Source organism: Glycine soja, chromosome 10, assembly GCF_004193775.1.
Source record: "Glycine soja cultivar W05 chromosome 10, ASM419377v2, whole genome shotgun sequence".
Lineage (NCBI taxonomy): Eukaryota > Viridiplantae > Streptophyta > Magnoliopsida > Fabales > Fabaceae > Glycine > Glycine soja.
The window spans coordinates 51,109,325-51,181,413 of record NC_041011.1 but is presented as its reverse complement, the minus strand read 5'-3'; the positions used below and the strand labels follow the sequence as shown (position 1 = coordinate 51,181,413).

General features: G+C 31.4%; 6 protein-coding genes across 7 annotated transcripts; 4 read left to right on the top strand and 2 right to left on the bottom strand.

Annotated features, from left to right (window-relative positions):
• The first annotated feature begins 7,890 nt into the window (after positions 1-7,890).
• Positions 7,891-8,990, top strand: LOC114370620 (VQ motif-containing protein 8, chloroplastic-like). Its single transcript, XM_028328015.1, has one exon. It carries the CDS (start codon positions 7,995-7,997, stop codon positions 8,568-8,570), a length of 576 nt encoding a protein of 191 aa, XP_028183816.1. The 5' UTR covers positions 7,891-7,994; the 3' UTR covers positions 8,571-8,990.
• A 13,837-nt stretch (positions 8,991-22,827) lies between these two features.
• Positions 22,828-30,271, bottom strand: LOC114372384 (putative membrane-bound O-acyltransferase C24H6.01c). Of its 2 annotated transcripts, none has more exons than XM_028329901.1 (19): positions 29,739-30,271; positions 29,606-29,664; positions 29,331-29,509; positions 29,177-29,225; positions 28,889-28,992; positions 28,738-28,802; positions 28,264-28,334; positions 27,640-27,699; positions 27,357-27,470; positions 25,716-25,840; positions 25,568-25,619; positions 25,321-25,383; positions 25,126-25,235; positions 24,953-25,045; positions 24,770-24,851; positions 24,602-24,679; positions 23,400-23,475; positions 23,269-23,318; positions 22,828-23,170 (listed from the first exon to the last, which is right to left on the bottom strand). In XM_028329901.1, exons 1-19 carry the CDS (start codon positions 29,854-29,856, stop codon positions 23,129-23,131), a joined length of 1,590 nt encoding a protein of 529 aa, XP_028185702.1. In that variant the 5' UTR covers positions 29,857-30,271; the 3' UTR covers positions 22,828-23,128. The 2 variants fall into 2 exon arrangements, with proteins under 2 accessions (XP_028185702.1, XP_028185703.1); XM_028329902.1 differs by having other exon boundaries at positions 29,331-29,499.
• Positions 30,272-36,132: 5,861 nt separating this feature from the next.
• Positions 36,133-37,637, top strand: LOC114370912 (transcription factor MYB62-like). The gene is made up of 3 exons (XM_028328315.1): positions 36,133-36,415; positions 36,519-36,648; positions 36,775-37,637. The coding sequence occupies exons 1-3, from the start codon at positions 36,265-36,267 to the stop codon at positions 37,418-37,420; spliced, it is 927 nt and encodes a 308-aa protein (XP_028184116.1). The 5' UTR covers positions 36,133-36,264; the 3' UTR covers positions 37,421-37,637.
• Positions 37,638-50,674: 13,037 nt separating this feature from the next.
• On the bottom strand, positions 50,675-58,904 carry LOC114371276 (glutamine--tRNA ligase-like). The gene is made up of 23 exons (XM_028328755.1): positions 58,627-58,904; positions 58,424-58,474; positions 58,161-58,232; positions 57,993-58,092; positions 57,565-57,660; positions 57,274-57,335; positions 57,074-57,175; positions 56,896-56,988; positions 56,479-56,631; positions 56,344-56,399; positions 55,095-55,185; positions 54,915-55,001; positions 54,016-54,213; positions 53,828-53,926; positions 53,092-53,223; positions 52,858-52,994; positions 52,258-52,357; positions 52,085-52,180; positions 51,799-51,899; positions 51,615-51,720; positions 51,429-51,518; positions 51,202-51,331; positions 50,675-51,126 (listed from the first exon to the last, which is right to left on the bottom strand). Exons 1-23 carry the CDS (start codon positions 58,762-58,764, stop codon positions 51,032-51,034), a joined length of 2,385 nt encoding a protein of 794 aa, XP_028184556.1. The 5' UTR covers positions 58,765-58,904; the 3' UTR covers positions 50,675-51,031.
• A 6,873-nt stretch (positions 58,905-65,777) lies between these two features.
• LOC114371860 (vitellogenin-1-like) lies at positions 65,778-66,566 on the top strand. The gene has a single exon (XM_028329173.1). It carries the CDS (start codon positions 65,778-65,780, stop codon positions 66,564-66,566), a length of 789 nt encoding a protein of 262 aa, XP_028184974.1.
• A 2,254-nt stretch (positions 66,567-68,820) lies between these two features.
• On the top strand, positions 68,821-70,890 carry LOC114369735 (protein LIFEGUARD 4-like). Its single transcript, XM_028326981.1, has 4 exons — positions 68,821-69,233; positions 69,360-69,473; positions 70,225-70,382; positions 70,489-70,890. The coding sequence occupies exons 1-4, from the start codon at positions 68,984-68,986 to the stop codon at positions 70,690-70,692; spliced, it is 726 nt and encodes a 241-aa protein (XP_028182782.1). The 5' UTR covers positions 68,821-68,983; the 3' UTR covers positions 70,693-70,890.
• Positions 70,891-72,089: the final 1,199 nt, after the last annotated feature.

Sequence of the window (72,089 nt, the reverse complement as noted above, 5' to 3'; positions counted from 1 at the left end):
CTGAAAAAATAAATTATTCATTATGGAAAATGCTGAATATTCGAGGAATTAGTACATAACTTGCAAACGTTACTCTCTCTCTCTTTCTCCCTCCTCTTTTATTTTTCCATTCTCTCTCTTCTTCAATTTTTTTTCTGCATAGAAAACACTGCAGAAAAATAATCTATTTTACAGGCATAGTCTTTATTTGGGAAGTAATTAACTAACATACAAATTTTATCTTTATTAAAAGTGGTTGAGAAAAATAAAAATATATATAACAAAAAAAATTACTCTAATAAAACATAAGATTCATTTAATATTTATTTTATAGTAATAAAAAATTTTAATTGGGTGTACTAGTTATTTCTTAAATTGTATTTTTACGGCTCACATGCACAGAAATATTTATATTTTTCAAACAAATACTGACAAATGTGAAGTCTCTAGTAGAAAGTAATTTTGAAAAAAATTATATGTTTGTTATACTTTTTTTTGTTACAAAAGTATTTGTTAAAGCTGTCAAAAAAATTGTTAAAAATTACTTAAAAAACATTGTTATATAAAAAATGATTTAATAAGTATTTGCTGCGGTGCACATTAAATGATCTTCAGTAAGTATTTTTAAGAATTTAATGATAATATCGGTGTGAAAACTGAAAACCTTTATACCATCAATTAATAATAAATCAAAGTTCATGTCATTTTTGAAATAATTATTATAAAATTAAAAATTTATTATATTTATATATAATAGTTTGTAACTAAAAATCATTTCATATTATCGATGTATAATTTATTTTTAAAGCATTATTGTTTTTTCCTTTTCAGTTCAGTAAAGCATTAGCGTGACGAGCCAGCCCAATGATGTCCCAAGAGTAAGATGGACTGGAAACCTAGCCCAATGAGTAGTATCCAGCCGAAATTATTATGTATCGTTCGTAAAAAAAAATCAAGTTTTCGGCGAAGCATATTTCGTGAACCGAAAGTCTAAAATACTTCATTTATTATTTTGTCAAATATTATGTGCATCCCTTAACAAAAAGGCTAAGCAATAATACTAAAAAAAAAAAAGGCTAAGCAAAGAGATTTGCCACTTTTTTTTTTTGTGTCAATAGGGGCTAAAGCCCCAAAAGAAATTTATTCATCTGAAACCTCGAGGAAACGAGACAGAGGCCATATATATCAGCCATAACAAATGACAATAAGAAAGCTGGTAAATATACTTATGTCATTTCATTAATAATAAGAGCATAAATACAATGTGAAATACGATAGAAAACATGAGAACAAGCATCGCAAGAGAATGAACGGCATGATTTGTTGGCCAATTAACAAAACTCACGATGGAGTTGGTAAAAAAAGAAGAAGAAGATAATTATTTATAACGTTGAATAATATAGTACAGCTCTAAATTTTCTTTTGAAGAATTATTGAAAACACCTACCAAATATCTGACTGAAAAATTACAACCTGCCAGTTTCATCTTGCAAGCACAAGCCAACACTGAATCTGGTATCAAGTGAAAAAATTGCTGCTTCCACATTGCATTTGATCTATCCGGTTGGAGCTTTATGCCACTGCACAATGTTTTGATGAAGGCCATGTTTTGATAAATATACTACTTTAATACTATAATTTACACTAAGTTTAATTGTTACTACGGGCCGGTGTATCAACGTAACCAATTCCAATTTTTATATTATAAAAAAACATACTTTTACGGAGAGAGATATTAAACGGCTAAGTTAATTTATTAAATAACTTAATTAAGTGTTTATTGAATAGATATTTATCATGAAAACATATATGGATAAATTGTTTTTGAAATTGAACATGAAATAGGTTTAAATTATTTCAACATAAGTTATAAATTATTTTCATAAGTTCTCTTAAACACTTATAAGTGTTTATGTAGCAAATTCGAACAAATCATAAATTAATTCTTCTAAATAGACCCTAAATTTTTCATGAATAATTAAAAATAATAGAAGTCACAAGATTTTTAATGATCATTAAAGAATATCTATAACTTTTTACTAAATAACTATTTTAAAATTTGTGATTCAAATTATTTAACATTATGTTTATATATATATATATATATATATATATATATATATATTAGATATAATGAATTTTTATTGTATTTTTTAATTTGACCTAAATAATTTAGGTCATGGTTAATTATAACTTAATGATTAAAAATGTCATTTAATAGATTCTCCTTTATGTTTAACTAGGGGAAGAGAAAAGTAAGGAAATGAAGTAGTAACTAACTAAAAAGTAACGGAGCAGTAAAAAATAAAATAAACTGATGAAAGATAAAACTGGATAAATGATTCGTTTGAGTGAATACCTCTACATTATTAATGTGTCTTATTTGTGACATTGTTTTATAATGCGTGTAATTAAATACATGTTGTCAATCAAATTTCTAATCCGGTTTTTTAAAATATTATTGAATAAAATAAATAATTAAGACTTCTAAAACTAATAAATTTCAATCACACAATTTATGATAACTCGTATCTTTATTGAATTAATTAAACTACACTTTTTAATATTTAATTAATTAACATTGTGTGAGCCTTCGTTAAATAATATATGGAATCAAACATACCATGAGCCACGAAGTTTTTTTTTTTTTTTTACGGGATAAGTCACAAATGTATTCCTCCTTTGTTTACTAGTTTAAACTTTTAGATTTAAAGTACTAACGTGAGTTCATGGGCATATATATGTTGAGAAGTATTAAATATATTTAATTGTAATTTTAATAATTAAAAACAATTAATTATTAAAAAAAATAATAAATTTTGCATTTTAAAATACAATATAACTTTTTAATACAACAAACCTTATATTTAATCCTTTTAAATATGTCCACGGACACGGTTTTGAAAAAACCAATAAAGTAACTATAAATACTAATAGTATACCACTTCTGGTATGAAATAATTAATTAAGAAGAGTGGACCAACAAGGAGCTGTACAAATTTGTAAGCTGCAACAAAAATAATTACTAATACCACCAATTTGTAGAACCCGCCAGGCCCAGCAGTCAACGCGGACCAAACATATTGACATTCCATTTTCAAAGCAGCTTAATGATTAATTATTGAGGGACAGATGGATGGAATCAGTATTATTTTCTCACTTGTTTAAACTATAGAGATTCTATCTCTATTTATATAAACCAGATTTTATTTATTATATAAAATATTATATAAAATTATGATGGAAATATATTTTTAATAACTTTATAAATATTAGCGATTAAATTTGATCAAGTTAAATGGTTGAGAAAACAGAAAAAATTGGTGAGAAAGATTAAAAGTACTTTAATTTAATTTGAAAATCAAAACCAACATCTTGCACACTTCTCCTACCGGCTGTCGCATCCATTTCATCTCCCTTTCTTCATTCTTTTAAAGAAAATTACTCTTAATTAAAACTATATCTAAAATTTAAAAAACAATTAAATGATTATTTTTAAAATTTTAAAATAATTTAATATATCAAACAATGGCTATTTTGTCCATTATTGACGCTGACAATTCTTTTAGTTATAAGTCGAGGAAATATGATAACAAAAGAAAGTCGATGAGATTGACTTTGATGACAATGATCGAAATACATATCACATAATTCACTTGTTTAATTAGTACATCTAAAGTTGTAAACTTTTGCCCATGGTTGAGTCGTCGACGGACGAAAATTGCTTCACACAGTTTGTGATCTAGTAAGCATAAGCTTAACAAACACTTCTAAAAAAAAACCCTTAAGAAAATTTTCTCATAAATCTTAGTCTTTTAAATCTGCTAGCTATGAGACTAATATTAGTTTGATCCAGTATTTAGTCAATAGTCATACTTAAAATTTATCATTCTTCTTTAAAGATATATTTTGTGAGAATTAGAATTTTTTTTTACAAACTCAACGTTAATCACACATGTTAAATTGCCTAAGAAACAAGATATATAATATTAGATATAAAGCGAGATTCTTAATAATTTTGACTGTTCGAGTTCTATGATCGCACTAAAACATGCATGTTAAATTTTTTGTTGTCCTCAATGAAATGCATTATACATTTACACATATCATCATAGAGATAAACTCCTTAATTGTTATGTATGAGAAAGTAAATGCTTGTATTGATATTCTTATAAAAAAGGGAGTTTTCACCAATGTGTCATTGGTTGAGATGCTATAACTTTATCCCAATAATGTTTATCTTGTGTAACCGGTGAAGCAGTCGACACAGCTTTTGTACGCTTGTAATAGCTCAAATAAAAATTAATGTGTGCGTGTTAATTTTTTTTTTTTTTAAAGTATTTCGAACAGATACCACATCTATTTGAAAGCACCTCCGTTTGAAGGTATAAAATATATATTATCTGCCTTCTAAAGGCACGATAAAGGTTTTTGAATCCAATTTACTTTTTTGTTGTTTCATTTGGTAGTTACTTACGGCCACAGATGAGTTGTTATTAGACTATTTAATTCATTTTGCAATGACGTTATATTGTCGTCAGATTTTTTGCTTGACCATTTTTTTCTAATCAAACAAAAATTAAGAAATAAGAGAATTTGCAGTAATTTCCTCCAATAACAATAGCCAGAGTTATTTGCAGGAAAAAAAAGCACATGGAACGACATTTATAAGTTATTAGAATTAGAATGACATATAAAAACCACTAGGTGGACCTAGGAATAGGAGATTTTGGATAATATGCATGAGATCCCGGCTAAAAAAAAAAAGAAATGATATATAAAAAAAGGTTAGGCTTGTAATTTTCGTTTTTAATTTTTTTAATTTAGACATTTTATCTTTCATTTTTAAATAATTCACAATTTTAACCTTTTCATTTTTTAATTGAAACATTTCATTTCTTGCTTTTAAAAAATTTATAATTTTAGTCCCTTGATTAATTTCATACTTGTTGACGGTGTACTTTTTTTTTAAATAAATTAATTTTGTTAGAACTTAAATAATTTTTAAAAAAATTATTTGTTATGTGTATAATAAATAAACAGTTGTTCATCAACATTTATAAAAAATATATAAATCAATGTTTAAAATCGACCATAATGATTAAAATTATAGATTTTTTAAAAGTGAGAAATAAAATGTTATAATTAAAAATAAGAGACTAAAATTACAATTTTTTTTAAAATAGAAGATAAAATACTTCAATTAAAAAATAAAAAAACAAAAATTGCATATCTAAGAAAATAAGAGAATGGAAATTACATTTTAGCAAAAAGATTATAATAATTAAAATACGAATTTTTTGTCACAACAATATATTAATTATTGTTGGGGGAAATAAGCTGGTTTTAAATACTAAGGGGCTTATGTAATTATCTTTTGTAAATGGGATAGGTACACCCCTGTAGCTTCTTTGATGATATTTTCTTTGGCTGATAACTAAAAAGCTTGTTCTAATTAAATACAACTACACAAGTATGTCAAACATGGGTTTTGAAAATGTGATTTTGAAGGCAAAAGGGATAATTTTATTTATTTTTAATTAAAAGAGTTATATATATATATATATATATATATATATATATAAAGTTTATAAAAATATGTAAAAGATTATAATATTAAGTTTATATATGGCATCCGTTATTTTTTTTATTTTAAAAAATAAATTAAAGAATAGGATAAATAATTATTGTTGTATGTGAAAGTATAATTTAGTGATAAATGTATCCCTATAAGATGTAAATATAGAATTTAGTCCTCCAAAAAGTACAACAAATATATTTGATTCTGTCTGTCGTTAAAAAAAATTAGCTACGTGGTACAAAAAGAACGAATTTGTCACTAAAAAATTACCAAGTGATCATAATTAATTATCAACCTTGAGACATAATTATCATGTAATATTTTATTAACTTTTGATCTGTAATTTATCTTTTTAGTTATTTGTAGTGATAAAAATAACACTATTGCATTGTTGTGCAGTATGCATCTGCAGGTAACAAGAGATTCAATTAATTGGCCAAGAGGAAACAGAGGAAAACTCCATGAAGAAATTGACTTACTTCCAAGTTTCACATACCACAAGATAATCTTCGTCCTTGGAGAGTGCAACCCCATTGGCAAAGGCAACATTATCGAGGAAAATAACAGTCTCATTTGATGTGGGATTGTACTTGAAAACTTGTCCATGAGACCTTGCCTCTAGCACATCCAAATACCAATTTTGCATATCAAATTTGGTAGTAAGAACACTGAAATATATGTTCCCGTCCGAGGCTTCTTTTATCGCATCGTCTGCAAACCTGGTTCAATCGCATTAGAAAAATTCATGGCAATAGCAAAACTGAGTTTCATAGTTAGGGGATGCAATAAAATTGCCTATGAATATTCATTCAAGTGAAGCTTGGAATTGTTAGGAATATCTGACATTTATTATGTTTGTGTATTATGTTAGATTTCATATTATTTTTCTTGACAAGGATATAATTTGTGAAAGATTGCACAACTGATATCATCATGGTACTCAAGTCCTAAGGAACTATAAACACAATACTATATATGAAAGATAATTTCACATTTAAGATGCAAAAATTAAATAGCAACTATGTAAGTGAATAATTAAGCTTATCATGTGATAGGAACAAAAGAACTGAACAAAACACAAAATGTTGCATGAAGAATGAAGAAAACATCACAAATATTTTTTTTTTGGGAAGATGAAAACTCGATAAAATGTTATATAACAATATGTTTCCACGTTGACAATTAAATATGATCACATAGATAATCTTTTTAGTGATAAATTCATTTTTTGTGTCATGTAGACAATTTTTTTAACGGTGACGGATGAAAGTTGACGGTTGTATATATTTATCGCATTTTTAACACTTTTGAGAATTAAATTTTGTATTTATATCTTTCAGGAACACATTTGTTAGCAAATTACACTTTCAAAAACAAAAATGATTATTTACTCTAAAGAATATTTATTCAAAAATAAATTGTCGTTATTTCTCTTTTCTTCTAAACCTCAACTTCAAAACAAATCTTGATTTCTGCTGCAACATTAAACCTTACATTAATTCTTTTCAAAATGGGATAGTTTGAATTTGCTAAAATTCAAACTTATGTTATATTTCCATAGTAAAAGTATTGATAGAATAAGAGTAGAAATGTAACAGATATCTTAGAGTGAAATGATATATAAAAGAAAACAATAGAAAAACAAATTGTATATAAAATTTGAAAACACAATGATGATCTTGATATTGATGTGAAATGTATCTATTTTATTTATGACTAATTTTTATTGGAAAATGTGACTGTTTATTTTTAATAGAATTTTTTTAATTATATTTTTTTAATCTATAAAATTCAAATTTTAAGATTTTATTTAAGGAAATTAAATCCAAAACTACTGAAACTCAACCCAACGTGATTAATTAAATTGAAGGTGATGAAAAGTTCTGCGTCATTGCCTGCTGGCGGCTAAAAAGGCACCACGCACGGAGGAGTAAGTGTAGCAAATAGCAATATACAAACAAATGATGTACACCCAAAAATAAATATATAAACAAATGAACAACCAACCCACTGGGAATAATAATAATAATCCTCTTCAACATTTTTTTTTGGTCCAAATCAACAATTTTCTTGTGGTGTACGCTCTTCGGTCAGTTTAATTTTTTTTATCACCCCACTAGTCATATTATTATTAATTAGGTAAAATAAACTCTTAGCTACTTAATTACGGTTCAAACTGCAGCAGTCAAATCAAAATGCACAACTCATTGGCTATTAGATAAATGATTATATCTGGATTACCTATTGACAATTATGAACTGTAGCTATATTGTCAACGGTCATAGTTGTTGGCTAATAAAATTTCTCCTTCTCAATATATATATCCACACCCCTTTCTATTCTTTACCTATAAACCTACACTTTCCATTTTTCGCCAAACATTTCGTGCATACACATCTTTCACATTGGTGTATTGAGTTGAAGTCCAATTAAGATGAAGGCTGGTGCAAAGTTATATGGCTTTCATGAGCAACAACCAAAGAAGGTGATCAATGGTCCACGTCCTTCCCCTTTGATGATCAACAAAGATTCTCACATGATACGCAAAGAAACCAAACTCCAAAGGCCACAGAGGATTAATCCCATCATCATTTACACCGAATCGCCCAAGATTATCCACACCAAGGCCAAAGATTTCATGGCTCTTGTTCAAAGACTCACGGGTAGGTCATCAAGCACCAATGATAATTTGTCCACTGCTTCACTTCCTCAAGAGGGTTCAGAGAATTTTGGATCATCTTTGTCTGATGGGTCCAACTACAATAGCAATGAAACAAGTTCAGCTCTTAGGAGAGTTGGTGAGAATTTGGTTGAGAGTGGTGCAATTGTTCAACATGGTCCCTCTAATCTGGATTTTGCTGATATGCCACTTTTCACTCCAAATTCCTCAGATTTCTTTTGCTCTTCTGGATCATCAGTGTATAAATATTCTGATTCCCCATATGGGGTTTTGGGAAGTTTGATATCTCCTTCCGGGTTGGAATTCATGAAAGAGCTACCTGAATATTGATAATCAATTCATTTGGGGTGCACGCTTTGTTCATACTTGCTCGAGGATCAACTTGATTTCGTTAAATAGTAGTTCAGTTTCTGTGCTGAAATAGGTTGGTCTCTTTAGCCTTTTTTTTTTTCTGTAAATTTTGTTGTATTAGTGTTATAGGGTGCTGATCAACTATGACACTGACTACGATGAAATTAGTGTGAATTATAGGGAGATCATTTAATTCATTCTTTCTGGACATAAGAAGAAGTTCATCCATCAGTTTGATTTTGTTAGTGTAATTTCATTTTCCTGTTGTATTCTGTTTTCATGTTCCTTGTTTGTTAATCACATAAAATTAAGCTGCAATTCGATCTGTAATCATCTTGTTTCTTCTTTGCATTGGATATGCAAGCGTTTAATTATACTATTACTTCACAATTCCCATTTCATCAGTTGTTGGATTTATGCATACAGTTACTGGTATTTAGCCCGTCAACGCATTGAAAAGACAATGCTACAAGGTTCTCGGATCACCGTCTGGTTTGGTATTTTTGTCAACATGTTACTTGAGTTATCTGATTTCAAACCTATTAATTGAAAGATCTGTACCTTCAAAAACAAAAGTCAACTCTTTGGTTATATATCCTACCATTTTCTTCGTTACGACTTGGAAGTTTTTTAATGGTGTGTTACTAATATTTAACATTTGGATACAGTTGTAACTGATCATAGCTACACCACACCCACCCACCTTCATATTTATATCTATATATATTCTCGTTCTTCTCGTTACAAATCAGTTAATTAATAACAAAAAGAGTGGTTTCAAAACAAATGGTAATAACATAAATGATAATATAGTTAGACAGCTAGTAATTAATATGATAATATCTGTCACTTAAACGATTTATTCTGATAGCTTTTTTTTTTTGGAGGAAGAAAGTTTATTCTGATGGCTAAAAATAATGAGTAGGCTTGGAAAACAGCAATAATGTGTTAGAAAATTACGATAGCGCATTTAAGAAAATTTTAGTAAATATTCGTTTACCACGCATTTTAATAGTTGAAGGAGAAGAAAGGCAAAGATTAGATGCTAAATCTTAGAGGCTGGTCCAGATGAAACCTTTGAGGTTGAATAAATTAAGTTTGCAGATGCTCAAGTCGTTCTTTGACTAGAAGAATTACTAGTCTGAGAAAACCTTATTAATTGGTCTTGGTGTGTATAGTAGAACTTCAAGCAATTAATTCATTTTAACAATTTAACTAGTGCGTGGTTGGTGGATACAAGAGAATACAAAATGTTGAGTTCGGCTGTACATGCAGACACAGGAACAAGTGTTTTTTTAGGGGGTTGGGGTTAGCCTATAAGTTATTCTCGATCGTGAGATAGAAATTAATCTTTCAATATATTCAAATCTATCTAATAAACTGACATTGCTTAATTAACGTTTTTGTATATTTGGGTGTGAGATTTAAATTTTAGACCACATATTTTAAAAGACACAAATACTTGTCGTGGCATATCCACGTCATATTGCATTGATAGATACAGGTAGAAGGTCTTGCTTAAGATAATTTTTTTGCAAAGTACTTGAGAAATAAAGATGAAATGAATTGGATTCCTCTATAAACTAAATTGAACTTATGCATCTAGCTTGTGTGGAAAAGTCAGCCGAAAAAAAAAACTGTTATAAAAGTTAAACAAAAGTTATCATTGAGTTTCCCTTATGATATTAATAAGAGAACAACAAATTTTGATATATTTTTTTATGGACACTTTAATCTTAGTTATTAAAATTGATTAAAAATTATAAAATTAATATAAACACTCGTTAAATGAGAAGTGAGAATATAAGACTCATTAATTTTCAATAAATTTTAGTGAATTATGTGTTAAAAAAAGTGTTATTAATATTTTTCATGTTAATAATGAAGACTTTTCCCATTGACATTTTTTTAGTTACTTACTCCCTCCGTGTATGTAAATATAAAACGTCGTTTTTGAATTAATGTTTATCTGTCTAACGATCGAAAAGTAGCATGACCATTATATGACATTAGTAACTGTTTGTGTTTAACAGAAAGTACGTAACATGATAATATAAAGTGACACTGACGGCAAAACAATTAAATAGGTGCATTATTTTTTTTAAAAAATTAATATTTAGGGTAAATTTTAAATTAATACTCATTTGAGGTATAAGTCATAACAACACTAGCATATGTTATTATTTTTTTTAATATGACTTTAAAGTTATAAGAATTTTTTTATGACTTTAAAGTAAAGTAGATTATTTTTTATATTAAAGTCATAAATATGTATATTTTCTTAAAAAAGTCATAAATAATTTTTTATTTGATTATTTAAACAATGTATGTTTTATTTTTTAGTTTTATTTAATATTTTCTATATTAAATATAGAAAATAAATTAAATTAAATAATATAAAAAATATAAAAAATATTAAATAAAACTAAAAAAAATAAAATATACATTAATTCTTTAAATAATTAAAATAAAAAATTATTTATGATTTTTTTTTTTCAAAAAAATGTGTAGAAAAATAAAATTGAAGTCATAAATTAATTTACAATTTCAATATAAAAAAATAATTTACTTTACGAATTTAAAGTCATATTTAAAAAATTAAAGTTATAAAATCTTTTAGAGTTCAATATTTAAAAATAATAATAAAAGAGTAACAAATGGTATGATTTTTAATTCAAGAGTCATAACATTTGTTAAGACTTATTTTTAAATGGATATTAATTTAAAATTTATTCTTGGTAAATTTTTTTAGAAAGATGTGCCTATTTGCTAGGCCTTCATGTGTAGTATCATACCAACACATGACTCTGAAAATCGTAAAACTATAGATGCTATTTATTTGTAGTAAGATGTGTGTTGAGGTTTAGAAATAATTGTTTCCAATTTTAGATGAATTAATGAAAGCAAAAGAAAAATATTTTAGGAACTAAAATTCAAAGTTGCTCATTTTTTATGGACACAATATATATATATATATATATATATATATATATATATATATATATATATATATATATATGATGTGTCTTGATTATTAATATTTTATTTCAGACTCGCTTTAATTTAATTATGTCCTTTTATTTTTTTCCTTTTCCTTTTATCTATACTTATCTTGTTTTATGATAGTTACATTCAGCTTTAACATTATTTGATAAAGAATAATTTATATAAATAAGGTTAATTTAAAATTGTAATAAAACATTTTTAATTAATAATAACTTATGAAATGCAAACAAGTAATATAAAATATTGATAGACGTGACAAAAGATGAATAATAGGAGTGTAGATAACTCTATTATTAGGTTTTATTTGACATTTAAATTAATTTTTAATTTTTTTTAGTAGTTGAAAAATTTATTTAACGATTTGATAAATAAGTTTCTTTTAATATTTTCTCGGTAGCTTTTAATATTTTTAAAATGTTACTTCAAATAATATTTTTAAAACACTATATTCTAACTTCTAATTTTTTATATATTTTTTTTATTTTTATCTTTAATATATTTATCAAATTTCTTATTTATTTTTTAAAATAAATTATAATTTTATTATTATTTAATTAGTTTCCACTTTTAAATTAGTTTAACAACTAATTTTATTAAATATTTATAATTTAATAAATTAATTTTTCAATTTTTAATTATCAATTGATAATAATCTTAATCTTATTTTCATGAAAATGGAGTCTATTGACCTCAGTTTTTGTGGGATAAACATTGTCCGGAAACTACCGAGAAGTGAACATAATTTTATAATTCAAGTCAATAAGTCATATTGTACGCAACCTTTGAACTCAAACAACATTTTCAATTGGATATCAAATGTTAGAACATCGCCGTCAAACGTTGCTTTTTGTGGTTTGTGAGACGACAAAAGCTAATAAGCTATACATAAAAAAATAAAAAATAAAAACTTAACAGAAACTTTGTTGCTTGGGGCGGGCCAAACCCGCATCACGTATGAACACAATTCATAGCTATAGCTTAATTAATACTAGTATATCAGTTAAATTTTTATTTGTTTCTTGTCAAGGTCAATAAAATTTATGAATGATGAGAATTATGTTAATCTCTGCCAAACGCGGTGGTAGAGAATTTTGGACTTTTTTCAGATTAATGTTGAACCTAGCTAGATATGAAAAAGTAAATCAAAAGTATAGACCCATACTTTTAAAAAATACTTATTTTAAAATAAAATTATGTATTAAAGTTTTGTACTTCTTTAAAAATACAAAATTTATCAATCTAACCTTGAAACATTCGATCTTATCTTTTTGTTCAAGTATATTAAATTTCTAAAAAAAGTATATTAAATTTCACACAATTTAAACATTCTTTAACCATTTCTTTGAATATATTTCTTTAACCATATTTTTGTGGTGACACAAACAAAGGTCATATAAGCATACATGATTCATCAATATTTAAAATAACATTATCATAAAGTTATATGACTTGTGTGTCTTAATTATTTTTGGGTGCATTGTATATTTTAATCTTAATCGTTTATAATGACATCTAATGGTTAATATATATTTATTCTCTTCGTTCTCACGTAAAAAAAAACATTTTCATCATATATAAGAATAAATTTGGTTGCGGTAAAAAAAAGAATAAATTTGGTTCGTACAATTTTACATAAAATAGTTAAAATTTAATTTAATGTTACCACTTGAAAAAATTGGTTCATAAAATCATAATCGTTAATATATTTTATTTCCATATATTTACGACTGGTTTTTTTTTTCATTTGAATAAAATTTTGATATCCATATCATATATTTACAAACAACCTTCTTCTAATATATTTATATCACATAATATTTTTTATATTTCTGTAGAAGTATATTAATATATACCAACTTATGAATTAATATATATATATATATATATATATATATATATATATAATACTGAACATAAATATATTGGATATATATATACATATGACGTTAATATACATTACTCAATAATTAAATATTTTTAATAAATTAATAAATATGTTATTAATACATTCATTAATCAATCAATAAATATAAATATATATTAATATACTAAACATAAATGAATTGGATATGATACAAATATATTAGATCAGGGTGAATTAGAAATGTATATTATATTATGTTATATAAATATTTTTTTTAGTGAAACACCCTAATTTAGAATTTAATATATTTATATGTATTAATAATATGATTTTAATAAACATGAATGATTAAATTAATATATTTATTAGTAAATATAAGTTCTTAAAATAATATATTCATTAATAAATTAATGAATATACATTAATATACAAAACATAAATATATTGGATGTGATATAAATATATTAGATGAAGCTTAACTTTACATATTTGATATAAATATTTATAATTATTTTTTTTACTGAAATACATTAATTTTAAAACTTATATATATACACATATATTAATAATATGATATTAATAAACATGAATGGATTCATCAATACATTAATTAATTAATATGATATTAATAAATATAAATTAATATAATCATTAATCAATTAACAAATATAAATTAATATACTAAAATAATATATTGTTTATGATATAAATATATTTTTTAGTTAAATAAATAGGAAAATATTACATCGATAATAATATCTTATTTTAATCACTAGAGTATGAAGGAAAACAACAACAAGGCAATTTCGTTTAAAAAAAAAATTTAAGACATGGTGGTGGTATTCTATATGGGATATCAAACACAATGCTCTACACAAATACATATTTCTATTAGTTATAGTGTTATTGTTAAAATATAGTGATGATAGTCTAAATCTTACCAACACTTTGTCAATCTTTTAGCATGTTTGGATTGACATTTGTTGGTTTCAACGTGGATCAAGTTTAAGAAAAAATATTTATTTTTGTGTAACTGATAGTTTTGGACATGGAAATATAAGAAAAGGTGAATTGCAAAATCTGATCTAAACATGTTATTTCTCCTATTTTTGTGCAGCACTAAAATGACTTTTTAATTTTCCTTGTTATGTTTAACACTTCGTTAATTTTTAGCAAAACACTAATGTAAAGACTTGACATAAACCAACCTGCCAAAATTTTCCTAATTAATGATAAGAATTAAAGTAGAATTTGTATGGAAATCTTATATATTTAAATATCATTGTCATTGTTCTACCTGAAAAATTAAAAATGCTGTACAAACAAGTATATATTGTTTTGGGTATTTAACTTTTCATAACTAATGAATTTGGCCACCACAAATCGAGGTGTGAATCCGTTACATATTGTAACGGCGACCTGGCATTTCTCATGTCACCCACCGTAAACCCGTAACGGCCGTCATCTTTGACGTAAAGCTTGTGTACTTGGCTGGATTCAACAACTCCAACGGTCTTCCCAAGGCTCGGTCCCCACTCCGCCATCATCGCCGGTATCCGCCGCCGGAGTCGCGTGTCCCAAATCGTCACCGCTAAATTCCCCGACGCGTTTTCGCCGGCGGAAACCACCACCGCCGGATCAGGAAGCTCCCCGTCGTAAACGGAGACGATTCTGCTTCCATCAGATGAACGGTCATCAACGTGCTCAAAACCAAACCCTAGCCCAAACCCTATGGTGTCCCATAACTTAACGACGCTTTTGGTGTTGGCGATTTCTGAAAGAGACAAGAAATCAGCAATGCTACGACGTCGTTCGTCGTTGGTAGAACCTCTGACTCTAAAATACTCATCCCTTCTGTCTTCTTCATTTTCTTCTTCTTCATCATCGTCGTCTTCAAACTCCGACGTGGAGGAGATGCCGTCGTCGTCGTCGGTGTCACTATAATCATAAGTAGCGATGATAAGAGGAAAGGGAGGTGCGTTTTGGCGGAGGCGGAAGATGAAAGCGGTGAGGAGTAGGGTGAGAAAGAAAAGACCCCATTTGCAGAAGGAAGGAAGTGTAAGCAGCAGCAGCAACATATCTTTGGGTTTTGTTTGTCCAATAATTATGGGAATTTAAAGGAGAGGAGTGTAGGTGGATATCTTCTAAGTTAAAACTTTTCTTGTACTTATTATATACCAGTAGTTTCTTCTTCTTCAAAGATATGAATTCCACGTTCCTTTGTATTTTTCTACTGCTATTTATCCACATTTATCTAGTGCGTTATTAATATTGCTCCCAACAGCTAAGTCTAACTGACCAACAATGTTGTGTTGTATAAACGGGTAATACTTGTACCAAACCAGAAAACGTGTAATACGCGCCCAAGTGTGTCTTTCACGCATATTTCGTTGTCGGGTTTGCACATGAAATTGTATTGTCTTCCCACGAGTTTTCTCAATATAAAACTAATAGCGTATTGATTGTTTAGCTTGTATTTGCTAAAATTAGTTTATAAAAACTAATTGAATATTTCTTAGTTAGTAAAAGCTTACTACAAGGTAGGAGTTCAAAAAAATGAAAAATTATAAAATTGTAAAAAAGTTAGTTTTGCTTGTATTTTAATATGTTTTTATGAGATTAAAATAATGAGCTAGTTAATAAATATAAAATTTTAAAAAATTTAGGAATTCATTTCAAGTAAATTAATGGAAAAAATTAATAGCTTAATTATAAGCTATATAAACTAATTCAAGTAACTTTTCTTTATTAATACTAGTTGAAATAACTAATGAAAATAAATTATCAACTACCATTAAAATAACTTCACATATCAAATAAGTTTATTTTGATAAAATCGACTCATAAACTAATTAAATAAGTTTATTTTGGTTTATGGATGAAAATTATATTGTATGTAACTTTTTTTTAAATCTAATCAAATATTATTACATCAAAAAGGTTTTTGCATCCCACGCAAATTAAATTAAGGATTGTTACACCAAGAAGCAAAAAGAATGCCACTAAACAAAGAAAAAGTATAAGCAATCCAAGACCATGACATCCTCAGTACAGAGGAAATATCAGGAACTTTATTCTGGAAAACAGTGGTATTCTGTTTTTTTTTCTTCGAAAAAAATATTGTACATAACTTAAATGAGAAAAAAAATTCACATATATTTACTGCTACTAAATAAACACTACTACTAATAAATAAATATTAATTAGTATATATTTATTATATAAAATAATATACACAAACCCAGATTTTCTCCACAAAGTTTGAGGCTTTCTAAGTAATTTTAAATGCATTAAAATAATAATATTCAACAATAAAAGATGCAATTAAAATATCATTTAATTATATTTCATGCATTATTTAAGTTAAAATAATTTTATGTTTATCATATAAAGTAATATACACAAACTCATATTTCCCTCCAAAAGTTTGAGATTATCTTAATAATTTTAAACCCACTAAAACAATTATATCGTTCAATAATAAAAGATATAATTAAAATATCATTTAATTATAATTTATGAACCATTTAATTAAAAATAAAATAATTTATAATATCTTTATCTTTAATAAAGTGAAACACACAAGCCCAAATTTCCCTCCAAAAGTTTGAGGTTATCTTAAGTAATTTTAAACACATTAAAGTAAGAATGTTTAATAATAAAAAAATACAATTAAAATATCATTTAATTATATTTCATGCACTGTTTAATTACAAATAAAATAATTTAAAATATTTGTATCTTTATTGTATAAAGTAGGTTTAACCACTGAGAGTTTGATTTTTTGTCATCATTTTGAAAAAAAAAATATTTTTTTTATTCTCTATATAATAAATTAATATTTTATGACGATTTTCAAATACAAATTTAAGTGGTTAAAAAAATTAATTTAAAACAATTAAAAATCGTCATAAAGAATTAATTTATTATATTAGAAACTAAAAATATAGTTTTTAAAATTTAGAAACTAAAAAATATTTTTAAATTTGAGGGATTAAAATAACACATACCTCAAAGTCACGAATAATAATATGCAATTAAAACATCATTTAATTATATTTTATGTATTATTTAATTACAATTAAAATAGTTTTAAATATGTTTATAATTATTATATAAAATAAGGTTAACCGTGGTTTTAATCCCTTAGCTTTTTCATATTTTAATTTTTAATTCCTAATAAAAAAATAATTATTGTTAATCCTTAAACTTTTATTCAATTATTATTTTTAGTCATTGCTTTAAATATCACCGTCAAGTGATGGTGACATTATATTTATTAATATTTTATTATGTTTTGTGGGGATTATTTTTTGAGAGTTAAAAATTTTCAAAATATAATTGACTGACTTGTTTAAAATGTGTTAAATGATTTTTTATTACTAAAAAAATACAAGAAAACAAAACAAAGATAAAATATTTGATTCAACCACAAATAATAAAAAATAAAAACTTGCTGCCCCACCTCTAATTTTTCCTGAAATAAAAAATTGAAGATCCAGATTGACAAGCTTCTCGATGGCCAAGGTCACTAAGGAGACGATAGCGGAAACCCACAACACAACAGCCTCGGAACCACCAACGCCGGTGGTGGAGAATGACGCCGTCCGTTCTGGCCTCCGCAAAGAACGGCGATAGGCTCATCACCAAATCGCGAAGCGTCATGCGTCCGTAGATATGCAGAAAAGGAAAGATATAGAGGAGAATGTAGAGCGATTTGAAAGAAAAAAAATAATACTTTTTCGTATTGGAAATGAAGGGTCCAATTTCATCAAAGAAAAATTCCATGATTAAAAGGAGTAAGGAAACTGGCCCACGAACCTTTATTTGCACTGAATGTGATTTTGGATCCCTGAATGGGGGGTAATGGTAATGGTAGACACTCACATCATGATATCTTTTGGCAATTTTCGGTTATATGTGATCGAATGGAATAATTTTTGTTAATTTCTTGTGCTGGATTTGATTTTGGAAGAAGATGAGTTTGATTTTTATTTTAGATAAATATTTTCTTCTGATTTTTAACTGTTTCGAAATTAATGATCACAAATACAATAAAATATTAATAAAAATAATGTACATCGTCACCTAAAGGTGATATTTGACAGCAAATCTAAAATATTAATGAAACAAAAGTTTGAAGATTAAAAATCAGATTTTTATTTAAAAACTAAAAATAACAAATTCATATTTAATCTTAATAAAATAATATACACAAATTCATATTTTCTCATAAAAGTTCGAGGTTATCTTAATAATTTTAAATGCATTAAAACAATAATTTTCAATTATAAAAGATACAATTAAACTATCATTTAATAATACGTGCACTATTTAATTACAATTAAAATAGTTTAAAATACTATGGTCACAAAAAAATAGTTTAAAATATATTATGATAATAATGTAATTAGAGATATCATATTAGTTACAAATTTCAACAAAAAAATATTAATTATAAATAAAATAGTTTAAAATATTTTTTCATATCTATATTTTTTTTGCTTATGATATCTGTAATTGTTGTTATGCCGTTGGAAAATTTAATTTCTATTTAAATACTTCTCTTTCAATTCTCTCAATCAGAGAAGAGAAGTGTATTCTTTACTACTTAACAAATATATATGTTGTTGGAAGACATTTTTAGTTATTTTTCATATTTTTTACAATTTTTTATTTGTATATGATTGAATGTATTTCTTTTTTTTTTCCTTCTTATCTATTTATTTCTATGTTGGATCCAAAATGAGGCAAAAAGTAACAAGAAATTCTTCAAATGGATTTATTTGGATTATTTTTAGTATTTTTCTAATTTGCATGTTTGCCCTTCTATCCTTTTCTTTGAAATTTTAGCTTTGTATATAGTATGAATATGATTGAGTGAATTCCTCTCTTTTTCTATTTCTTATACCATTTTTTTAACCAACTTCTTATACCTTTTATATACATTTGTTGTAATTTTTTTCAATCTTGAATTTGGATCATGCAAAATATATTAGGTTGCAAAGTCCTTTTTTATCCATATGCACATGTAGCTTTGTCCCTTCTCTTTTTATAATTTCTTTTACTGTTTTTTTACTGCTGATCTTTTTTTTATATGCTACTACATTAGTTTACATAAGTTGGTATGCTTAATTTTCTTATGTGTATCTAATATATATATATATATATATATATATATATATATATATATATATAAAATGATTTGAGGTGGTTTTCTATACATTAATAAAAAGGAGATAAAGCTCACCTTTCTACCACTTCTAGCAGAAGTTACGTTTCATCATTTTTTTTAATGATTTCATCATCTATTAATGCATATTTTGGGTGGTAGTCTGCAGGTAGGTATTCTTTTTTGAATACTTTTTTTTTTTGTGGGTTCGTGTGATGAATAGCCGTTTTTTTTTTTTTTGCAAGTAAGTTGAATAATTCTACCAGATATTACTAATAAAGGCTATGGATTACAGGGATAATTTTCCTAGATATTAATGATAAAAAAAAATGATGTTAAATTGTTTTTTCCTACATCACAGATTATACGTATTTCTTAACCCTATGCGTAGAGATTAACTCTGCCCATGGTGCATGTGGCTGTTAAATTATTTATAATTACTGTTTTAAAATGCTTTCATTATAAAGAAAATAAGTGAACAAAATTAGAAATGAATATTAAATATTACATCTTATTATAATCTTTTTACACACACACACACTTACAATCACGTGTTCTTCTTTTTTTAAATAAAAATTTTAAATTATTATTTTCTTATCAAATGTTTTCTTATGCACATTTTGTTTATATTTTTTCATATTTGTTTTTATTTCATTTGTGTTGCTTTTCTAATTTGCTTTGTTATTGTCCCAATATTTTCATTTTTTTAACTTTTGTCTGTTCGATTTTTGGTTCATGTTTTTTTTTGTCATAATTATCTCTGTTTTTGCATTTTTATTGCTACTCTGTTTTCCTTTTTTGTTTTTATTTACCATTTTTGTCTGTTATTGTTCCAAAGATAACAATTTGGATAACAATAAGGATATCGATTTGGATAACAATTTTTTTTAGTGAAATTGGATAAAAAAATTTATAGTCAATTTATTTTATACGTAATGTTATAGTCAATTATTTAATAAAAAGTACTTTTTTTTTATAACATTTTCTCTATATGGAAGTAAAAGTTGATTATGTCAATAAAAGTTCAAATCACAAATTTATATATGTTTATATCAAATAGATTTACAAATCATGTTATAGCTGATTATTTATTAACATATATAACTGATTTTATTAATTAAAATTTAAATTACTATTTTATTTTCTAACATTACATCAAAGGCAAAAGTTAATTATCTCATCTTGAGGTAGGATGAAAGCAATAACAAAAAAGTGTAAAAGACTCAGACGAAAACATCATTTTTTTTAAATATTATAATAATCCAAGAAAAATTTATTTCACGATTATTAATTAGATGAATTTGTTTTGGTTCAAGTATAAGTATGAAATAAAATGTTATGATGAATAAGAATGAAAAACTTAAACATCATATCAAAAGAAAAAACCTATAAACCAAAATCTTAAGATTTTAATTTTAAATTAAATTATGGTGCAATATTTACTTGTATAATATTAGTATTAAAAAATAGTATATCATAATGAAATATATAAGGGTAGATTAAAAATGATTTTAATTTTTTTTTTGTTGATAGAAAATACCTTATATGTTTGTGTAATAATTTTAAAAGAAATCTTAAAAAAAAAGAATTAAACGTTTTAGGAGTTTCTGTATTGTCTTAAAAAAAAAGTTTCTATGTTCATAAAGTTACCTTTTGGCAAAAGGTTTTTTGTTGAACAATTGGTTGAACTTTTGGGGAATAGACGGCTAATATGTTCAAAAGATCCCGAATACAATAAAAAAAACATTAATTGGTATGATTAGATCCTGATTCAATTATAAACCGAATTGACATGTTAGCCTTACAATCCAATTGGATTCTTTCCTTAGACTGTGCCCGGAAACTAAGGTAACTCTGAACTCCAAATCAAAATCTTTTTGAGATTATTTCTATTCTTGCTTTTACCACACACGTGATTACGCCAAAACTATGGTCAATATAAATGGTCCGAATGAAAAAAATTTATTTACCTCTAATTACTTAGTTCTTATAGTTTTTAAAATAATTAATAAGTGAATTTTTTTAATTTTGAAAGTCTAATAAATAAATTTTTTAGTTCCTGAATTTTATATTTTAATTTTTAAAAGATCCTTACCGTTAAATTTTTTAATTCTGTTAATTAAAGAATTTAACGACATAAATCTTTTGGTAATTAAAATATAAACATTTATTAACTATATGAACTAAAAGAAATAAGTTTAAAAATTATAGAGATTAAATTAATAATTAAACCAATTATTTAAATTGTCTTAAAAGATAACTTTGGTCATTAGCCACTTTTTTGAATGAACAGAAATTATTTAAATATAATGTATAAAAAAATAATTATCTTATTTTATCAGTAAAAAAACAGAAGTAAAAATGACACCAAGTTTTACATTGGAATAAAATATCCGTGTTAGCTTTTCATTTCATTTGATTTGAACCGTAAAATCACACTCCAAAGTTGACGAAACGCAAACAATGTTCACTTTATTCACACCGCAAATGACAAAACAAAACCACCTCTCTTTCACACACTTATAAATAAGTGCATAGTTGAGGATTTGCATAGTTTGGTGAAGGGGAAAGATGGAGTATTACAAAATCCAGTTAGTGGCCATAGTGTCTTTGATGCTTGTGCTTCCAAACACACAAGGGTGGGGAGAAGATGGCCATGCCATAATTAGTAGGATTGCTCAGGTCACCAATTACTTTCATTCTCTCTATGAAGTGTTGTGTTGTGCTTCCAAATTCATGTATGCATTATCATATCATATCACATTACTTAGTTTCCTCTTTCTATGAACTTGAACATTCTCGCCTCAGCGATTCAGCGGTGGATGCTGTGAAAAACCTGCTTCCAGAATATGCACAGAATGACTTAGGGAATGTGTGCTCATGGGCTGATCGTGTCAGGTTTTATTTGCACTGGTCTGGTCCATTGCACTTTGCTGATACACCTGGCAACCTTTGAACTTATCACTATGTCAGTAAGTAATTCCTCCTTTTTCATCTTCTGCTCCTAATATTTATTTGTATGTGTAAAAGTAATCTAACTCTGCTACATGTTGGTACAACCATTATATATTTCGTTCGGATCTTAATAAAGGTATAAAACCTTAAAAGATCATCAAAATGGGAGATAGTGACCGCAACTTAATAGTAACACTAAAGATCATCAAAATGGTCAAATAAAAAAAAGGCCAAAAGAATGTAGGGATAAAAGGGTTTTATAAAAGATTGGTGTAGAAAAAACCAAAAATCGATGTTATAAGGTGTCAAGTTCAACAGATTTACTTTTTCATTTTTCCGTGTATTCTGTGACATTAGATGATGTAGAAAATTCGAAGCCATGGTTCCCAATTTTATGTACAATAGCGCATCACTCATCAGGAAATCTGTCAAAAAACGAAAGGCACCCACAGACACCTCCAAGTCAAGCACATTGTTCTGTACTGGATTTGAAACTCCTAGCACTAAACATGAGTATGATAAAATATTATTTGTCCCAGTTCAGGGGGACCTTTGCTTTGCTTCATCTATGTGGAACATAATCTGCAAATATCCAGGCTGAAGATTATAAACAAAAAATGGATGGGAGGAAAAGAAAAAAAATTGAAGGATGAAAAATATAAATGCTGAACATTTCAAACCTTTGTTCCAACGTAAAATGTCATAAGCATGCCACCAAGGACAGGCAAACCTGTGTCATGGAATTTTCAAATGAAATTTTCACTTTATTCAAACTGCAATTAAATTAAAAGGCTAAGGATACTTGACATACCTTCCTTGTTAAGGAAAGAAGAAAGCAACCAGTTAATGCCACTTGGTCCAACCACAAATCCAACCAGATTAGCCACCTGTCAAGAAATGTCATGGTATTTTTAAATTAGATATGGACCATATTCTTGTTTTACAAAAAAATACAACAGATTCTACCAAAACAGAAGTAATAAACAATCAGGAAAGAAAAAAAGCCAAAAAGAATGGTTCGCTCAAGTCAATGTGTAAACTAAACCATTTACCGCTCTTTGAATCTTTTTTTAACGACTTTGTTAGATACTAGGACAAGTATCAGCGATTAGAACTGATTTAATAACAGTTGGCTGTGTTAGGAAACGCATTGAACAGACATTTCCCACTTTCCAAAGTTGAAAAGTAAAAGGAAGTGTGGCGTTGGATTTCAGGTACATTGAACTTAACTTCAATATGAACTCACATGTATCATCAGATAGTTAGAACAGTGGACAGTGAATATATAGGAGAGGAGAAGGAAATAACAGAGAGGTGTTTTAAACTTAGAGTCGGGATTGGGAGAGAGAGCCAGAACTCTCAAATCTCCTGGTACAGTGAGATTCAGTTTCTAACTATCTACTGGGTATACCTACATACATATATTTATACTCCGTCTCTGTCCCTGATTATAAAATCCTTTCAACTAATTCATGTCCCTTAAGAAAAGTAATTAATTTAGTTTATCACGTTAGATCTGTCAATTATTTATTCTATCATTACAAAATTACTCTGTTCTTATCTCTGTATCCACTTAATTGTTTTTCACTAATGTTTGAAAAGAGAATAATTAACTAAAGATATGTAGGGAAAAAATAATTCATGCATCTAGTCTAGAAATTAAAGAAGGTTCTTATAAAAAGGTCTTATAATTAGGAACGTTGGGAGTGTATATATATATATATATATATATATTTGTTGTAAGTGTAGCAGTTGTGATCAGATATAGATTTTGTCAGACTCAGGTTCAATTTGGCTGATGTGAAAAAAGTAAACTTGAGTGCAATTGGTTCACTTATATTTATGTGTAAAATTGAACATCAAACTTGTTGTATAAAAGGCCTCGCACTGGATCAATTGGTTCAACAGGATTACTTGTTGCATCATAAACTGACCCCTTAAAACATCATTCTTTTACTTTATCAGGTAAAAATGTGATATTCGTATGTTCTGTGAGAGCATTCAAGGACAAACCATGAGACAAGTAATTGTCACTGCACCAGCAACAGCACTGAGTTCACGAAATATGCATTCTCCAAAAGAACTCTGAGCCTAATAATCAAATTTACCTCCATGTTAGACAGCAAGCATAACAACTTTGGATCAATGAAAATTTAGAAGAGAAAAATTGATATGCATTACCTGAAATGCTTTTGCTGCTGATTTTAAAACCAACTCAGGGATGAAGAATAAACACGTCAACCATGCCCATGAAAGAAGTTTCCTAAGGTCCATAAGAATAATCAAGCATAAAATATCTGATAAAAAACTCTGCAACTTTTACAGGTAGAATAGATTGAACTTCGACAATAAAGGGAAACATACCACTCTAAATCATGCCAGATTGCAACAAATGTGAAAACAACCCACACATTTAGTAGCTTTTTCTTAGATCCCCCAAGAGGAATGTATATATACCTGAATTTTGACACATCAAAATTTTAAGTCATTATCTGGGAAAACAAAGAGAAAAATCCAGGAAAAAGAACTTATTGCACCTCACAAGCCACTTGTTGAAGGAAGCATGCCAGTTTTTCCAAAAGCCTTCCAAGTTGTGACAATTATTAATACATTTTGGCATATTCTCTGGAGCCTCAATTCCGTTTATCTACAGCATATGATTCAAAGTAACGACTTTCTTCAAATATGTACTTGGACATTTATGCCATATGCTTAACGAGCAAGAAACATACCAGTGACCAGAAACGGAAAAAGCGCCAGATCAGTAAAAATTTTAGCCACATGAAGTTTAATACCTGAAACAAATAAATAGAAAAGAATGACAAGGCAGCATGCTGATATAATTGGGAAAATTTAGTTTTCATAATACAAGAACAACAACCACTAAGCCTTATCCCACGAGGTGTGGTTGGCTACATGATTAGTTGACGTCATAGGGTTCAGTAAAACCACTTAATTGATGAATATGTATTCTCTTACGCCATATCCAATGATGAACACGTCCATAGGAGATAAGTGCTTCCACAAATCACTAATTGATTAAGAAATTATTTCAGCTACCAAACAATAAAATTGGTTTAAAAATTAAATATAACAGGTGGTTCTTTCCTGAATACTAAGTTCTCACCTATTAGCAAAGGCATTATAGTAGAATAGATGTGTCATTAATTCCATAAGGAGAAGACTCAATACCCAGCGGAAACCATTGAGTGTCACATTTCTAACTGAATTAGTGTTTTGAGGAACATCTATCTGCAAAATATTAGAACCAGTATCATCAAGAAAAAAGAAACTCAAGCAACCATTAAAAAAACTTGAAAAAATCTGTGACATTAGAAACATTCAGGAATTTTCAAGAGGGAAACAAGAAATGATAGATTTCGTGTCTCAGAAATTTCCTATTTTTCATATTCCTTCAGTTGAAAAGATCCCTGGGACAACACAATGTCTACCATACCTTTGCCTACTATTATGGCTTTAGAAGAATATTTTTTCTGCAGAAGAATCATCCATAATGGACCTTTAGTGAAACAATGGCAAGATCAGTCTAAAGATGAAGCTACTTGGGAAGATGTTCTTCTCATTTAAGTAAGTAGTAGAAGTGGGGAACCTGAGCCTTTGACCTATTGAATAGTCATACAGGAGGCCAAAAGCTATTGATATAAGTTCCAAAGTCATGTTGAATGAGAAGATTGATAAATTGGCAAGAAAGACTATCAGCAAGAAGTTAATCTTTGAGGGAATGTTTAGTTAGATCATGGGTATCTGGAGGGGAGGATCATTCTGGAAGCATTGGTTCTAGCCTTGGTTGAATCAAAGTTAATCTTCTCAATTGCCGTTGCTCTTGGGAACATATAAGCAGAGATTATTATTTCCTACTGCTACTACTTGAAATTAATAATAAGATTACCCTTCTACTTAAATTTTTGTTGATTATGGTTTTCTCTCCCTATCTCCCCAGCCTCTAGGGACAGGGATACCCTCCAACTCATTGGCTCTCCTAACTAGGTCTTCAACAGTTGTTCTCAATATGTGCCTGAATCACCTAAGATGAGAAACTACTATTTTTTTCTATAATAAGTGCTACCCACACATTCTCTCTAATGTATATATTTTTAATCCTATCTTGGACCTGTTTGGATAAGCTCCTCCATAAGGACTTATAGGAGAAGAAAATATGAAAGAAAAATGAAATAAGTTTTTCCCATAAGCTAAAATATGTCTAAGTTTAAATCATTTAGCTTCTCCAAAAAGTTGATTTTAAGTTATACATAAGCTAATTTTAACTTATGGGAGACACTTATTCCATTATTCCTTTTTATTTTCTTCTCCTATAAGTGCTTATAGAAACTTCTCCAAACAGGGCCCTCATCTATTACATCTAATCTTCACTGTATTGAATTTATTCTCAGGCTGGCTTTTAACTATCCAAAACTCCATTCCATACAACATCAGAGGTATTGTAGTCGTATGGTAAAAGTTTTCCTTAAGCTTGAGTGGGACCTTTAGCTACAAATGATATTTGAGGAACTCCTCCATTTCATCCACCCCACTTGAATCCTATGGTAATATAACATCAAATTTCTAAACAATGATTACAAATGTGGTGGTTTCTTTTCAGTTTCGAACAAATAATATCTTGAATATACTTCTATTTTTTAAAATAACAAGATGAGGGTTTACTTCCTCAATAGAACTACTCAAAATGTAATGGAAGTCAATAATGAAGCTTAAACCATCAAAATCAAAATAACTTACAGTCACAAACCTGTGAGGCAAAGGCATTGAAGTTCAGTATTGGACCCGCAATATAAAGTGGTGCATATACCAAATAACAAAGGTATGTGATATATCCAAAGTTGTCATTATGTAGACTTCTCTCCTGGTAATGTAATTAAAATTATGAGGTGGAAAACATGTGTCCACATGCCCAATTGAAATCATAACTACTTAAAAACAAACATTAGGGAAAAAAACCCAGCATAAAACATAACTCGGCAACTATGATAAACTTCAACTTGTGCTTGAGTTTAACTAGCAGCTATGCTAACCTGTAAAACTTGATAGCAAGATTTTCCGGATTTACAAATATGACAATGCTGATAATGCTTCTGCAATAATCAAAGAATAAGACATTGAGAAAAATATTTATTAATCATATTGATACCCAAAATCAAAAAGCTACATAATTAGTCAACAGCTCGATGACAAAATGTGCACTAGATATTGATATTGCAAGCTAAAATATTTCAAGTAATGTAAAGCCCAGAAAATGCCAAAATTGACCATTATGAAACATGAAGACAGACACATAATAGGTTTTACCTAAATGAAATGAACTGAACAAGGCTTTCCCAGACTATAGTCAAATCTGTCGAAATATACAAAAACTACAGCCTAACTAAACTAGTATGGTCTTATGTACTAGTGAAGTGGAGGACAAAATTATTTAAATAGTAATCAAACATAATTTACATTCTACAAGACGCTAAAAAGATTTATGTCTTTGATGTAAAATCAAGAATAACTCTTCAGTAATAAAAATTTAAAAGTATTAGTCTACAGCATTATAATATAGTCATCCATGAAACCATATTAAATTAAGAGAGAAACTTTACAGTAGAATCTTATATTCAAAACAAAACAAGTACCATTATCAGAAACAAAAAACATACCTCCTGATCAAAATGAGAATTTTGATAACTCCAGTGAAAATCGAATCCAAAGCTTATCATGCGCAAAACAACTGTCACAAACATCTAAGCTTAAATATAAAGAAACATAGATTAAGTTATTGTTATTGCCACATTACATAACGGTATGCAAAATGAGAATACAAAGACATTCATATATAATTCATAAAATACAAAATAAAAATAGAATTTTAAATGTTTATATCACCGAATTTTAATATTCAGGCCCATAATTGTTCTGAATAATAAATCAGCATAACATGACAACAGTTACAAAGTGAGGAGTGATGAGTAGCATAATTTCATATTAATGCTGGTGATGGTTGAGGAACAGTTCACTAACATTAATCAGGGAAAAAAGAATAAGACAAAGCAATGTAAGAATCACATATAAATGGACTATTCTGACTTTCATTAGAGATACCATAGGAACTCAATTAAATAATGAAAAAATACCAAAGTTGAAACATATGTGCCACCTAAAGCTGCCCCGGTAATTGTCCAAAAATGCCCACTGTTGCCTGCAATGTAAATACATAATCTTAAGTGGAAATAGAATTACTCCTAGCATAAAATATAACAATACAACAAACCTTATGCATCTCACCCAAATATAGAGAATGAATATCCTTCATAAATCCGATTACAGAGAAGAAACAATATGTTGTAACTCCAAACTACAAGAGGAAAGTACTCCTTCTGTGCAAAGATCTGCTGAAACAGGATTAGTCTTACATGATAACTGCAGGAAAAGTTGTAAATAAGGTAATTAAATGCTACAATATAATGATTGACAAAAACATTATCTGTTTAGGAACAAATGGATTATATTTATTGAGACTTAAACATTAATGAAACAATGGTCAAGCATCAAAAGTTGTTCCATTACACGCACCTTAACAAGAAGAAAATTACCAGTAGCTATTGACAGGATAAATACAATGCTGCAAATGAAACAAACTCAAAGTTAGACTAGACTAATGAAGGTAAGGAATAACAGTAATGAAAGAAAGAAGAACGTCAAAATAAACAATGCATGCGTCCCGTACCATGCTCCATGAAGATATGATAAGTAGGCCAAAGAAAATAAAAGCCAGACAATGGACATTCCCTTCACTCTTAAATTGAAGGCCCTCATGAAATTGGCCAGCAGAGTGAAAATTGCAAAGACAAGAGTAAGAACAGGTATATTTCCTCGCAAATTCCTCCACTGAGCATCTGAAACATCCTTTTCACAAAACAGAACAGAATGTGCATTTGGATCAGCAGCAAGCACATCATGACCAATTCTACTGAAATACTTCAACAGACAAAATTATCATACATTGAGGTAATGAGCTATGAGCCATCCCGGGCGTAAACCGTGAAGCTGTTTGTAATAATCTGTGAAAAACAAGCTCGGCAATTAAGCAATTGGTAAGAGAAAAGACAATTACAGAGTGAAAAAAGATATATACCACGAGAGAGTTGAAGTGAACGGTTGATGATGATAACATAGAAAAGGATTGCATAAATTACAAGAAACCACAACTCTTTTCGCTTCCAGTGTCCAATCTTATTAACAGATGTAGCCATTTGCAATTTGTCCTCTAATTAGCACCTCAACACCACCAACAATTTTGTGTTTCCCTATTTTGGCAATTTTTATTTTATTTTCTTGCAGCAGCAGCAGCAGTGTCTTCAGCATAAGCCGTGTGAATTAGGCGGGAACTTCGAAATCGAGGTAGAGAACGGGATTTTTGGTGCCCAAGTCCTTGAGGCCACCGGCGATGAGAGCAGGTACCGATCTTTGCCGTGGTGCTTGGCCACGAGCCCACGACGGAGCTCCGTGAAGGGGTCTCCGAGTCCGAGTATTTGTGCAGTGCAAATCGATGGTCGATGAGGAAGGGATCAACAATATATGCTTCAAAATTCAAATCTCGTCGGGAATGAAGGACATTGTTACTGAGAAGAAAAGTAAAACCACGGATTTGGAAGTTGGAAGTGCGGTGAAGGAACCTTTTTTCTTTATTCCCCATGACAGACAAAAAGGCTGGGTAGCCCAATTTTCTCTAAAATCGGCCCAATCAAATTAGCCAACTTTTGAATATCAAATCTTTCAAGAAAATAATAAACCAACTTTTTATTTGGTCAAAGAAAATAAACCTTTTAAATGTCAAAAAGTAATGAAAACAGAATAAAAAATAAATAAAGTTTCATTTTTTTTTACAAAATAATAAATAATACTAATTTTAAATGTTAACTTATACCGTGCGAGTTGCCAATATAAAATCTAACTTATATTATGGCGTTAGCACTTATATAAGTGTTTGGGAAAAATTTATGAAAACAGGAATTACATTTTGAGTTAAAAAATTATTTTTGAATAAAGAAATAAAATTATACATTTTAATATAATACTATTATCTATTCTTCAAACAAATAAAATACAAAAATAATATAAGAATTTTTATGTGTGTATGTGTGTAAATATTCAGTGTTCCTAAAAAACACAATATTCTTTAGTTCAGCCTAATAATAATTGTTGCTTATCTTGAAATAAGTAAGTTCGTACTAGTATTTTTTTTTTATAGAAAAAAAAATGATATAAGGTCTTATAAAGAGAAGGAAAGAAGCTGGGAATAGAAAAAATTGAAAAAGAGAGAACACTTAAGGTCCCAACTTATTTAATCGAGCAGAATGCCAAAGAAACACGCGTGTGCTGTGCCCACTGCCCACCACGCATGCTCTCTTGTAAGGCATTTTAATTATTTTATGTCGTATATATGCATATATCATGCTGGCCTTAATTAATGGAAAATGAAACATATGACCAAAATTTTGTTAATCCATCGCATGTCACATTAATTATCCCTAGGGTTTTAGAACGAAATAGGTAAGAGATAAAAAAGCATCTATCTATCTATCTCCACCTTGAAAGAACTTTCAAACCTTTATAGCACCTCCTCCATCCTTTGTGTGAAGTGACATTTTCATGTCCAGTACCCATATCATCTCTCCTTCAATCATTGACTGTTCACATTATTGTGAACTCAACTAACGATACTCACGTTTTTCATTTTACCATCATAAATACAAAAGCTTATGCATTCTCTTTTGAATATCTAACAACTCTATAATATAATGATACTGGGTTTAAGACTTCAAGCTTGAGTTTTATTATATCTATTTTTATATCATAAATTTGGATATTTATGTTAAAATACAACAATTATTTTTTCCTTTTTTTTATTTTTTTTGTACAATTTCTTAGACTTTTCATTTTATATTTTTTGCACAAATACTGTTCTAGTTTTATTTAAATTTGAAGCTAACAATCGTTAGCACTTAAAAATTTATGCTTTCCTTTTTAACCTTAGTTTATACGGTTAAGGCAAATGTTACTTCTATTCTAAAGCCTGATAGGGAAGCATCCACAACATCAATCGTCACTGATCGTGATGAATTATATATATTCCAGGATTGTAGATATGCTCTTGTTGTTTTATTGGGTCTGAATTTAATTATGTTGTAGGTGATATACGGGATATCACCATTGTTTTTATGCAACACATGTTGGAGGCCTGTCAGTTTTTGCAGAAGTATGATGTCTCCACCAAAAAGAGGGAAGGGGGTAGGTTTATCTCTCTTTTTTTTTTCTGGAAAAATACGAATGGAGAGAATTATAAGAAAGAAACGAAGACAAGGATAAATTAGAATAATTGTTTAGAAGAGAGATAAAAATAACAATTGCCTACGGTTAATGGGGCCACTTGGTTTTGAGTTTGAATATCTATTGAATTTTGGGCTTAATTAGCTATATGGGTTAAATCTGCTGGACATGGGTTGGATGATAGGAGGCTTTACGCATCAGAAATTTGCCACACATAAGATGGAAATATAAGGAAAATGATCATGGGATAGTTGACTGGTGCCTTTTCTTTCATATGTAAAAGGTCTAGGACCATTAATACAAATCATATTTTTATTTTACGTTTCAGTCATTTATAAAATTTCCTTTTGCCTAGAAGTAGTCATAGCATATTCTCAATCAATCACACGACTCTATAAAACTATTGGGAGAGGAGTTGGAATGCATATTGAAGAACAATCCCTTCCTCAATAAATTGTCTAGAAAACAATCACCAAGTTAATTGTTAGACGTAGTTAAACGACTAATTCAATTTGATTTTAGAACTTACATATCGACATGCTTGTAGGACTTTAGTGGTTCAAGCTAAACTTTTTTTCACCTTCGTTAGATCACAATTGGCGCGTATTGCGAATGTGATAGATTAATGTACATATAAATTAAGCTCTATTTTTTACAAAACTAACTAAAAGTTGAAAAATTAATTCATCAAATTATAAGTGTTTAATAAAATATTTATTAAATTAGCTGAAAAATATAAAATTGCATAAAAGACAAAAATAATAAAATTTTATCTTTAATAAAAAAGATTAAAAAGAAATATAATAAATGTTTAAGGATAAAAAAAATAAAAATTAAAAACTAACGTTTAAAAATATAATTTCAAATAATGTTTGAGAAAATATTAAAAATTATTAAAAATAATTTATTATCAAACAATTAAACAAATTTTTCACTTAATAAAAAATTAGAAACTATATAAAATATGTTGTTACACTCATATATTTGTATTGGATGTAAAATACTAGAAAAAGACCTAACACCATTCTTATGTGTTTTAAATTGTACTTTTTTCCCCCATTGACCCATTAAAATTCCAATTTCTCTTCTTTATTTCCTAAAGTAAAAATGATTTTGAACTCAAATGCCATCTGTTATCTGTTATATATTACATTTAAGGAAACAAAATTCTTACAACATTATTTTTCAATTTAATAAATTTGAACTCAAAATTCTCAGCACTATTTTGTTTAAGGTTTTATTTTTATTTTTGCAAACGAGCATTTGAATGAAATTGTTGCATCAGTGCATGTGTTTATATATATATATATATATATAATGTTGTTATTAGGACCACGCCCGATTCTGTCTGTGGTTTGACCTCTGCGGGTTTGATGGGGTGAAAAAAGAGAGAAACAGCTGGCTGTGTCCCTACTCACCAACATTTAGTTGCTGACGTGCTTCTTCCCCGCCGGTCTGCATGCTCTTACATTGTATCTCTACACTGTTCTGTTCTTTTCACTTAGGTTTTGCTCAGTCAAAGACGTTACTCATATGGAAAATTATTTAGACAACAGACCACGGGGACCATTCATTTATTTCAAGTCCTTTTATCTTTTGGCACCTTCTGTTTTTTCTTTTTCTTTTTTTGTGATGAATATATAAAAATAATTGTTATTATACAATGTCAAATACAATATTAATTATTTAATGTTCAAATAATTTTTTTCTCTTGTTTAGATCTTTTCCACACTTATCATTTGGTCAGCAAACTATTAACGACAATATTAACAAGTTTTCTAAGAAAACTTGCTAAAAGGTGTTTAGGGTGTGTTTGTTTTTTCAACTTGAACCATGCTGAATTTTGTTTTCCTACTTTCCAAGATAAAAATGGAGAAGGAGGTAGGAGGTTGGATCGACGTTCAGTTTAATAAAGTTATGCATTCTAAGTATAAAAAAATTCTGTTGTAAATCAATAAATATAATTTTTAATTAATTATTATAAAAGTAAAAAAAAATATTATTTCAGACTTGGCCTAGTCCAAATATAACAAAACCCAATCCTCTCAGGTTAATGTGGAGAAGGTTGTTGTTTCTTGCATTTTTATTATTGTTTTCTACATTTCCCAAATCCCATTTTAAAATGTAGTTTTCGAAAATGAATGAAAAATGTAAAAAGTAATAATGAAAGTGCAAGTACGTTACTAGCAAGAAATGTCAATGGAATAGGAAAGATTCAATACAATCTCCAGCGATAACAACAATAATCTCTTTATCAACTAGCAACAGTTTAAAGTACTTAGTCACTTAAATATAATGACTTTATCTTTAAAAATAAGATAATTATCTTATCTTAACTCATATTATAAAAACGAAAGTTATAAAAACATACAGAGCTACACAATTTAAGTATGCCAAAAACCCTAATCACCTCATATTAGTCACATAGAATCTTAAGCATTAGAATCCTTTTAGATGGTTTCTCCCTTGTGCCAACTAGGAATCTACATATCAATTACCGTTGGAGCTAGGGATTGTTCAAAGATGAACTTTGAAGCTCGTGAGAAGCACATAAAGGCTCCCTCTCAAGTCATGCCGGAACAGTTATCATGTATAATGTTTTTAATTAAATGATAATGTAAAACTTTTATATTATCATTTAATCATTCTCATAGTTAGTGCATATATTATTTTTTTATTAAAAATAAATAAATAATATATGTATTGATAATATAAAAGATTGATATATTATTTAATCAAAAATCATAATATACAATGTGTTGTTTCCTTTTTTTTTTATATAGTAAAGTTACATCAATAATAACTCTTGACTGGTTTAGAGTCACAATACATCTCTATTAAACTCTTAAAAAATATTATTAATACACAACAATGATTTATAATATACTCGTATAACATAATTAAACAAATTTCTTTATTATTTCTTTGAAAAATGTTCCTTAAACAATCTTTAAATTGTATACACCTTGAGAGAGAAAGAAAGATATGAGAAATAAATAATTGATTTGATTAATGATGTAATGCAATAAAAATAAAAAATAAATAAAAAATGAATAGTTGATTAAATGTTTATAACTTTTAATTATCAAAATATAGTCACTTATTTCTTCAGCTTTAACTCCCGACGGCAATAGTCAGGAGACCCAAAGTTAATTACGTAATAGGCAAGTCATTATGCTAGCGGAAAAGAAGTGTAGTTACTTTTCTAAAGAGTCTTTTTCTGCAGGAAAAACAAGCATGGTAACAACTGTGATTATAAAAAAAAAAGTGATGAAGACCACTTACTTGAACAGAGATGTAAAGGACAACTTTTGACAGAGAACTCTCACAGAATAAGAAAAATGCAATCATTGTGTAGACTGTAGAGTAGTAGCGTAACTGTGTATAGATTTAGAGGTGAATCAGATGGCAAAAAAAAAAAATGACGTATTTTTGCTGCTTCTACTTCTGTATAAAGTGTTACCCTAGTCCGAAATAAAAGCATATACACCATTGGAAATGTAGGTTAAATTTCCCTTACTTGAAAATATTTTCTTTTTCTTTCTTTCTAGAACATTGGTTTCACGTTCAGATATATATTACGACAAGAAAGATACTGGATTCTCTAGAAGTTAAAAAAGAACATTATGGAGTTTTTCTTTAGTCATTAACATGGGGCACATGCAAACTTATGAAAGAATCTTTAACGTGTTTTATTTCTCTTAGTTTCTGCAAGCTAGAATCGATTATAAAAGCAAAAAAGTGCACTGGAACCTTGTTTAATAATCAAATTATTCCACAACTAATTTTTGCACAATCAACATCTACATATTAGTCAAGTCTCCAAAATCTTCTCCAGAGAGTAGAGGAAAATTCTTGATTTGCACTACTCCTAACTCAGTTAACTCCCATAGTTAATAGCATATATAACCTTAATATATTCCCGCTTTTGTTAACAGTTTAGATTCTTTGATGTTTGTTTAGTGGGAGGTAATAAGGGTTCAATGGACACGTCAGGGTGTGTTTTGTTAACACTTGGAAGTATCTTTGTCAGGGTGTTTTGCAAAACTAAGGAATAATATAAGTGGAACCCTATTATGAAAAAGGACACATAATAATATATAATCACAACTTTGGTTTTATTATTCCGCGAGCTATAACGTTATAGCCTCTTGTTCCCTAGCATAGTCTACCAAACCCATTAAACAAAATTCCGTGGGGAGTATATATATATATATAGGCCTATGGTGTTGTAGAAACACTCACTCGAACTCATCATTTCTAATTGTTCTGATCCATATATATCATACTTTCTTTGTAATAACTTAAAGAACCCCACAAAAACACCAACCATGTCCACAATTGCAAAGAGAGATTTGAGTTCTAATGAAGAAGAGAGTGAGCTGAGAAGAGGTCCTTGGACTCTTGAAGAAGACAGCTTACTCATACACTATATTGCTCGTCATGGTGAAGGCCGTTGGAATATGTTAGCCAAAAGTGCAGGTACAGATTCCATGCACTCTTAAAGTTAAGAGAGCAATAATTTCATTATCATTTCTCACTGTTTTATACTCTCTTTTTTTTTAACATTATTCCAACATTTCAGGATTGAAGAGGACTGGAAAAAGTTGCAGACTTAGATGGCTGAATTATTTGAAACCAGACATTAAGAGAGGGAACCTCACTCCACAGGAGCAACTCTTGATCCTTGAACTCCATTCCAAGTGGGGTAACAGGTAATTATTAATCAATGATCTGTCCATAAAATGAGTATTTAAATATTTATGCACTCAAAAAATGCCTTGTGAACCACAATGAGTTTGAGTTTGACATGCTTTTGTTGTTGTTCATTTGGGGAATAGGTGGTCAAAAATTGCTCAGCATCTGCCAGGAAGAACAGACAATGAGATCAAGAACTATTGGAGAACAAGGATACAGAAACAGGCACGCCAACTTAACATTGAATCTGGTAGCAAGAGATTCATTGATGCTGTCAAGTGTTTTTGGATGCCAAGATTGCTCCAAAAGATGGAACAGAGCAATTCTCCAAGCCCTCATCACTCTTCCATGACAAACATGATGAATTTAGGGAATTCCGGAGAAGCTTCTATGAGTTCAATGTCAAGCAGCTTCAATATTAATCCTTCTATGTCTTCTTCCTCATCTCCTCCACAAAGGGAATTTATTATGGATGATGCAAATCATTTTAATACTATGTCCAACCCCATCAATCCATCCCCAGATTCCTTCCAATTTTCACAGCTACTTGAAATTTCTGAACACCCCAAAAGTCCTTCAAATGTGTTTGAGAACAATGTTTGCAGTTATCCAATCCAGGACAATTGCTATGTTGATACCAATAACTATGGCATGGAAGGCATAAACATGGATCCCCTTTCAGCAATGGATACTTACGACTTCCCACAGTTTGATTTTCAGACAGCAGGAAATGGATGGATGCTAGACAGCATGGGGGATTCTACTTTATGGAACATGGAGGCTATGTGACAGTGTTGGCAAGAGAAGGCATGCATCTCAAGCTCTTTTCATCGTGGGATGTTATATTATCGAAAGAAAAAAAAGTTTGAAGATTCTTATGCTATACTGATTCTTAGTGTGAGTATACATTCTCATAGGTAGAAATTAGTACTAAGTGTAAGGTTATTTGATATGAACCTCTTGAAATATAGTATTTTAAATAGAAAATGCAGGAGATGGTATTAGAGTTCCCCTGTTTCAGATTTATTAGAAGTTGGAAAAGTTGTAATTTGACCAAGACAGTGTATCTTGGCTGTTATAAGTGGCATTTTGAACATAATTCGTTTTTATTTTATCCTCTTTTTGTTCCTGGATATCTATATCTATTTCATGTAAATGAGATTTTTTTTTCTGTTTGAGCCCTCAAAAGAAAGAAAAAAGTAAAGAATAGTGAAGTCACATCTTGTGATGGAGTGACACTTGCAAAATAAGTATGACATAAATAACGATCTCTAAAGATTGTGAAGAATGCTACTTGTCTTCATATCTCCAAGAGCAGCTAGCCACTTGTAATAAGTAGTGGGGTTCACTCATTAAACTGATGAGTACCCTATGTGTTATTAGTACAAGCTCATCATTTTGATTCTTGAAAAGTTACTAAGAATTGTAGATAATGGTGCATAACAAGCAAGTGCCTTCGGTAAGAACTCTAAACTACTTGACTAGTCTACCACTCTACCAGCTCCCTTGTCTTCTTGCTGCAATCATAAGCAGGGAAGAGGATAATATTTTACCAAATATTTCATTTGAACTCTCAACCTTGGGAATATTTTGCAGTGATCGCACATTTCTCAAATCTTGTCAATGAAGAAATTGACTAAGAAATATTCTTGGCTGTATGTCATTCACATGAACCAAATAAATGTCATCAGGAATTTGAACTTTTGGATAAAAAGTGATTTCTATAGATTCAAAAATACCTTCAATGAAAGAACCCGCTTTTCTTGGTTAAAAAGCTTAGCTCATCGCCAATTAGTTTGCACATAAGGCTTTCACAAAAACTACTTTACAGACGAATAAAAATTGTACGAAGCATGTGTGGCAAACAGTGTCAGTCTCCTGTGTAATATTTCTTCTTTTAATTACAGATTAGGAAAAAAATAGGGAGAGCTGTATGTTATAAGAATGTTTCATCGATAATACATGATAGGAATGTGCCTTTCAAAAACATGACTTTGGTGATACAAATTTTAAGTTACTGTTAGTGTAAGTGAGAGGTAAAATTTCATTAAATGAGGATAAAATTCTTTGAGCCTTAAATTTTTTTATTTAAGAAATAAGTATAGCATCAAATTCGCTTGAATTGATGGATCCATAGAGTAACTATTCTCGCATTATTCGTGAATTATTCTTTTTTAACAATCATTTCTCTTGAAAATATTTGGTACAATAATTTGATAGCATCACAGGTTGAAAATATTTTGGCATTTTGGATATATGGGAAGGTAGAGGGTTTGGTTTGTTTTATTTTGTTTTGGTTGATATATTTTGAACAAAATTATAAAATTATTATTTTGTTTTCAATTTTCTTTTTTATTTCAATAAATTGCAAATAAAATTGTTATTTTATAATTTTCTTTGTAAACTTTTAAGAAATAAAGAAGAAGATATAATTACAAATAAATATATATTAACTGAAAACTAAAACTAAAATAAACCCAAATACTTGCTTCTAAAAGAAAGCCAAGTACACTTAAAAAGGTTATTTACTTTTTTTATTATCATAACATTTGTGTGAAATATTTATTTACTTGTTAATAACTTGATAGGTTCACGATGAGGGATGACTGAGTTAACCAGAAGAGATGGGGAGAGAGAGTGAACGTGGACGTGAGAGGGGGAAGATACGCCCTTATTCGAGAAAGGGAAAACTCCTCATGTCTATTATATTTCTGCTATCCTTTATGAATGTGATACATTGATATTTATACATCACGAAATCGCTTATCGTAACTTCCTAACGGATTCAGTTATAACTATTTTAGCACGTGCCTTATTATTAACGTACACGAGCCATTTACGGTTATTACACTTCAAGCTACTTCACGTGTTTCCTTCAAATATTCGTATAATAGTCTTGCAGGTGTGGAGGAGGATTTCTCAGGCGTGGGTGTGCTGGCCTTGCGGTGGTTGTGGCCGGAGATGATGGTGATGAAGTCGACGGAGGAAGTCGAGTCTGGGAGGTACTGCTAACATTACCACCCTCCCAAAAATCCACCTTGTCCTCAAGGTGGTAGACATCGCGCAACTCGTCCCAGAGCTCCCAAGTGGTGTCTTCTGGCGGCTCACCCTCCCACTGAGTGAGGACCCATCGAGTAGGTGGAGTGGTGGTTGAATCGAGACGCGAGCTAAGGAAGCAAAGTGGTTTGCGCAGGGGTTGCTGATCCTGGGTCTGCAGAGGCCAATCACCGCCGTGTGCAGGGGGGTCGCCGTAGTGGGCGCGGAGAAGAGAACTATGAAAGACTGGGTGGATCCGTGATTCCGGAGGTAGTTGAAGGCGATATGCAACCCTTCCTGTTCGACGACCTGAAAGGGTCCAAAAAACCGCTTGGAAAGCTTAGGATGACGTGGGCCTGCGACGGAAATTTGGCGACCCGATTTCAACTTAACGTATACCCACTGTCCTTCCTCAAAGGTGATATCCTCGCGTTTTGCGTCCGCATGCTTTTTCATTAGTTCTTGAGCCTTCTGCAATCTTCGTTGGAGCTCTGAGTGCAATGCTTGCCGGTCAATCAGTCTTGCGTTGACCGCCTCATTCTTGGTTGCGCCATTGATGTAGTCTACGATGGTCGGAGGGGGCTTACCATACGTGATTTCAAACGGTATGAGACCCGAGCCCGAGTGTCGTGAGGTGTTGTAACTCCACTCCGCGAGGGCTAAGTATGGGAACCATGATGAAGGACGATCACGGACGAAGCAGCGGAGGTACTGCTCCAGGACGCGGTTGATGACTTCGGTCTGGCCGTCGGACTGCGGGTGATAGGCAGTACTCAGCCGCAAGCGCGTACCACTCAGACGGAACAGTTCTCTCCAGAAGTTGCTTACAAAAATAGGGTCACGGTCCGAGACAATGCTCTTCGGGAACCCATGTAATTTGTAGACTAGTTCCATGAATAAGGCAGCAACCTTGAACGCAGTGAACCCCGTTGGTAATGCACCCAAATGAATCCCCTTAGAGTATCGATCTACTACTACCAAAATGACAGTGAAACCATGGGATAAAGGAAAGTGCGTAATAAAATCCATAGACAGGTCTTCCCAGACGTTCGTCGGTATCGGCAATGGTTGGAGCAAGCCCGAAGGTCGTCTATGGAGGTTCTTATTTTGCTGACAAGTGGTGCACTCTTTGATGAAGCGTTTGACGTCTTCGCGCAAACTCTGCCAGAAGAAACTAGCGGTGATTCGATGTATGGTCTTTGTGATACCCAAGTGGCCGCCCAAAGGGGTTGCATGGTGTTCAAGTAATAAGCTAGGAATAGAAGGATTTCCGTTATTAAGCCAGATTCGCCCCTTGAATAAGATCAGCCCATCACAAAGGGTGTAGTCGGAATGTGATGTAGGGTCATTCTGAATTGCCTTTGCGAGTGTCTGAAACTCCAGGTTGGTGGTTAATGAATGCTTGATATCTTGAAGGAAGTCAAGCTGAGGAATGGAGAGGATGAGTAGCTCCCCGTCGGTGGCCGGCGTTCTCGAAAGCGCATCAGCCACTACGTTAGATGCACCAGGCTTGTATTGTATGGAATAATCATACCCGAGTAGCTTCGAAAGGTAATAATGTTGTTCCGGAGTTTGAATGACTTGAGTCATTAACTCGCGTATGCTTTTGTGATCAGTTAGGATCGTGAAAGGACGATCGAGTAGGTATTGCCGCCATCTCCGAACTGCTGCTACAATGGCGTGTAATTCACGTATGTACGTGGAAGCATGAAGTAAACGTGGGCCAAGATTCTTACTGAAATACGCCAAAGGGTGACCATGTTGCATGAGCACAGCTCCAATGGCTGTTCCGGACACGTCGGTCTCGATTACGAATGGGTCCGAGAAGTTTGGTAAAGCCAGTACGGGGGCGCTGGTCATGGCAGTCTTGAGTTGATCGAAGGCAATTTGAGACTCAGGTGTCCACTGAAAGGCATCCGTACACAAGAGCTTGGTCAAAGGAGACGCCATGGCAGCATAGTTCTTGATGAACTTGCGGTAGAATCCCGTAAGTCCGAGGAATGCGCGTAGCTCCTTAGCCGTCGTGGGAGTTGGCCATCGTACCATGGCCTGAATTTTCGATGGTTCCGGCTTCACGCCCTTCCCGGAAACAATGTGGCCTAAGTATTCGATGCTCTCTTGTGCGAACAGACACTTGGATCGTTTGAGGAAGAATTCGTTTTGCTGAAGGGTACGAAAGACTGTCTCGAGATGCTGGATATGTGATGACAATGAATCACTGTATATTAGTATGTCATCGAAGAACACGGTTGCAAATCGCCGGAGAAATGGTTGAAGGAGTCGATTCATGGCTGATTGGAATGTTGATGGAGCGTTACAAAGTCCAAAAGGCATCACCAGGTACTCAAAGTGACCATTGTGCGTTCGGAACGCGGTTTTCTCGACGTCATGTTCCTCTATCAAGATTTGATGGAATCCTTGCCGGAGATCCAACTTAGAGAACCAGGAAGCGCACCCCAACTCATCAAGTAACTCCTCTATCGTGGGAATGGGAAAATGGTCGCGGACCGTAACTGAGTTGAGAGCACGGTAATCGACACATAGCCTCCATGTACCATCCTTTTTCTTCACGAGTAACACCGGTGAGGAGTAAGGGCTGGTACTTGGTCTTATCAATCCGGCAGAGAGAAGGTCGGAAACCTGCTGTTCGATTTCATTCTTCTGAAAATATGGATATCGGTAAGGTCTAACACTTACCGGGGCCGTGGATGGTTGCAAGGTGATGTGGTGTACCACCTGTCGTGGAGGGGGAAGCTTCGTCGGAGGTTGAAAGAGATGAGCGTATCGTCGAAGTAAGAGTTCTATAGATTGAATATGGTGGGGGGAGTCAGGTGGGTCAGGTTGGTTTGGGGAAATGACATGCAGCTGATAGAACTATGAGGTCGAGCCCGTCTGAATAAGACGTTTTAATTGGGTTGTTGAAGCTGTTTCAGGCCCAATCGCGACGTCTGCACGTAAGGAGATATCACGATCTGCATATCGGAACCGCATAATAGACTTAGTGAAGTCGGTAGTGACTGGGCCCAATTGCCTCAGCCAGTCTATACCCAGCACGGCATCCGCTCCGCTTATCGGAAGAAGATGAAATGAAACGATGAAGGGATTGCCCTGTAGCACGAGTGGGGTCTCCGAACAAACCTGATCACTTGTCAGCATTTCTCCATTTCCTACCATGACTCGGAGTGGTTGGGTAGCTGCAGTTGGAAGATGAAGGAATTGTTCTATCCTAGGCTGGAGGAAGTTATGGGTACTTCCACTATCCACCAGGATCGTTAGCTTTGCGTTCTTGATGCTGCCGTAAATTCGGAAGGTTTCCGATGATGGAACTCCGGCTAGAGCGTGGAGACTGATGTGTGAGCAATCATCATCACCCCGAAGTGCTTCATTGCTGGTTATGGCTGGAACGCGATCATCTTCGACCTCCAGGTTCTCGGAATCAGGAAGAGTGGGTTGTTCATCAGCAATGAATAGCATTACTTTTCCCTTGCAACAATGAACCGCACCCCACTTCTCGTCACAATTATAACAAAGGCCCTTCTCTCTTCTGAAGGCCATTTCTGCAGGTGTGCGCTGGACGAACGAGGACTTGGGCTTGCCGGCAGAGCTAGGTGGAGGAATAGAGGAGGTTTTGTATGGGGGAAAATTACGTGGAGCTAGGTTGGCCCTATCACGTAATTTCTCCTCCTGCAACTTGGCTAACGCTGTAGCCTGCAAAAGAGAAATCGGTTGGAGAGCCATTACCTCGCGTTTCAGTTCTGGATTCAATCCCGAGACAAAGCAGCTTAGTAAGAACGGGGGTGGAAGGCCTGTGACACGGTTAGCTAGACGCTCGAATTCAGTAAGATATTCATTCACTGTTCCACATTAAGTGAGCTTGAATAAGGCTCCCTTTGGGTCTTCGTAAAAAGTTGGAGCGAATCGAGACTCTAGTGCTTCGAGGAACCCATTCCAAGACGTGATCAACCCGTTGCTGAACATCCATTGATACCAGCTTAGGGCGGCACCGTCAAGGTACAGTGATGCAACTGTGATGCGCTCATCTTCTGGAGTGTTCTGATATTGGAATAATTGTGTGATCTTGAAGATCCATCCCAAAGGATCACGACCATCGAACCTTGGTATATCGATTTTGACTGCGCTGCGCGAATGCTTGGGAAGATTTGTCGGTGTGGAAGGGGTGTGGTTGGCTGAGTCATGTAAACGAAGGTGCTCAAGTATGGTGTCGACCTTACCGGAAAGGTCGTTATAACGGTCGTTGATGGCGGTGTGGCTGCTGGTAAGGCGAACGATAGCCTCTTCAAGGCGATCGGTGGTCGTCTTCCTGGTTGCGTGGTCAGCCATGGCAATGGTGACGGCGGCAGGTCGGACCAGTTGATAGGTTCACGATGAGGGATGACTGAGTTAACCGGAAGAGATGGGGAGAGAGAGTGAACGTGGACGTGAGAGGGGGAAGATACGCCCTTATTCGAGAAAGGGAAAACTCCTCATGTCTATTATATTTCTGCTATCCTTTATGAACGTGATACATTGATATTTATACATCACGAAATCGCTTATCGTAACTTCCTAACGGATTCAGTTATAACTATTTTAGCACGTGCCTTATTATTAACGTACACGAGCCATTTACGGTTATTACACTTCAAGCTACTTCACGTGTTTCCTTCAAATATCCGTATAATAGTCTTGCAGGTGTGGAGGAGGATTTCTCAGGCGTGGGTGTGCTGGCCTTGCGGTGGTTGTGGCCGGAGATGATGGTGATGAAGTCGACGGAGGAAGTCGAGTCTGGGAGGTACTGCTAACATAACTACTACAGTAAAATCATTTAGCAAAGTCATTTTCTTCTTGAATGACCGTTTATGTAAACACAACCATTTTTTTTTTCGAGAAATATGTTTCATTGAATGTTACATCAATTCAGAATTTCAACCATAAACTTTTATCTAACTATTTATAATGCAATTATTGCATGTCTTTTTTTTGGTATTGATTATTGCATGTCTTTACCCATTTTACTTCTTGGGATAGTGGGACACCTATTAACCTATATATTATGTAGTATAGTTATTGTTTCTTTCCTTTTAATTTTAATTAATATTTTTATTTAAGACTTTTCATATTTGAACATTACTTTAAATTTTTAAATAACTTAAGTCGAAGTAAATTAATCTTATTTGAGAAAAATATAATTTTCTCGACACTTTTTTATTTATTTATAAAACTTGAATTCAAAATTTTACTTTTAAAAAAAAAATATTTACTACTTGAACTGATGCGTTGGTTCAATTTTAGTTCATTTGGGAGAAGATATTGATTGTAATACCTTATATATGATATGACGTGCCTTATAGGAATACTTTTTTAATTAATTTTAAAACTTATTTAATATTTCTTTTTATCAAATTTTATTTATTTTGTGATTTATTATGATAAAGTTTAGATTAAAAAAATAATTATAATGTTAAGATAATTTTTTAAAAGAAAATATAAAGCATTCAATACTCAAAGATAAATCATCTTATCAAATATCCATTTGGCAGGGTCACTTCTTTCTTTACTTTAAACTGTCGCGTAGTCGCGTACAGGGGTCTTGATTTATATAAATCTTAATAGAGTGGTAATTTAGATATAAACGCTTTAATATTATTTTCCTTACGATATTAGAAGTTTTAGTATAAAGTTGTTGTCCAAGTGCTGATTATTTTTTGTTGACGTTCCTGAACACAAATGAGATCAGTATGATTTATTTCATAATGATCAATCAAGATTGAAATCTTAAATTATTTGGGCAAAGAATATATTTGATAAATGTTTTAATATTTTTTTTTATTTAGATTAAAAAATTTCTAATTTAGCTGCAAAAATATTCCCAATTATTAAAATTAGGAGACAGAAAAAAGCATTCCATGTCTTTCTATATATTTTTTTGAAAATAAAGAGAAAATTTAAAAATTTCATTTTTTTTCAAAGGCACCAACTAAATATATAAAAGAATATAAACTTGCATTTTTTTAATTTCTATAAATATGATTTTATCAGGCTTTTCTCTTTCAAAGAAAATATTAATTTTAATCCTTAAAATTATTAAAATATTTTTAAAATATTCCCTATTTTTTAGTAATAGCATAATATGTATTTAAATATGTTGTGTTGCATTATTAAAGTATATATATAAATTTTTAAAATTTAAAAGTTGCAAGATTTAAAATAAAAAATAAAATAAAAACTAAAACTTAAATCAAATTTAAGAGGACTAAAACACACAAATATATAAAGGAAATCACAAAGTTGAAGACCATGACATGCTCATGTCATGTCCCCTCATCCCCATTTTTCATTTATTACACTCGCAAAGAGAGTCGTAATACAAAAATATATTTATTGTTGTTTCTTCCTGTATTATGATGAATTGTCTAATCATTAAAATTAACTAAAAAACTTAATTTTAACTTAATATTTGGAAATTAAGTTTTCTTCTTCTCTTTATAATTTTTTTTAAAGCACACCATCTCCCATTGTTGAAGTTTGTTAAAAGTTATAGCAAAAATTGTGAATTAAATGTCTTAAATTCTATACCATCATTATATAAATTATATTTACTATTTTTTTCTCTTTTTTTGTTTTATTCACCCCCGTGGTTCTTTTTCTCTCCTCTCTTCCTTGCTTTTGTTCTCTCTTCATACTCTGTATAAAGTCATTTTAAACATATTAGAAAAATGAAAATCTTGGATAATTTTTGTTTTATAATTCTTTAATTAAAAAAATAGACGAAACTTTCTTTTGGTTTTTCATGTGTATTTTACCCGAGAGAATCTTATTTTAAACAATCAAATATTAGACATGAACATTGTTCATAATAAAGTTTTGACAATTAAGTGTATCCATATCTAATGTTGAATAGTGGCTATAAAGACTAGAGAATACCTCTCAAAATAATAAAAAATTGAATAGCAATTCTTCAAAGAATTAGTTGCTTACAGTAGACGGAGCTGGTCAGTAATCATTGAAAGGCACGTGCATGTGTAATGTGTTATTTATATTTACAAATGTTAAATTAAGGCTCAATTTTCAGTTTGACTGAGCCAAGGCAGAGTGAGTCTCATTCTAAGACCTTGAAACAGTAATCTCAACCAAATCCTTATCCTTTGCTAAATTAACGGCTGGGGTGCCACCAATTAATTCACAACAACTGAAGAAAACAAAATGCTATTATAAAGCTGTGTCAGTGTCACATTACAGCGATGAATCTATCTCTTTATTGAGTTTGAGGTCTTAGAAAACACTTAGTGCATGCGCATGATGTGTGACAGTGACACAATAATAAGGGCATTGATATGATTTGAAAGCAACACATATGAATGAAGCTACACTTTGGCGATTAAACTAAGATATCAATTATAATGGAGCCAGAGAGAGAGGGCGTGGCTACAGCGGTTTCTACGTTCAACCTCAGATAAGGACTCCTTATAAAGTTCTTGTCTGCTACGTTCAATTTTATTTTTTCTGTTCCACGAATCAAGAAAAGAAACATCCCTCACACCATTCAACCACAGCTATTGCTCTTTACATTTACTGTGCAGTTTTCAAAGTCTTCGTGAGAAAATAAAGGGCACGGTCAAAAACAAATGGCCAAAGAAATAAATGACTCACATTTTATTCATGCAACAATAACGCATCGCCAACAAACCACTAATATACAGTAAATATTTAAAATAATTTTTTTTTATTCATCATAATTTTATTCATTTCAAATAAGATTATATATCATAATAGAAAAATACATTTAATCTAATTTCATTATTTATCATAATTTTATTTAATTTGAATAAGATTATCTTTCATAAACAAAAAATACATGTGATCTGTATTAAAATAAAGCTGCCAACTGTTCTTGCTTGTGCATGATTCTTTCCCCAACGTGCTAAAATTTGGAGCCACTTATTGAGTCTACAGCATCATTCTATACCCCTCTTTTGTTTTACCTTAGAATAATGATTTTGATTATAAATGACAATAAAAATTATAATTGATAACATTAAATGTTATATATAGATTTTGTTTCTGATTTTTGAATTAGTGGTCTTAAATTACTGGTAAATACTATCGTAGAGGAAGTGAATGGCAGCATATATATGCGATAACATGTGTCAGCTGGATAAGCTGGCGAATCTAGTTGGTTTTAGATTGGAAAGGTGGCACCGAAGCATGTGCTCTCTCTGTGCTAATTATTCATGGGAATGGGAATTGGAACCTTTGAAAGCCAGAGATTAGAATGGTAGATGGATATAGATAGATAAATAATACTCATTCTCCCTTACTTGCAATCAAATCAAATCAACCCTCTCTCTATCAAATGTAAGCGTGACTAGACCAAACTCCATAATAGGGATCGAGAATGAGACTGAGACCCTTTTACTTTCCTTTCCTTTGTTTAGGAAGACTGATCTTGTTTACTTTGATTGGTTATCGCAGCCCATAAGTACAAAAACCACTTACCCCACATCGATCGATTTGATTATTTTTTGTAGATATAATTGTCTTTGTTTTTCAAAAACTGTGTTCCTGATTTTCTAAGCTGTATTCTAAACAAACAATAATTGAGCATTTGAGCTTACTAAAAGTAAAAGATTGAGAATGGTATGACAAGTAGTGAACATTTTCATTATATCGGGTATATGGAGATGAGTCCCATTGAAGGGAATGACACTAAGTCATCCTTTATTTCCCTATAAGAATAACTTTTTTTTTTATTTGTGAATGAAAATTGCAATGCTAATAAATAACATTCTTACATCCGTATTTGGTATGGGAGCTGATGTAGCCCAGCCTTTATGCTAAAGGCTCACTGGGGAGTGGGGAGGTGATAAAGAGGATAAGGATTCTGATTCACCAATCACAGGGTAGAGAATATATAGTTGCAAAATCACATCTGAGTGCAATCATATGATAATTTTAGCATAAACTCTACTAAACACTAAGTATTGTAATATCTGGAATGGGAAGTTTTTTTTTATCAGTAACAATACAATGGATCTCGGAATATAATCTCGCAGTCGCAGCCCTAAAAAATAATCAGGCGGTTTGAATCTTCCTAAACTTGTAACATCACACCTTTTTGAGACACTTAAAAATTAAAATACTAAGAGATAGCAATTAGCTTAAGAATTATTCTCTTAATTAGTATAGCTTATTAGGAATATGAAATAAGCAGATTTAAAGTCTAATTAATTTGGATAAGGTTTTTAAGTTGGTGACCGATTCATGATGGAAATCATGTTTATGGGAAGTACTGATGCATATCGTACTGTAGTTATTAATTATGAATCTCTGAATAGAAACTTAATGCAATACATCAACTATATATACAGAGTCTCTAGGTGATGGTATACGATTCAAGATGCCCCTAGGGATAGCGTAGGATAATAACTTTCGGTTTGCTGATTGATTTTGGTGGCAATGAAAATTGGAATAATAGAATAAAATGAAACAATATTATCATTTCTCTTGTCCCGATTTTATGGCTAATATTATTCCAATATATTTTAACTTAAAATAAGACATGAATTTAAAAAGGAAAAGCAATTATAAAGTAATAAGAAATTTCACATAAAATAAAATAGATATAAAAAAGAAAACAAACATAATTATCGTCTTTATTTCGTTGCCAAGAATTATGACATTTACGCTTACTTGATTATCCACAATTTTAGAAGAGTTTCTCTATTTTAAGTTTTTTTACTAAATAATATTTTATATGTAGTAATAATAATGAACACCGTTGATCCAAGTAATACTGACGAATATTTTATAACAACAATAATATGATTATCAAGAAAAAATAAGGATTGCCATCATTGCAGTGTAGTCACAATGGATTCATGTTTTTTTGTTGTTGTTTTTATCAGCCAAAAAAGAATGTATTAATTAGGAGTACTGATTTTATCCCCTGATGCAAACTTCAAGGTATCCACAAATTTCTGATTAACCAAGAGTATAAGGGGTACCCAACCCACGTACAAAGTCCGTTTTCCTTACATATTAAAATAGTACATTGGATGATTAGATCAATCACCATCCGATCTTCATTACAAAAGTGATGTATCATGTGCACGTTTTTCATCATAATAGTTTTCCTCAAGTAATACAAAATAAAAACTATTTTTGCAAGTCTCCTCCTTGTGCCAGAATCGATTGGCACATATACAACTACTTCCTCTGTCCTGTCATGGTGTCTATAGCAAAATAGGCTACCTACTAGTGATCAATTAGTAAGAAGGGCTCTAACTCTAGACATGTCTAGGATATGCAGTTTATGTAATGGAGGAAGAGGAAGATGTCCATCATTTGTTCTATGCGTGTCAGGTGACCGCTAGCATTTGGCGTCAGGTTATTGCGTGGGTGGGAGTTAATTTGGTCATGCCACAGACTTTTGGACAATTGTTTAAACAATTTGGAGGGTTATTGCCTGGGAGAAAATCAAGGAGGGTGAAGCATATATTATGGCATGCTACCTGCTGGTGTGTCTGGCTAAGTAGAAATGCTATTATTTTCAAATAGAAAATGCTGACTTCGCTGGATATTTTGACACATCAAGGTAGTTTCTTGGCAATGGGTATTATATAGGGTGGGGGATCTAACCAGGTATATTCTTTTCCTAATGGTGTTAGAACCCAAGACTCTGTTTTTTGGATTGGTGATAGCTTTTGGGGATGATGACTGTTTTTTGTGGCGTACTCATAGCCTTTTTTGGTGTATGCATACACTGTTTCATGGTACATCTTGTACATAAACAGATGTAAAGATTTATATGAATTAATGATAATTTTGTTGGCCTTTCAAAAAAAAAAACACTTCCTCTGTCCCATATTAAATGTCATGTAAGAAAGAAAGTCACAAAATAAGTGCATCTTTAGCTTTTCAACATAATATTAATAATCAGATTAATTCAACTTAGGATACACATCACTGCTAATCAAAATAACATTATCCTGTCGCATGAACAAAAAATAGACTAGATTTTCACTTAATTTATTATGTAAAGGGAAAGATTCTTCAATACTAATTTTACACTCACAAAAATCGTAGGAAAATAACAGCAATGTTGCTACTACTTCATTGAGAGTATACAAATATAACCTTCAAACTACAAAACCAACCAAACAAAAGTTAATCAAATAACTGGGGAACTATTGAGTAATCCCTTGAGAAAATGTACATGGCTAAGTGGCCAGTAAATGTGTTTGTACATAACCCCCCCACCCCCTCAAAGAAAAAACTATGCATTATAAGTAGCCATTTAAACAAGTATTAACCCCAGACCTGCCTGTCCCCCACCTTGTTATTTCTAAGCAATATTCAGGAACCCTATTTTCCACCTTTGCTATAGCTGTCCTTTAAGGTGACAGTCCTATTAAAAACAAGTTTTTCTGATGTCGAGTCCTGGTCGACCACAAAATAGCCTGGAATAGCAGATATAAGGATGAGATATTAAGCAAAGATAGATGAAGAAACAACAAGTAGTCAACGTAAAGTACCTAATCTTTCAAATTGGAAATTGTCCCCAACTTTTGCATTCTGTATGGAAGACACACCATATGCATTGGGAATTATCACTTTGGAATTTGGGTTTAAATCGCCAAGCCAGTTGTCAAGTTCAGCGGGATTCTATTGCAGAGATTTAAACATAAACATAACAGGGAAATAATATTAGCAAACAAGAATATACACATATAAGACCACCCAGACATGAACGATAGCCAACCTCTGATAGGAACAGCCTCTCAAACAATCTGACTTCCACCTTTAATGGATCAACTCCAGGAGAAGGTTGAGCAACCCAATGGAGAACCCCCTAAAAACAAAAAACAAAATTGCATAGATCACCAATCTGATCTTACCAACTCTTGTAGACTATTTTTAACCAGCAGAATCAGCAAAGTTGGCAAACCTTAGGCTTGGTCTTCTTTGAAGGATCATACTCTGCTCGAATCTCAAGAATAGTCTCATTATCATCAGCTAGAATAACTTCAGTGCACTTTATAGGAAATGCATATCTGCACAAAATAATGAAAATTTTGAATATTGGGCCTATAAATTCTCACTCACAATATCAATTTGTGCCTTCTACTAACCTGAGTATCACAGATTTCCCAGGAGCAAGGCCATAATAATCTTTTGAATCTTGCATCCGGAAGTCCGAATGTTCAATATATACAACATTGGAAAATGAAATCTAAGAACAAATGCATGACAAAAAAAATAAGACACATACAAACATAAGCCTACCAACATCATATGAAGTTAATAAGATATTGAATCATCATAGGACAAAAGTTGGGTACAACTAGTTTCTGCAACAAGATTTCCTAAAACCATAACACTGCCTAAAGATACCAGTTTTCACAAGTTCAATTTCACCTTGTAGAAAGCAGAAGCATCATCAGCTTGAGCATCAGGCCATTTCTTTGCATCAACCTCAATTACTGAGTTGGCTTCAAGATTAGTAATAACAACCTTACAAGACAAAATTAATAAGTCTTAGCTAATTAAGTCAGAACAGTATACTGTAGAAAGAACACAAACAAATATACCTTGAGTGGATGTAGGACAACCATTGCACGAGAAGCTGTTTTGTTCAATTCTTCCCTAACATGATATTCAAGGCGTTCCACAGAAATCAAAGTGCCATCACTACAGCAAGAGGAAGAAAATTGTAAATAATAATGCACCTCCACCCTGATATATCTGTATTTGTTAATGCAAGACCAGTGTGCACTATTGGTTCTATCACAGTTCAACCGCAGTTGGGTCAATAAACCGTGAAGCAGTGCTCTCACTGGTTCAATTACCAGTTCAGTTTTTTCTACTAGGTGGAGTCAATCACATGTATCACACAGATGTTTTGTTAAAACTGTCAAAACACATTCTGAAATATCTTTGCAAAATCGGGGATTGAAATAGACTTAAGTAACAATTGATATGATCAATATAATAAAGCACTACCAAACACGAATAGATACTACTTCTGACATAGTAATAACTAGGAAAGGATAAAACTAAAATGAAATTTAGAACAATTTTTAGTATAAAATATGAACCAAAGTGTGAGATGTTTCAAGTACTTTTCCACATCAATAACTTAGAAATAGTATTTTTATATAAACAACTGTAGTTAGAAATTCATATCATACCTTCTAGTTATTCCAATTCCTCGTACAAAAGCATTGATTGCAGTTGGAGTCATGCCTCTACGCCGCAAACCAGCTAGTGTCATCAAACGAGGATCATCCCACCCATCAACCCACTTCTCTGTAACTAGACGATTTAGCTTTAACAAAGAATAATATGTAGTTAGGGAATGGCAAATTGTAAGCATAATAATAGAACTCAACAAATTATTACATTGTGCAAAATTGTTGCTTCACCTTACGCTTTGACATAACTGTGTTAGAGACATTCAACCTTGAATACTCCCATACATAAGGTTGGTAAATGCTTAACGCATGCAACAACCAATAGTATGATGCACGACGTGTCTCAAATTCAAGTGTACACAGCTGCATGAGATAGTCATGAATTAGCAATATATATAGATAATCACAATAAACAATGTTATCAGTCATAGCATACATCAACACAACAGGTAAAATTATAATGGAATCTGATTGCTATTTGTAAGGAACAAAGCCATCAAGCATTGACCATTATTATGCTTATTGAATAGAACATTCTGCAATGCACACTGGTAGGACTGATATATTTTAAAAAATCAAAATATGTACATAAAAGATTGAACTACAAATTTATATGGAGAACCACACACATTTTAAAACATAATAACTCCAAATCAATGATCTTCCAAAATCTAACTATAAATATCACCAAAAATTTAAAGCATATACCAATGCTGAAAGAGAAGTTAGGAATCTAGCTGCCTAGGTATTAGCTTAAAATATCCAAATATCACCATCTTTACAAAAAGGGACATTATCATATGGACCAGCACTATTAATATATAGTGATAAAATTTGGAGAGCTTAAGCAACTAGGATTAAAAGTCTTGTTGAAGGTTCAAATAAAATGGGTAATAAAAAAGAACTAAGGTTACCAGCAAGAAAATTGTATCAACACCTGGAGGAAATTGAGTGAAAGACAACTTACAGAATGTGTGATATTCTCTAGAGAATCCACAATGCAATGTGCATAATCATAACTTGGATAGATACACCATTTGTCTCCAGCATGAGGGTGTGGGGTAAACTAAAATGCAGAAAGCATTCACATCATAAGAAATCAATCATTATCTTCCTAGAAATTTGAGCAATAAAAAAATGTAGTTGAGTACTTGCCTTAATTCTATATGCAATAAGGTCATACATATTGTAGTTATCACTCTGCATGTCTTGCTTCATTCTAAGTGTGGCTTTTCCTTCTTCTATACTGCCATTTTTCATATCCTCAAAGAGCTTCAATGACTCTGAAATTGGCCTGTCTCTCCAAGGACTGTTCAATTTCTTCTCCCTATGCTCCTTTATCTCATCAGGTGTCTACAATCAAGTCATTAATAAATAGTTTATTTTTTTTGCAACCAATACAAATTCAATAACATTATGCAATTATCTCAACCTCCATAAGTCATTCCACGTTAATTATTTTCTTCTGGATATGCTATGCAATAGTTTAAGAAAAATTTTAAAGTATAAAATAAAGGTGAAAATGTAAATTACGAGATCAACATACATATTAAAATAGCTTAGATTTAGGGAGAAAAAAGTTTATTTAAAAAATTAAAAGAATTAATTTGATAGTACAAGTGACTGATATTTGAGATGAAAAAGAAAATTTAAATATAAAAATTTAAAAGTAATTAAGATTTTAAGGAAAGAAAAGATATCAATGTAAAAGAAAAACATGAACAATAAAAAAATTATATAAAAAAGTGCTAAATAGCGGTGAAGCCACACATCACAATAAGAAAGAGAATAACACAAGAGATGTCCTCACAATTAGGCATGAGGACACAAATTTATAACACAAGGGTTGATAATATAATTCCATGCAACTGAGATTTTCAGAGTAAACTGCCAATTGCCAAAGGGCTCAGAATTAGTGCTTTAAATAAATCAATTAATTAGAGGCTGTTACAGGTTATAAATCCACCCAAAAGGAAGAACAAAGGAAACATTTTACACAAATAAACAAGTTAAAAATTTGTAGTAATAAGCTATTCAGATATTTAGATACCAACCTGATGATCAACATAAGCATGACCCTTTTTTATGAGCTCCACTGCTAATTCGTACAATTCTTGGAAGTAATCACTTGTGTAAGTAATCTGCAAATATTATCACAAAGCTGTTAAACACCTAAATAGTTAAGTTGGAACAATCACATGAGGCAAGAGGTGCTACAAAACAAACCAACATACCTTGAATGGTTTCCAACCCATCCACTGAACAATTTCTTCAATGTGATCAATATACTCTTTCTTTTCTGCTTCAGGATTTGTATCATCATACCTGGAAGTGCCACAAGCCATCAACTTGGAACAAAGAAAGTTATAGTGCATGTTCAATTACAAAGTTCTAATGAAGGCTTATAGGAATTTTAACAGAAATTTAATAAACATGAAAAACTTTTAGGAACACATCTTTGATTTTGTCGTAAAATGTCAAGTATATAGGGATAATGTGTAGATTAGTCTTGAGGATTTCAATGCAACAAAATGAATGTAGATTAGTCACACATTCATAGGCATAATGTGTCACTTATAGATTTATTACCATTTGAGAGATTAAAATTGTAACTAGAAATTAAGAATGTTTCTGACCAATCCCTAACAAGAAAATGGACATTTTACAAGTTATGCACAAAATGACAAATCAGGCCAATCGTTACAACATTGGTCAGAAGTACTATTAATTGATAAAGAGAGGTCAGTTACGTGCCTGAAATGTTCAGTAGTAAAGAGGACCAACAATTCAGCAATATGTTATTAGTAAAAGAGAACAAGAGTCCCAGTCCCACCTGGTTTTCTATTCACAGAAAATAATGTCACACAAAAACCAGCCTATAACCAGATTTCGTTCCTTACAACCTAGTTACTATAATTAGATGAGGTGCCACTAATCATGTGTATATCTGCCCAAGGCTTTCTAAAAATTTGTAAACATCAGTTAGTTGACAAGTTACAAACTCCAAAACAATGCAGCTATGCAGTGAGCAGTCATTCTTAGGAATTAATAAAATCTTTTTTTATTGACTTCTAAGGTCCTAGGTAATGAACAGAAGATAAAGATTGCAACCTATGGCCATTTATACAATACAGAATTTCCCTGTACTGTTACAAATGACCAGAAAAATCCTAGACAAAAGATATCAAAGGGAGATTGTGATATGTATATACATGCTGAATAAATCCAGAGAGGACTTTGTTTTTAATAGAAAATCAAGAGAGATTGTTACAAGTTCATAATGTATTAGTCATAAAGCATTTTAAAGTCCATAATTTAAATCTGGTAGGTCAATCCAAATTCCAAGATGCTAAAAGACACTCATAGGTAATCCCGAAGTGTTATATGTTCCAAGAGCAACCTCCGTCTCTTTCAGAAAAAAGACAGAAGAGGCACTCTGGTGAACAATAAATACAGCAAAAAAAATTGAAAAAAAGTACACACCTCAGATAGCAACCTCCATCCCTGTCTTTCGCCAGCCCAAAATCAATAAACATAGCCTGAAATATATTAAATATAATAATAGATTGTTGGAAAAAAAACGGCATAAACAATTACAATGAGAAACATAATACATACTTTTGCATGGCCAATATGCAAATATCCATTAGGTTCGGGTGGAAAGCGGGTCAAGACTTTTCCACCTGTTGCTTTTAAGTGTTTGTCAAGAAGATCCCTTGTATTGCAACATCTCAAAATACTACCATCACTAAAAGGCACTTCAGTATGCACCTGAAATCAACTTATCATCAAGACATGTTGCAGATGCAATTTGATGAAAAAATAAAATTCCAAACTTAAGGAGGAATACTGGCATCAATGGAATTTCATAATGTTGAAAGAACAATAAATGTTCAATAAGAAACACTCATGTCATGAGCAAGCAGTACATTGGAAATCACTCCTTACATACTAACAGAGTGAAGCATTGGGTCCACAAAATGAACAAAATAGAAAGAAAATGCAAATTAAATTTAAAATAAGGAAAGTAAATACCTTGAAATTTTCCTCTGGATTAGGGAATATTAAAAATGGATTAAGGTCTTCTTCAGGTGACTTTTCAGGAGTAGCAACAGGTGCTGCCTTATCCTATGTAAGCATGTAAGTAGAATTGTGAACCTATAAGTGAAGTCATAAAAGTAAAGGCAAAAAAGATAACTGGAAACACACTCACCTCTACTTTTGCAGGTTTCTCCTTCTTCTTTCTAGAAGGCTTTTCATCATCAGCTGCTGTCCGATCACCAAGTAGTTCATATAGTTTTGCATCAACAAGTTGCTGCCATATGAAAAAAGGGCAAAGAAACTAAACAGTATTAAAACTTGAAATAAGTAAACCAACTACCAATTGAATTAGGTTCTTTCCATAGCCGTCACCTTGGCAACTTTTGCATCACCCCATGGCAGCCTCTTGCGCAGATGCCCAAGCAACTCACCCACTAGCAAGATAAAAAATATCAATGTTCTTCAGCATTGAATAGATTAGTTTAATATAAAAGGGAAACTTATTGCATAAGAAATGAATCAACTAATCATCCACAGAATGCAATTGTCTATAAAAATTGAAAGGGTGCATAGTGCATTCCAATTTAAAATTTGTAGTCATGATTAGACAGTATGTGAGAATTGAATTATTAAATCCATCAGAGGCCAAAACTGAACACCTACCATTTGTTCGATAACGTAGCTCCAAAATTGTAGCCTTGTTCTCCTCCACAACTTCATTAACAGCTTGTTTGATATCTTCTGTTGAAACCTCAACACCTGCTCAAGTATGCAAGAGATTTAAGATACACTTGTCACTCGCCTAAAAGTTAGTTAGGACAGCAAAGAACTCCAAAACTTAAAATTAATTAAAACCCAATTTAAGTGAAATAAAGCAAAACTACAAGCAGATACAAGGAGCTGAATCTATCCAGTGAACTTGAAATCAAACAAGTACTGTCATATGGAATTAACTACCAACCAGACTAAGGATTGAATATTAAGGACACTTTATGTGACAACAAAGTTATTTTTCCCCGCTACCATACCAATAAATGAGCTTAAGGCCAATTTTATACTAGACTAGATCACTAGAGTTCTTTCTACCATACCAACACCACAAGCTTCTTCAAACTTGTTCAAATCAAGATTCTCGGAGCCCGTGATAGCAAGAAATGATAATGCTGCATCTAACTGTGCAGTTGTTTTCACCTGCGAGAATAATCTTAGTAAGAGGGGAAGTAATTCATGCTAAAATTTCATCTAAAATCTATGGCAACCTTTAACGAGACAATGTACTGTAGCAATGTTGGGCGATGTGGCAAGGCATTTGCAGGGTACTTCGTTGCAACCTGCCCATAAATCAACGGCAACAACCATGTCCACAGTCAACAAAAAAAGAAAACGACAATAAAACGGACCATCAGTATTATAGACTACATGTATTTCAGTTACCGTTACAGCATACAAAATGCAACAAAAAAAAAAAACATTAGAAATTCTGAGCGTACCACAAACGCATGTGTATGCAAAGAAATGTTACCGTGTAAAGAAGATTTCCAACCGCTCGGCTGCATCCATCAATAACACCGGCCTAAGACACAATCATGGAAGAATCACAGAGAACACATGCAATCAATATAATGAAGGAATGAAGGAAATGTAAACAATCCAATGAGAGAATCCGAAGATAGAAAGATTGATAGATTGTTGAATTGAGAAACGCCATGCTATGCTTAGGGATACCTCGTAGATGACTGCAGTAAGATTGGCGGTGACTTTGTTGTTTGCGACGGTGTTTTTAGCGGTGCGCTCGTCTAAGCCGATTTTCAGAAAGAGATCAAGGCACTTCTCCTTGTCGGAGCCGTCGTCCTTCGCCGGCATCTTGTCACGGAAAAAGCCAAAATCGGATTCCGACGAAAGTGTGAGACAATTTAGGGTTTTGCCTTGGCCTTTGACTGCGACTGCGACAACGCAAATGGTTTTGGTATATAGATAAAAGAGTAAGAGTGTGTGTGTGTGTAAGAAATTAAGATTTAAGAATTAAGAATCTGCGAACGTTGTTAGCGTTTGAGCGAGAGTGTCACTGTCAAGATTCTTGGTGCAGAGAGTCTATGGGCTTAACGAGCGTTTTCTCTATCCTATTAGCTTCCTCCATCCCATTTTTTGCTTCCTACACCTCTTCGAAAATTAAGAGACCCAAAATACCCTTAGTCTCTTTTGCCCATCTCTGCACCTTCTTCTTCTTTTTCTTCTTCTTCCTCTTTCCTAAAACCGTCTACATGCACCACTCTATCTCCTTTTAAATAAGAAACTATAAAAACAGAAATAATATACAGAATGAATTCCAGTTACAATTTCAAGTTTTCAATAAGATGAAAAACAATACGGATTAACTATTCCTCTGTCCAAGTCAGAAACAATGAAGCGTTGAAATGATGAAGTCCTTCACGGTGCCAAGTTCGCACGGTTCCTCTTCTCCTTCTCTGACCTCAAATCTGCCACATGACGTGAACTGTAACAGCGAGGGGGCTTCTCAGGGATGAAGTATAGGGAGGCGCGGGGAAGGGATAATTAGGGTATTTTTGCCCTTTTACTTTTCTTATAGGTGCAGGAAGTAATTCCCCTTACGTTGACGTTTACGGCCTCAATTCGTGTTTTATATCTGCATTCGCTTGGGCTTCGCGCCCACGCAATGGGCCCGAAATAAAATCTAACTTGATGTCTTACAACTAATTTGCGATGTTGACCAAAAATTATTTATTTATTATAATAGATCAGAAAACATTTTATTTTGATTTATAAATTTTTTAAGAAAATGAAGTTATTCGATTTTGATTTAGATATTTATAAAAATTAAAAACTATCACTCACCATTGCTTCATGAATCAAAACCTTAGCCAAATTGAAAGCTTCTATGTATGAAGGTCAAATTTGACAAACTAAATCCTTGGACACCCCCCCCCCCCCCCCCAACCTGCAACTAGTGTATAGTGAGGCCCCCATCGGTGATCAAACCAGATCTTTCGTCTTTTTTTATTTTACTTTTTTAATTCAAGAAAATGAAAAAAAATATATATAGATGATGTATAAAAAAAAATTAAACTTTGAATGATATATAAAATTGAAAAATTTTAAAAGAATCACGCAAAAATTATCTAAGGTAATTTGCGATTGGATTATTTAGTGAAAAAATTTATAAAGATGTACTTGTTAATAGGTAATGAAGTTATATGTTAGATATGGAAAATTAAGAATATAATTATTATTTTGAATGCTTGTTTATTTTTATAATAGACAATGATTTAGTCAAATTAATGAAGTGGAAAGTCCATAAAATCAATCTGAGCTTGCAGGTGAAGAAGATGAAAATGAGTAAGCGGAGGTGGGTGATTGTAAATGTTTCCAAATTGTTTGTCTTATGTTCCTTAGCTAGGATTGTGAATAAAACAGCAGACTCTTTAGCTAGTCTTGCTTTCCAAGTGTTGGAAAGGTTTTGGATTCCTCTATTGTGTCCATAGGGACCTTTTGCCTCTTCCTCTTGAATGAAGTAGTCATTTAAAAATAAAATTAAAAACCCACTAGATAAATCCAACATGGCATAAGATTTTATTACTTGTAGAACCAGTGATGTGAGCTAGGCAACTCCAATTCTCTCTGCTTTTAGGTATAAGGAAAATTGTCAGTTGCAAGGCCAAAGTGGCTTTACTGGGCCCCCGACCCAATGTGAGACTGGCACCAACAATTGTTATTTGCACTTCTTTTTTTACTTATACACTCCTTTTATATTTTTGTAATTATTTGTTTTTTCAAAAATACTTTTGCTTGAAACTAAGTTCCATAATTTATTTTTGAAATAGTTAGATATTTTATAAATCAATTTTAAATTATATATCAAATATATTTCAGAAAATAATTTCCAAAAGTCATAAAATTTTAACACATTAAGAAATTTAATTTCTGAAAGTGTTTAAATTTTAATATTTTCTTAAAGTCAATTTTAGAAACATGGGGTAGATCGTGTTCTATGGACAAGAAATGTGCCATATTTTTGTTGCCAAGTTAATGTTAGGGAGCACACCACCATGGTCCATGGGCCATCGTCACTCCAGCAGGAAATTTGCCAAGCTCTTGTTCCTCCAGGTACAAAATAAGAAAAATTGTAATACATATTCTAACACACTTATAATTATGCACGTAATATTAATTATTAATTTTTTTAATAATAACTGGGTTTACTTAATTCTTTAAAATAAGTTATTTCCATAAATAAGTTTCATCTATATTTTAAATAATAATAACAATAATAAGTCAAGGAACAGGAGACAAAGCTACAATTTTGTTATTCTTATAGAAAAATGTTGCTTTTGCGGTCACAAGAATCCTAATCAAACACACTGTGATTTCGGTCCAAAACATGCTTCACCTGAATTTCCTGATGATACACACTGCATTTTAGTTGGCAGTTGGCATCTTGCAATATCTTATTCACCATAACTACAGAGATTTCAAAATCAACTTGCCAATGTCCCAACAAAATGTGAAATGTACGTCTCTAACAAGTTCATAAAGTTCTGAACCAATTTTTGTGTCTTTTGTGAAAACTTCCTAGAATGAGGGGATGCTATATATTATAGAGTAACACGTTTATCCTTAGTCATTTTAGTTATAACAGCAAACCAATTTTATATTTCCAAGCCTTAAGTTTTTTCTTTATATCTTATGAGAACAAGTTCATCCAGTTTTGGACCAATGTTAATTGTATTTTAGTAATCTTTCCAATTATTCGACTTAATTTCTTGTTGACTAAAGTCAAATAAGATTTGGAACATTCAAATTCCAAGCTTGACTGGACAGTCTGCTCCCGAAAGATATATTTCCTAAACAACTATTATTTTTGGTATGACAATTCCATCGTTAACTTGACATTGAAATAGACTAAATGCTTAATTTATATTAATTAATATTTTCAAAAATGTTTTTTTAAGAATCGTATTAAATTCACGTTCATGAATAAATTCTTTAATTTTAAAAAAAAACTACTAATTTTTAAAGTTCATTCAGATTATTGGTGTCTCTTTGGATTGAATTGATTCTTGGACATGGAGTAGAATGCGATATTTTTTTGCATTTAGCAATAGAAAGCTGCGGTTCTTGTACTTTGAGTGCACAGGCAGAGCTACAAACAGTCAACTACACATTCAAGTGTATGTTATGTCACTGATTTATTTTTTTACCCAGAATGACTTGTAATAGTTTAATGGCTTAGAGTGTGTGATTGATCAAAACTATAAAAAAATCATGACATGGAGATGCCAAATGCATCCAATCCAATAACCACCAGGAATCATGATCTGATCGGGATGGCCATTACCCACGTGCCAACAGAGGAAGGAAGAATGATCCAACGCTTTCAAAGTACTCTCTCTGACACACATATGGGGATGCTCCCAAATCTGACCACCCACCCTAGAGATTCTCTTTTAAGTTTTATTTTGTCAGTTATTTTTTCAGCGATCATGAATAGATAATTTTACTTGAAAAGAATCCTACTTTAGTAGGATATGATAATTACCAGTGGTAAAAATATTTTGTTGGAATATTTAATATAACTATGTATCTAAAATTTAAATTTAATATTACTGATTAAACTTAAACAAATGCACATTAGTTAATCAATGCATCTAGTGGTTCTCTTGAGTTATGTGGTTCTCCTCTGAATTATAAACACATGAACAATATGCAATGAATATTTTCCATGTAGCTGCTATTCTAATTAGAATATGCTACTCAGCATATGTCAATAACAGAATATGTTAAACAGTTTCCATAAGTATTTGTAGTTGATAATGCAGCCTAATTAAGTTTTAACATATAGACAGAATAAGTAAATAATGCAGCCTATTGCATATGTCCAATTTCATTATTTTACCACTCTAACTACCGCACATAAGTAGAAGAGCAAGAATATATAATTTGTCCATATTCCTTAGCCCATCACTTTATCATCCCTTGCCAATTGGCTATTTTAAATAGTAATATCTCAATTAAGTGCTAGATAAAATGATTTGCAAAAGCAAAAGGAGGATGTCCATTTCTATTCTGCCAAATTTCGGTTGACCTCCTCCATAAAGGTTAAAAAATGAAAAAGTAACCTTATTTCCGGGGTTTGTGTGCTTGTGAACTTTGAAGAACGTTCACACTTCACACCACCTCTAATCAACTCTATCATTGTCCTTCTGCTCTAGTCCCTTTTCACATCCTACCTATAGTTGTTCACATCGGCAATGCAGGCCACACTTTGTGTATGAAATTTGAAAAAGGTTAATCTTCTTCTCCCTGAAGAAGCATTCTGTTATCACCATAATATTGGTCATGATGTTTACATTGCTTGAAGAAGTACTAAAGGTTTGGTACTATTACTCCTGTGATAGTGCCTAGTCATGCAACAATAATTTCCTATGAACGAGGATCATTTTTTGCTATGCCTGTTGTCCTAATTAAGAGGGACCCTACATCGCGTGCCACATAATGCTAACTCAGCACCTAATGTTTCCACCCCTCAGGACAGCATTAATGCTTGTAACTTATATGCATCAACATCTAGGGGGTGTATTTGAATACCCGTTAAGTTCATTTGGACACCAATTGCTATGGTCTATGGAGAAATGAATACATTGAATTGCTGTTGGAACTGTATTAGAAAGTGGAAAATTAGTAAAATAAATACCATCCAGGAGATTAGAACAAAAATTGCATAAGATAAGTACCTTGATGATGACAATTTGTCGATGATTGCCCAGATCAGAAAACGAGTTTAATGTTTATCTTTATCAGATCGGACATTAACATAGGAAGCTTTTGCAAATTAAGGACGGTTAAGATGAATATTAAATCAACATTGGTGTGATCATTTTTTTTTATAGAACATTGGTGTGATCATTGAAACGTACTTATAAAGTCAATAGATTTTCTCATCGCTATATTTTTTCATTAGGAAAACAAGTAAAAAAAATTGTGCTGGAGAAATTCTTTCATCCGTGTGTGTGAAGGAAGAATTATTGTTCCCTTGAACATCAAAATCATCCATTTTCGGAGTCTCGTATCTTAAGACAAAGTTCAAAATTGTTTTAGCGGTAAGTTTTTGTTTGGAGGAAGGAAAAGCCTTCTTCAAAAAGGAGACAAGAATTTTCCTCTTCTGCAAAATTTTTAATAGAATTCCCAAATACTTCAACTAGCAATTTAAAATTACATTTTTCATATTGGAAAAACAAAGTTAGAAAATGATGAAATTTTAATTGAAATGATAAAATTTTAAGTGCATTATAAGAGAATAAATTTTTGGTGTAATTATAAGAGAATAATTTAGTAACATGTGATCATATTTTTTAAAATTAAATATATCTAATAATTTCTTTAACCTTTTCTAAGAAAACTTACCACATGAAAAACTTATTCTTGTTGACGTTAAATCAGTTTTAGAACATCTTTTAGTCAGAATTGTTTAAAAATAAACATTCATTGCATAATTAAAGTTGTTAATGTGGAACAAAAAATGGTTACATTAAAAAAAGTGTTATTTATACAACTGTTGCATAACAAAAAATGAGAATCAAACACACACATAAATTAGAAGTAAGAGAAACTTATGTAATGTAGTTGCAAGTGGAGCATATTTATCCCTTTTTTCTTATTGTGAAGCAAATATTACCAAGAAATTATACTTTTAGAAACAATTTAACTCTTTTTAGAATAATCAAAACTGTTAGCAAATAATGAAGCGGCTGAGAGAGTGAAGAAAATTGTTTCCACAAACAACTATATCCTATAAAAATGAGGGACTCACCATTTATATAATTTATAAGAGAAAGGAAATTAAGCAATCCAATTTAAAATAAAGGACAAAAATGTTTTTACTATTCTATATAACTTCCTTACTTCCACTTATTTATTTTCATTCTCTCGCAATGGTAAATATATATTATATATTTTATTAACAAATTGATTATCACTTTTAAAGTATAATAACTGTTTTAGTTTTTTTGAAGAACTGGATAGAAATTAAAATATCATTTTAATATATTCAGGTTGTATTTATATGAGCTACACCACTTCAATGCATCATTTTATTATTCTTAACTTCTAAAGTGAATGTTTTTTCTTTTCAAAGCAAAGATTCCACTTTGCAAGTAATCATCTCGGTGACCAAGTTATTCACTTATTCTCAATAGTTAACATTCACTACGATAACCATTTACCATAGTAGCATATTATTAGCATGTAATATTTCCCCTTAAAATACTCTTCCCTTTCATCATTCACATAATAAATCTCTTGCTGCATGTCAAACCCTCTCTCTCTCTCACTCATGACACCCTCTAGCAGATGCTGATTCCTGAAGCTTCTTTGGAAACCCTCAAAAATAGTTATCCTTTTATAGCCTTTCGGTGATTAGTTTCACCTGCTTTCGCTCTCTTTCCTCTGCTTTCCCTTTACCCTTCCCCTAAACACATTACACATCATAGAGAAAAGGATCTAGCGCAGTCCAGCCACAATGTTAAATTTAGTCTCCCTCACTTTGCATAATTGTTCCTTCAGTTTCGGAAGATGCACCTAGCTCATACACACCCTACACAAACAAAACACACGACCAAAAGCTAAAGCTGCAATTTCTGACTTCTCAATCCCATAATTCCCACACTTCTCTCTCTCTCTCTCTCTCTATGTGTCTCTTTCACTCCCTTTGACTCCCAACCCATCACCGTTTCAACCAACCCCCTCACCCCATTTCATAAATTTCGAAACTTTTTTCGCGGCTACCCCAACATTTTGAGACACCATCATTTGCCTCTCTCTGTTTCCCAGAAACAGAGTTCCCCTGTTCCGAACAGAACCCTATGGCAATAGAAGTGTGCTCCGAGATATCCAGCACGGGAATCAGCCCTCGAATCTCATTCTCACACGATCTAAAGAACACAGAGGATGCATCGGTTCGTGTTGAAGATCGTCACCGTGGATCAGACTTATGCCTCTTGGACTCAAGCTCTGACTTCGTGTTCTGCATCACCAATGGCTTAGCTCAACAACTCTCTTCAGCCGATGAACTCTTCTCCAATGGAAAAATTATCCCAACGGAGATCAAGAGAGTTTCCAAGGAACCCAAAGAACCTTCTCGACCTCAACCTGCAACCACGGAAAAGATTCAAAAGAAGAGGCTCAAGGAGTTCTTATCTGCATCCTCTGATGAAGCAGAGAACGAAGAAGAGAAGCCATCATCCAAGTATTTCTGGCAATTCAAGCGCAGTAGCAGTTTGAATTTCGATACCACTCGTGGGAATGGCTTGATTCGCTCGCTTCAGTTCCTATCACGAAGCAACTCCACCGGTTCGGCGCCGAATCCAAAACAAACAGAGCTTCCAAGGGAAACTCACAAGCAGAGGCTGCAGAAACAGTCCTCTGTTTCAAGTAGAAGGTCATCATCTTCCTCTTCGAGTTCAAGTACATATTATTTTTACAGTTCGTCTCAAAAGCCTTCTTTAAAGAAAAACGGTGGATCTTCTGGTAATGGTGTTAGGATTAGTCCTGTGTTGAATCTACCTCAGGCATATATTCCCAAGGCCACTGCCAGATTTTTTGGATTTGGTTCTCTATTCTGTAATGGAAAGAGTAAAAGAAAGAAGAAATAGGGAAATTAATAGTTTTTCTTATCTTTTTTATTTATTTTTAACAAGTAAATATCAATATGTACCAATATTGTAAAATGTTTTTATACTATCAATCATAAATTATCATATATAATATTTACTTTAAAAGTGATTGTCATGCTTGATTAATAGTGTAAAAAAAAAGTATACTATTAGTATATTGAAATTAAACTCACCTATAATTTTATCATTCATGATCAAATCCTTGATGGGGTTATGCTGCTGTCAGTGATCTTGGTCATGTAGTATCATGTGAGCCTAACTGTAAATTAATGGAGCAAAATGATTAAATACTGCATTTTAGAAAATTATTATAGGGGTGAAAATTGTAATTTTGGAGGGTGAAAACTACAGTTGAGAGATGGAAATGGAAAAAAATAATTCATGCATATCACTATGTTTAGGTCCAAGGAGACAAATAAACAAGGAATCCTTCTTTCGTGACCTCTCTCCCATGCTCTTTCCCCCTTCTATCCTTTTTAAATTTTCTGCTGATAACTACATGTGACTGGCTTTTGTTCACTTCAACACTGATTGAAGATTTGTTTTAAGTGTTCTAATTTTCTTTTTGTACGCTCAAAAATATTGTAAACCAACTGTTCAATGGGACCCCTAATTTTGCTCTTTTTGTTTTATTGTGCCAGCAGGACAAAGCAGTTCAGTCAAAAAGAATAGATTAGAAAAAGAAATCATTGATTAAAATACCCTCTACTATCTCTTAGCTTGCCAATCTACACTACACACTGTTAGTTCTTTTCTTCTTTTTTTTCTATTTTTTTGCCCTTGTTTATATGGCTAATCGTTCATAAGTCATAGCCAGTTAACCACCCTAACGTGACCCATTCTTTGAATTCGCAGTCTTAACTCTTAACCAATTAATGTGACTTTACAGAATATTGTAAATTTCTATGTTTTTGCTTTCAACATGGCCCATTGTTTGAATACACAAGCCATCAATGAATGACTTTATGGAAGATTAGACTATTTAAATGACTTATGTCCTTTTTCTTTGCTTGGGAGTGGGGTCCATGACATAACTTCCCTGGAGGTCCCTTTATACCGAATTGTAATTAAGCCTTCACAACCTTCAAACAAAAACAGCATAGAAGCCAGGAGCAAAAGAGATAACTAGAATCAAATAATAACGTCTATGCAGAATGCACCAACTAATTTTTTGTAAGTGCAACCAGGACCTGCATCATTCTTCCACGGTAAATAGTGTTAAATTGAAGCCTTATTTATTTAAGGAAACATTAAAACAAAAGGAAGGAAAAAAATGTTGGATTGGCAAAGTTATCTTGCCATGACAACAACCGGGTTGGGTCTTCGTTTTTATTGTTTTTGATTAGTTAAGAGATTTGAATCATGATTTATCCCTTGAGAGAGATTAGTTTCTTCTGCCAGATGTAATTGTCATTTAATATACTCAAATAAAATTGTTTTAATAAAAGATTCTTGAGAGAACAAAAAAAAAAATGTCATATGGTACAATGAGCAACAGAAGGATTATTCACTTCCATATCAAAGGAGGTTTTGGATTATTAATAATGATCATCATTGAGCCGTAGGTTATAGGTTAGAATTAAAAACAAAAAACGAGCTATAGGTCCAAAAACACTTCTTAACTCGTATAGTTTGTTCAGCACAATCTGTCTCCAAGTAGAGAGGCCCTATATTGAGCCAAACTGTTCTTCCTTTTCAAATTTTAAGGCCGAAGCCTCTCCCAACTAATTAATGTTATTTAAGTTGATGTCTTTACATTGACCATATGGGGGTTATTACTTCATCCTTCTTAGATTGGCCTTCGTATATTTGAAAGTTGAAATTTCTGTTTAAAATTTATTTTATTTCATGATTGATGAAATTATAAATATTTTTTTATGATGATAAATTATATCTGATTGTTTCTTAGGATTTGATATATTTATTAAACACATGATTAATCTTATTCATTGTTTTTTTTTTTAATTAAGACTGATTTAGTCTGTTAGACTATTGGACTAGGTAAGCCCAATGTGCCAGCTATTACATTTCTCATGTAAATTTTGGATTACATTTATTTTTAATAGCAATGTTGGTTAATAATATATGTACTATATATGGTTTGAAGACAGCGAGGAAGAGCTATAATGAGCTAAACATGCACGACCAAACAACACCCAAATTAAACCAAACCAATTCTATATATACATGCATTACAGATACTGGCTTCGGTTTAAACTTTAAGCCAAAAACAGAGAAACAACCAATTAAGCCATTGAATTGAAATAACATCTATATCATAAAAAAAAAAAAAACCCATAATTCTTAGATAGATGACTAATCGATCTTCCTGTTCTGATTGATATTAATTTTGATAATTAATTTGTGTGAGGTTCCTACTCGATCTTCTGGTCGCCATGGGTAAACATGACATTGAGGCAGGGTTACCCCATGCACAAGGCGACGCGCTCTATCCATATATGATAGAGTCACCTCAGCTACGTTGGGGATTCATACGCAAAGTTTATGCCATTATTTCTTTGCAGCTGCTTTTCACAGCTGCATTCGCATCCTTCTTCATCTTCTTCACACCCGCAAGGAATTTCGCTAGGTACAATCAATATCGCATCTGGGTATTCTTTGGAGCCGCCATTTTCTCTATCATACGTAAGCCCTCTCTCTTCCATTAACCTATTTTTTTTTTTTAGTTTTGATCATATACTTGGTGTTGGAAATTATAAGTAATTAATATGTATCCTCATTAATTGTTTTTTGTTATGGACGTACGTGCAGTTTTGTTTGTGTTGAGCAAATTTTACAAGAAACACCCGGTGAATCTCTTTCTTCTTGGTCTCTATACCCTCTGCATGTCCGTTACAGTTGGATTCGCTTGTTCTTTTGTCGATGGTATGCATTGCTTTCTAATCTTACGTCTTTCAATTCAATGAATAACTTGGGTTCTTTTCTTGCTCTAAAACGTAATCGTATGAATAATGAGGATATATTATGATAAACTTCTCAATAATATTTCTAAGAGAAGAATTTTTTTTTTAAAAAAAGTTTTCTCATAAGTTATCCATACGTTTATTTGTAGAAGTTCTGTTATGTTAGCTTAAAATTTGATTTTTAGCTTATATATAACTCAATTTTAACTTATGAGAAAAAAAACACTTCATTTTATTTTATTATTTTCTTCTCTCATTATTGTTTATGAAGAAATTTATTCAAATTGACTCTCAATACAATTGGTCGTAGCCTTTCCTGGTGGGAAATAAATGAATATTATTATTTGGAAGATGATTATATATTTCCATAATGTTACATCGCCATATTTGTGATAATCTTTTGAGTATTTACATTTTTCATTTTTAAAAGTTCAAATTATGTCTATCACATATATATAATGCCCATGCATGCATGCATGAAAAAAAAGTGATGTAAGAAAAGGAAAAAGAACTTTGTCCCATAACTCCATGGTGCCCAGGAGAGAAAACACAAAATTCATGTAGTATCTCTCTGTTTGTTCCTACACCATGCAACTATTGAAGAATGGTGCAATGGAATTATGTATAAATGAATATCATTTTATTAGATTAAACATGCTAGAGTTTGGATTGACTATAACATGTGTGAGTTTTGTTGTGTGTACGGACAACAGCAAAGATCGTCCTAGAGGCTGCGTTTCTTACAGGTGTGGTGACTGCCAGCTTGACGATCTACACATTTTGGGCTGTTAAAAGAGGCAGTGATTTCAGTTTCCTAGGCCCATTCCTCTTTGCTTCCATTATGGTCATGTTATTATTCGCACTCATTCAAGTAAACAACATTCCATCACTAACTTTCATTTATATATGTTAATTTCCCTTTTCATTTAATTAATTATTATATGTGAGTGTTTATTTATATATGATGCATGGGACAGGTGTTTTACCCTCTAGGACCAATCGGGCGTATGATGATTGCTTGCATTGGTGCAATAGTAATGTGTGGTTTCATCGTATATGACACTGATGACCTAATCAAAAGATACACCTACGACGACTACATTTGGGCTGCTATTTCCATCTATGGCGATGTTATCAGCCTCTTCATCTATCTGCTTACAATTTTGAATGAACTTTTTTAAGTTTAAGGTTTTAGCCAGGGGCATGGATGTGCATGTGTCTTAACTAGGATTGTCATCTTCACAATCTTTATATAATAGGGCAGCACAAAGGCCTAATCGTAATTATGAAACATGCATTAACGATTTTATTGTTAAGGAATTATTTTGTCAGTTATAAAAGGTTGAACTTTTGTCATTTAACAATTCTCGATTACCCAAGTTGATTGCAGAAAATAAAAATACTACTTTATGCAAATATTTATATTTGCTGAAAACACTTTTTAAAAAATTAATTATAAGTTTTTTTTATTTTTAGATTTTAGTAGAGTTGGTTTTGGTATAATTAATTTGAAAAATATTATTTATATTTGTGTATGGTATTTTAAAAGTAAGTCGAGATGAATAGATTTTATTTGGTTTGTTACTCATAAAAAGTTTATGCAAATGTTTGAATTTAATTACTGAAATCACTTCTACTCTATGACTACATTTTAATTTTATTTTAAATTTTAGTAGAATTAAATTTTTGTACCAATAGTTATAATCGGATCTGATATTTCATACGTAAGTCGAGAAGAATAATATTAGTAGGGATGTTCGCACGTTTAGTTAAATATCTATAACTCGATCCAATCAAATTTTAATGTATTGGGTTAAGTTGATTTTTTAAATTTCTTATGTGATACCAACCAAAATCAATTTGTTCACATATTAAAATATTTAATTTTATTTATTATTTTTATGAGTTTGTCTAATTTATTGCAAAAAATGAGGTTAAATAATCATATATTTTATTATCAATAGAATTTGAACAATTGTCTTATTCTAAATATTTTATCATTAATATAATTATTATCATATTAAGTGCATTATCTTTTCTCTCTGATGTCATTTGTTTGTAAAGTTAAATTTTTATACATGATATCTATAACATATGTCATATATCTTCCTTTATCACGCATTTTTTATGTTTTATTAATACAACTTATAAGTATAATACATTAATACTTCAAATTTTTCTAATATTTTCATTATAATTATTAATCAAAAATAAAAAATATGATTGTTAATTGAAAGTTATAAGAATTAAAATTTCAACATTTTGGTCGTGTATTGGATGTGTCTCTAAAAAAACTAGTATAGGACGTGTGTGTTAGTCAAAATGTTGTAATTTTAATTTTTATAATTTTATTTCTAATTTTTAATTAACAATTATACTCTTTTATCTATGATTTTCAATTAAAAAATAAAAATATTGGAACAAAATTAAAAGTATTATACTTCTTTTTTATTTTAAAACTTATATTAAAGATTTTATATGAATAATAATAATAATTTAATATTAAACGTGTTTACAGGTTAGATTAGCGGATTTATAAATCAAAATATGTAACTCAACACATATTATCAATTATTTT

Coding starts and splice junctions, on each gene's coding strand:
- LOC114369735 (XM_028326981.1), top strand. CDS start 68,984: ATGGGTAAACATGACATTGAGGCAGGGTTACCCCATGCACAAGGCGAC. Junction 69,234..69,359: donor CGCCATTTTCTCTATCATAC/GTAAGCCCTCTC, acceptor ACGTACGTGCAG/TTTTGTTTGTGTTGAGCAAA. Junction 70,383..70,488: donor TATTATTCGCACTCATTCAA/GTAAACAACATT, acceptor TGCATGGGACAG/GTGTTTTACCCTCTAGGACC.
- LOC114370620 (XM_028328015.1), top strand. CDS start 7,995: ATGAAGGCTGGTGCAAAGTTATATGGCTTTCATGAGCAACAACCAAAG.
- LOC114370912 (XM_028328315.1), top strand. CDS start 36,265: ATGTCCACAATTGCAAAGAGAGATTTGAGTTCTAATGAAGAAGAGAGT. Junction 36,416..36,518: donor TATGTTAGCCAAAAGTGCAG/GTACAGATTCCA, acceptor CCAACATTTCAG/GATTGAAGAGGACTGGAAAA. Junction 36,649..36,774: donor CATTCCAAGTGGGGTAACAG/GTAATTATTAAT, acceptor TTTGGGGAATAG/GTGGTCAAAAATTGCTCAGC.
- LOC114372384 (XM_028329901.1), bottom strand. CDS start 29,856: ATGGCTACATCTGTTAATAAGATTGGACACTGGAAGCGAAAAGAGTTG. Junction 25,841..27,356: donor TCAATGCCTTTGCCTCACAG/GTTTGTGACTGT, acceptor AATATTTTGCAG/ATAGATGTTCCTCAAAACAC. Junction 23,476..24,601: donor TGACAATTACTTGTCTCATG/GTTTGTCCTTGA, acceptor ATTTCTTGACAG/GTGGCTAATCTGGTTGGATT.
- LOC114371860 (XM_028329173.1), top strand. CDS start 65,778: ATGGCAATAGAAGTGTGCTCCGAGATATCCAGCACGGGAATCAGCCCT.
- LOC114371276 (XM_028328755.1), bottom strand. CDS start 58,764: ATGCCGGCGAAGGACGACGGCTCCGACAAGGAGAAGTGCCTTGATCTC. Junction 52,995..53,091: donor CAGTTATGTCAAAGCGTAAG/GTGAAGCAACAA, acceptor TCTTTGTTAAAG/CTAAATCGTCTAGTTACAGA. Junction 51,721..51,798: donor GGGAAATCTGTGATACTCAG/GTTAGTAGAAGG, acceptor TATTTTGTGCAG/ATATGCATTTCCTATAAAGT.